The sequence below is a fragment of the Ursus arctos genome, chromosome Y (genome assembly GCF_023065955.2).
Source record: "Ursus arctos isolate Adak ecotype North America chromosome Y, UrsArc2.0, whole genome shotgun sequence".
Lineage (NCBI taxonomy): Eukaryota > Metazoa > Chordata > Mammalia > Carnivora > Ursidae > Ursus > Ursus arctos.
The window spans coordinates 23,479,438-23,551,526 of NC_079874.1; the positions used below are offsets into that span (position 1 = coordinate 23,479,438).

The 72,089-nt window shown below is 36.5% G+C and overlaps 2 protein-coding genes across 2 annotated transcripts; one reads left to right on the forward strand and one right to left on the reverse strand.

Annotated features, from left to right (window-relative positions):
* The first annotated feature begins 19,870 nt into the window (after positions 1-19,870).
* Positions 19,871-43,894, forward strand: LOC113248379 (eukaryotic translation initiation factor 1A, X-chromosomal). Its single transcript, XM_026489781.4, has 7 exons — positions 19,871-20,053; positions 21,810-21,893; positions 24,157-24,260; positions 25,310-25,360; positions 39,565-39,646; positions 40,842-40,933; positions 42,894-43,894. The coding sequence occupies exons 1-7, from the start codon at positions 20,038-20,040 to the stop codon at positions 42,897-42,899; spliced, it is 435 nt and encodes a 144-aa protein (XP_026345566.1). The 5' UTR covers positions 19,871-20,037; the 3' UTR covers positions 42,900-43,894.
* A 21,160-nt stretch (positions 43,895-65,054) lies between these two features.
* LOC113248370 (ras-related protein Rab-9A-like) lies at positions 65,055-69,749 on the reverse strand. Its single transcript, XM_026489771.4, has one exon. The coding sequence runs from the start codon at positions 65,938-65,940 to the stop codon at positions 65,335-65,337; it is 606 nt and encodes a 201-aa protein (XP_026345556.1). The 5' UTR covers positions 65,941-69,749; the 3' UTR covers positions 65,055-65,334.
* Between the last annotated feature and the right edge of the window lie 2,340 nt (positions 69,750-72,089).

Below are 72,089 nucleotides of genomic sequence, written 5' to 3' on the forward strand. Positions count from 1 at the left end.
CAGTGAAATGACAAAAGCCCACAACACAGGGATTGTTTGCTTTTCTAAGAGGGCCTCCTGAACAGTGGACAGCTGCCGTTCTCCTCCTCAGGGAGGACAGGGGGGTGTGATGTCATATTCTATCTCCTCCACCACCCCTCGACCCCTGCCTACCAGCACAGGTGGACTCCAGTGGAGCCTGGAGTCCCCTTTGCTAAACCCCGCACCCCCTGGCCTGACAGGGACAACTTTACTAGGGCAATTCAGCTTGTGGAGCAGCACAGCAAGCCTCTCCCTCAGAAGACCAACACAGGCCTCCACATCTGCCAAGTCTACTGACTGAACACGCTCCAAAACATCAGCTTCTGGTGGAAATAAGACCAGGCTCGCTTCTTTTATTTCTTTTTCTCTTATTTAAAAAAGACTTTTTTTACATTTTTTATTTTTCTGTTTATTTTTTATTCTTTATCCTTTACATTTACACATACATGTATATACATATACATACACACACACACATATCTTCTTTCCCTATCTCTCCCCCCAGGTTTCTAATTTTTTACAAACAGCCTTAAAGTTTATTGTCTGTATGTTTGTATCCATTTTATTCAATTTCCCCTTTTCTTGTCCTGAATCAGGCTGTTTTTCTTTTCCTTTTTCTCTTTTTCTTATCTATTCCTTACAGGCTTAACCTCACAAACAAATCAAAGCACACCTACCTAAAGTTCCAAACACTCCCCACCTCAAGCAAGGTGGAACTCTGTAGAGGAAGGACCAGTGGGAAAGAGCAGCCAAAACACAACAGCAGAGTGTACACAGTTTACACCACAAACAGTTTCTGAGCCAACCTTCCCTCCCTTCCCTTTTCTTCCCCTTCCCCTTCTCTTTCCTCTCTTCCTGTCTATTTTCTTTCTTTCCTCCTCTCTTTTTTTGGACCCAACGACTTGCAAGAGAAATTCATTGCAGAGAACCAGAGGTAGTACTCTCTGCCTTGTGATTAATCGATACGGTTATAAGTAATATGTTGGAACTAGAATTCAAAAACAACGGTTATAAAGATACTACCTGGGCTTGAAAAAACATAGAAGACACTAGAGAATCCCTTAATGGAGAAAAAAAAGAATTAGAATCTATCAGGCCAAAATTAAAAATGTTATTACCGAGATGCAGCCAAAAACGGAGGCTCTAACAGCAAGGATAAATGAGGCAGAAGCAAGGATAAATGTGACAGAGGAGACAACATGATGGAGAATAAGGAAGCTGAGACAAAGAGAGAAAAACAACTACTGGATCATGAGGGGAGACTTTGAGAAATCAGCGATACCATGAAGCACAGTGATATTTGAATAGGGGTCCCAGAAAATGAGGCAGGGGGTGGGGCAGAAGGTTGATCTGAACCAATTATAGGTGAGAAATTCCCTAATCTGGGGAAGGAAACAGGCATTCACGTGTAGAAGGCACCCTCAAAATCAATGCTAATAGGTCAGCACCCCAACATATAATAGTGAAGCTTGCAAATTTTAGAGACAAAGAGAAAATCCTGAAAACAGCTCGGGACAAGAGGTCCTTAACCTACAAGGGTAGACACAGAAGGCTGACAGCAGACCTGTCCACGGAGCCCTGGAATGGGGGGAAAGGACTGGCTTTTTAGACTCAACATGCTAGATGGGAAACATACGCAGACAAGGATCCTTGATCCAGCAAGGCTGTAATTCCAGAAGGGAAGGAGAGATAAAGAGTTTCCAGGACTAAAAAAAAAAAACCCTAAAGGAAGGCCCTGCAAGAAACATTACAGGGGACCCTTAGAGCAAAGGGAGAGCCCAAAAAGTACAAAGATGAGAAAGGAACATACAATGTACAGGAACAGCAACTTCACGGATAATACCATGGCACTAAACTCATATCTTTCCATCATTACTTTGAATGTAAAGGGGCTAAATGCTCTAATGAAAAGACACAGGAGATCAGATTGGATTACAAAAACAAGACCCATCAATATGCTGTCTTCAAGAGACTCATTTTAGACCCAAAGACACAACCAGGTTGAAAGTCAAGGGGTGGGGAACTATTTATCATGCTAAGGGACATGCAAGGAAGCTGGGGTAGCAGTCCTCATATCAGACAAACTAGATCTTAAACCAAAGACTATAATAAAAGACAAAGAAGGACACTACAGCATAATAAATGGATGGATCCAACAAGAAGATCTAACAATTGTAACTATTTATGTCCCTACCATGGGAGCAGCCAAATGTATAAACCAATTAATAACAAAATTAAAGAAACACATTCATAATACTACAATAATAGCAGGAGACTTCAACACCCCACTCACACCAATGGAACAAATCATCTAAGCAGAAGATCAACAAGGAAACAAGAGCTTTTAATGACACACCGGACCAGATGGACTTCAAAGATATAGTCAGAACACTCCATCCTACAGCGACAGAATACACATTCTTCTCGAGTGTCTATGGAATATTCTCCAGGATAGATCACATACTGGATCACAAAACACGTCTCCAACAGTACCAAGAGACAGGTTATTCCCTGCATATTTCCAGGCCACAAGGAACACAGTACATGGAGGCTGAAGAGCATCCTACTAAAGAATGAATAGGTCAGCCAGGAAATTAAAGAAAAATTTTTAAAAAATACAGGGAAACAAATGAAAATGAAACATGTGAGTCCAGAACCTTTGGGATGCAACAAGGGTGGTCCTAAGAGGAAAGTATATAGCATTATACACTTCCTCAAGAAGCAAGAAAAGTCTCACATGCACAACCCTAACCTTACATGTAAAGGCGGTGGAGAAAGAACAGCTAATAAAGCCTAAATTGGAAGGAGAAGAGAAATAATAAAGATTAGAGCAGAAATCAATGACATAGAAATCAAAAGGACATTAGAACAGTTCACCAAAACCAGGAGATGTTTCTTTGAAGGAATTAATAAGACTGAAGGGGGGTGGTAAACAGAAGGGGAAATGAACCACGAGAGACTATGGACTCCGGGAAACAAACTGAGGGTTTTAGAGGAGAGGGGGGTGGGGGGATGCGCTAGCCTGGGGATGGGTATTAAGGAGGGCACATATCGCATGGAGCACTGGGTGTTATATGCAAACAATGAATCATGGAATGCTACATCAAAAACTAATGATATACTGTACGGTGACTAACATATCATAAGAAAAAAATTAATAAGACTGATAAACCCATAGCCAGCCTAACTAAGAAGAGAAGAGAAAGGACCCAAATAAACAAATGGGACCCAAATAAAATAATCAGTGAAGGAGGAGAGAGCACAACCAACACCACAGAAATGCAAGCAATTATAAGAGAATTTTATGAGCAATTATATGAAACATAAGCTAGCAAAACTGAAACAGGAAGAAACAGAAAATCTGAACAGACCCACAACCAGCAGAGAAATTGAATCAGTAAACAAAAATCTCCCAAGAAACAAGAATCTAGGGCCTTATGCCCTCCCAGGGCAATTCTACCAAACATTTAAAGAAGAACTAATACCTATTCTTCTGAAACTGTTCCAAAAAATAGAAATGGAAGGAAAACTTCCAAATTCATTCTATGAGGCCAGATTACCTTGATCCCAAAACCAGACACAGACCCCACTGGGTAGAATCACAGACCAATATTCCTGATGAACACGGATGCCAAAATTCTCACCAGGATACTAACCAATAGGACCCAACAGCATATTAAAAGGATTACTCACCACAACCAAGTGGGATTTATTCCTGGGCTGCAGGGGTGGTTCAATACCCACAAATCAATGATACACCACATTAATAAAGAAAGGACAAGAACTACAGAATCTTCTTATTAGATGCAGAAAAAGCATTTGACAAAAATACAGCATCCTTTCTTTTGATACAACCCTCCCTGCCGCCCCCCCCCCCACCCATGCAGGGATAAGGGGAACATACCTCAATGTCATAAAAGCCATATACAAAAAGCCCACAGCAAATATCATCCTAAATGGGGAAAAACTGAAATCTTCTTCCCTGAGGTCAGGAGCATGATAGGGATGTCCACTCTCACCAGTGTTGTTCAACATAGTTCTGGAAGTCCTAGCCTCAGCAATCAGACAACAAAAAGAAATAAAAGGCATCCACATTGGTAAAGAAGTCAAACTCTCAGTCTTCCCAGATGACATGATTCCCTAGGTAGAAAACCCAAAGACTCCCCCAAAATATTGCCAGAACAGGTATGCAGCAAAGTTGCAGGATATAAAATCAATGTACAGAAGTCAGCTGCATTTGTATACACTAACAATGAGGCAGAAGAAAGACAAGTCATGGAATCAATCCCATTTACAATTGCACAAAAAACCATAAGATACCAAGGAATAAACCTAACCAAAGAGGTAAAGCATCTGTACTCTGAAAACTACAGAACACTTATGAAAGAAACTGAGGAAGACAAAGAAATGGAAAAAGTTTCCGTGCTCATGGAATGGATGAACGAATATTGTTACAATGTCCATGCTACCCAAGCAATCTACACATTCAATGCAATCCCTATCAAAATACCATCAACATTTTTCACAGTGCTGGAACAAACGATCTTAAAATTTGTATGGAACCAGAAAAGACCCTGCCTAGCCAAAGGAATATTGAAAAACACAACCAAATCATAATGCCTGACTTCAAGCTGTATGACAAAGCTGTGATCATCAGTATGGTACTGGCACAAAAACGGACACATCGATCAATGAACAGAATAGAGAGCCCAGAAATGGACCCTCAACTCTATAGTCAACCAACCTTCAACAAGGCAGGAAAGAATAGCCAATGGAAAAAGGACAGTCTCTTCAGTAAATGGTGCTGGGAAAATTGGACAGCCAGATGCAGAAGAATGAAACTAGACCATTTTCTTAGACCATACACAAAGATAAACTCAAAATGGATGAAAGACCTGAATGTGAGACTGGAATCCATCAAGACCCTAGAGGAGAACACAGGCAGCAACCTCTGTGACCTTGGCTGTAGCAACCTCTTGTTAGACATATCTCCATATGTCTAGGCAAGGGAAACAAAAGCAAAAATGAACTATTGGACTTCATCAGATAAAAAGCTTCTGCACAGCAAAGGAAACGGTCGAAACAACAAAGGTATTTGCAAATGACATATCACATAAAGGGCTGGTATCCAAAATCTATCAACCTCAACACCCAAAAACCAAAAGTCCAATCAATAATTGGGCAGAAGATAGGAAAGACATTTCTTCAAAGAAGACATCTAAATGGCCAACAGACTCGAAAAAGTGCTCAATATCACTTGGCATCAGGGAAGTACAAATCAAAACGGCAAGGAGATACCACCTCACACCAGTCAGAATGGCTAAAATTAACAAGCCCGGAAATGACAGATGTTGGGGAGGATGTGGTGAAAGGGGAACCCTCCTATGCTGTTGGTGGGAATGCAAACTGGTGCAGCCAGTCTGGAAAACACTATGGAGTTTCCTCAGAAAGTTGAAAATAAATCTACCCTATGAGTGAGCAATCACTGTACTAGTTTCTGTATGTTCATGTTGTATCCTGCTAATTTATTGAATTCATTCATCACTTCTAAGGGTTTTTTTAGTGTAGTTTAATTGTTTTTTGAATATAGCGTTATGTAAACTGTAAATAGTGACATTTTTACATATTCTTTAGCAATTGGATGACTTTTATTCCTTTTCTTTATCCAGTTGCTGCAGGTAGGCTTTCATTACTATGTTAAATAAATGTAGTGAGAATGGGCATACTTGTTTTGTTTTTGATCTTAGAGGAAAAGCTCTGAGTTTTCCCCCATTGAATGTAATGGTATCTGTGAGTTTTCATATATGGCTTTCAACACAGCAAGTAAATAATAATAATAATAATAATAATAATAATAGTAACAATAATAATAAATGAGAATAAGTTAAGGAAACTCCAGAGACATCATCGAGTATAACAATTCATGTTTAGGGATCCCAGAAGTTAGAAAGAGAAGGGTGTAGAAAATTTATTGGATAAATAATACCTAAAAATTTCCGTAATGTGGGAATATCCAGGTCCAGGAAGAAGAGAAAGGACGTAAAAAGATTAATTTGGGGAGCTCTATACCAAGACATGTAATAATCAAATGCAAAAATATTGTTAATGAGAGAATTTTTAAAGGAGTCAGAGAAAAGAAAACAGATACATTTTAGGGAAATCGCATAAGGCTACCACCTGATTATTCAGTGAAAACTTTCCAAGCCAGAAGAGAGTGTCATAATATATTCAAGTTTTGAAAGGAAAATATTGCAGCCAAGAATACTCTATCCAGCAAGACTATTATTCAAAATAGAAGGAGGGATTAAGAGTTTCCTGGGCAAACAAAAGTTATGGAATTCATCATTCTAAACTAGCCTTAAAAGAACATTAAAAATGGAATTCTTTAACTGGAAAAAAAGGTCATACTCATGAATAAGAAAATTATGAAAGTAAATAATTCCACAAGTAAAAGTGAACATACAGAAAAGGTAGTAAGTTAATCACATATAAAGCCAGTGTGGAAGTTAAAAAAGAAAAGTAATAAAATCAGTTACATTGGGGGATGCACAAAATAAAACATTTAAAATATAGTACCTTATATGGGAAATTATATAAGTACATAAATATTATATATATTTAAATACATATGTCATACATTCTCATATGCGTATATTTTTATATATGTGTGTGTGTGTATAAATAAACATGGAAGAGGGAGTAAAAATTCAGGGCTCCTGACGTTAAATCCCTCTGGTTTTCACAGCTAGATATTATGAGAACTTTCCTTCCTAGTCCAAGCCCCAAGTGATTTGATCAGTTTTCTGTCCTTACGGTGTTCCTCCTGTTTGTAGTTAGTCTTGCTGGAAATTTGGTTCCCAGCTGCATCTCTGCTGCTCCTCCCCATGTCAGTAACATTTCCTCTCTATGATTATTTGTGGGAGGTATATACTGCCAGTCTTCAAGTCATTTTCAGAATTAGTTGTATATAGGTAGCTTGTGTATCAGTGTGCTTATGGCATGAAATGAACTCAAGATTATGTACCATATTTACAGAACCCCTGTTTTGTCATTTTTGAACAAATGTCTACAGAGGTGACCATATATGAGTCCCATTATAATATCTTGGACTTTTGGAGTGGCAGAAAGCTTGTCCCTTTAGTGGACTTGTTTTCAGACCAAAATGAACTCCACTCGAGGAGGTGTACTTAAGAAATTACATGGAAGGTACTGGAAGATGTCAAAATTTGGGAATTATGGCAGGATGCAAATATCTAAGTGCATGCTTCCTAAACTGGAAACTGATAATTTTGATCTTTTCTCTTTCTGCCATGCACAATTTGAGAAAATGATAAAGTCTCCTGTGAAGTACCTCAGGTAATCAGGTATTCCCTTCTAGGATTTTCAATATTGAGCGAGGGATAGAAATACAAAATCAATGGCTGGATTGCACTTATTCTTACTGCAATCTCCTCAATAACTTACTCTTACTACAAGATAGTAGCTCCATTTCCTGCTTCCCAGACTGCAAGACTGCTTGTCTGATTTTTCTGACTTAATCAATTTTGTGAACTACCTATAAATATCTTTTTAAAAATCATGTTAATTAACATTAACCAAAACAGATTTTGTTTTCTGCTCCCAAGGCAATTATGAGAGGGGATATAGAGAGTGAGAATCAGATGTGCTTTTTCTGTAGAGAAACTTTCAATAAACTCATTTGTTTTTAACATCTCCCTTACTTCTGCTGTCTATTACATCCTCACTTGGGTTTATTTATTTTTTTAAATGTGTTTCTTTATTATTTACTTAGAGTAATTTTAATGAGATCATAAAAATGATGATATTATTCCTATTTCATTATTTCATAAACAACTTAACAGGTGATTTTTGGTTTCTTCCTCTGCCATCATTTGTTGATCTTGACAGCTATGTAATTTTATTCTGGGATAGGAGTTATTTTTTCTTCTTGACTTATTAAAATATTCAATATTTTTTCCATATTCACAAACACTCTCTTCTCTTTCCTTCTCTGTAGGTTCTTTCTTTCAAAAAATTTAGAAGGGTATTTTGTATTTTGTTTTATTTTCCCCAACTGCCAACATTTCCTCCTTCTTCTAATACACAGATGATAATCTTGCTTCCAATTTTATTATAAAAAGAAAGTACTAACCAGAGAATTTCCCATGTATTTTCACCATATCTATCTACTCCTAGCATCTATCATCATATATTCTGACTTCTTCATTTTTACAAAGATAAAATCTTCTTGCTCTATTCTAGGTCAACATTTCAGCTCAAGTACAAGATCAATTTCATTTTATCTACTGAAGTAGTTCACTCTAGCAATTGTGTCTCATCTCTTTTGCATCACGATGTTATTTTCTCACTGTATACACGATTTAAATGTTTGAAAACTTAAAAACACTTAAAAGTGGAAAAATTTGTCAGAATCAACTTTAAATGGACTCTAGAAGAGTTAAGACAACCAAAAGTTTTAACCAGGAGAAACATGCAACCAACTAGATATATTATCAAGACAAAAATGGTAGAAAATTCTTGTGGCAGTTAATCTGACCACTTGCATTCCCTTCTCCCTTCTTCCATTCCATGGTCTCCAATAGTCTTCAATATGACAGTATGTATCCCTAGTATAGGTACTAGGTTCTGGAAAAAGCAGAGCAAACCTCATTCCCAAGAAATGCTCTGGTGGCTCCCTGAAGAGCTCCTAAATGAGGCTTTCCCCTATTCCACCTAACTTTAATTATGTCAGGACCGGAAGTTACTACAGAGGTTGTTCCCCCAAAATACTGAATTGAAAATGAAGAAGCTGCTACTGCTTGGGCTAAAAAAATAGAGAAAAAGTTAAGTCAATCAATAAACATACTGAAATGTGGGAGGAAAAACAGTGAGTGATGAGTAAGAGCTTTGAAAATGTCTATATATTTCAAAGAACCTACAAAGCCATGCACATAGCGGAGGCAGGAAGCATGCTTTAAAAAAAAAAAAAAAGATGTTTGAAGACACAGATTTGACCTCTGACTGACCTTTGAGCTCAGCACAAATAAATGAAGCCTGAGGCAGAGTTTAAAAGGCTTCTATGTTGAAAGAACATCCCACCTGCAGATATAAGTCTGTGAAGACTGGAAGATTGTTTGTCTCTCTCTCTCTCTTTTTTTAAATCCCGGTGTTTAAGGAAACCACTGTCAGACTACTAAACTATAAAAGCAAAGAATTTCCTTGACTACACATGGCAAGGAAAATAGTTGGTAAAAGCAGCACCAAAAAGTCATTAAATGAAACAGTCTATTCGATAGCAAGCAACAATAATTTCTGAGAGGAAAAGACTTATTTCCAGTGTTACTATAATACTCAAGATATCCATTTATTAACAAAAAATTAGGTATGCAAAGAAACAACTTCACTGAAAAAGAAGAAATTACCAGACTGTCCCTGAGGAAACGAAATACTGGAGTAATTAGACAAATACTTTCCTATTTATTGGGTTTTACTAAGGAATTAAAAATAACTTATTTATATAAACTTATTTAAATAAATATATAAATGACACAAACAAATATATTTTATATATTTAGATGTACAACTTGGTCTTGTTGTGCAATCATCACCACAATCAAGAAAATTCACATATCTATCATTGCACATGGTTACTATTTTCTTTTAGTGTGTTTCATGAGAACACCTAAATATCTTCCTGCTTAGCAAATTTCAAGTATATGATATCATACTGTTAACTACAGTCACCATGCTACACATTAGATCTCCAGAAGTTATTCATCTTGCACAATTGGAACTTCGTACCTTTGACCATCATCATCCCAATTTTCTCTGCCCCAAGCCCCTGACAATCACAATTCCACACTCTATTTCTGAGTTTTACTATTTTAGATTCTACATATAAATGAGATCTAGTATTTAGTTTTGTTTTCTTTCTTGCTTTCTTATGTAGTCTAGCTATGGCTTTATCAATTTTATCTTTTCAATAAATTATCTGTTTTATTGTTTTTCTGATTCTATATTTCATTTATTTCATCCTTCTGCTATATGGGCTTAGTTTTCCCCCCTTTTTTAGTTATGAGAAGTATAAACTTATTTATTTTTTTAATGTAGGTCTCCCTTTTTTAGATGTAGAATTTTATCACTACAAAATTCCTTCCTACTACTGCTTTTCCTGCATACTTTAAGTTTTGGCATAATATATTATTTTTATTTAGACACAGGCTTTAAATCAACTGTCTTAAATATGCTCAAAGATAAAAAGAAACCATAATCAATGAATTAATAGAAATCAGAGGAAAAATACTTCACCACCATAGAGAATACCCAGGAAGAAATTCAATTATGTACATTTTTATAAAAAGAGCCAAATAGAAATGCTGGAGTTGAAAAGTAAAAATGAAAAATGAAATAAAATCAAATGAAAAAAATTACTATAGAAGTTAATTACAGGGAGGAGTTAAGATGGCGGAGGAGTAGGAGACACCTTTTTCAGCCGGTCCCCCGAGTCTAGCTGGATAGGTATCAGACCAGCGTCAACAACCACGGAACCAGCCTGAGACGCAGGAAGATGCAACTGGATCTCTACAAATGAACATCTCCAGCGCTGAGTATTGAGGTACGAAGCGGGGAGCCGTGAAACCGTGCACAGATATTGGAAGATAAATGGAAGGGGGAGGGAACCGCTGTGCTCGGGTGCCAGGAAGCAGTAGCCACTTGCACTGGGGAGAGAGCCAGACTCAAGACTGGCACCCGCAAAAGAGCAGATGGAGACCATGAGCCTGGGAACACGCGTGTGACCAGACTGAAAACCAGAGCTCCGGAGCACACACTGGAACCAGACTAAAGCAAGGAGCTGGGGAGTGCTCACATGTCAAAACTGAAAACCAGGGGCGCCTGGGTGGCTCAGTCGTTAAGTGTCTGCCTTCGGCTCAGGGTGTGATCCCAGAGTTCTGGGATCGAGCCCCACGTCAGGCTCTTCTGCTGGGAGTCTACTTCTTCCTCTCCCACTCCCCCTGCTTGTGTTCCCTCTCTCACTGGCTGTGTCTATCCCTGTCAAATAAATAAATAAAACCTTAAAAAAAAACCCTGAAAACCAGAGTTCCAGAGCGCACATCTGAACTAGACTGAAACCGAGAACTAGGGAGTGCACACATGATCAGACTGAAAACTGGAGCCCCGGAGTGCTCACTGGACCGGACTGGTACTTGGAGCTTGGGATCACGTGCGTGAGCAGACTGAAAACTGGAGCTTCAGAGCAGGAGCAAACCACACTGAAACAGGTTTCTCAGGAGCATGCGCAGGAACCAGGGGTGGCTGGCAGTATTAAAAGCACAAAGTACAGAGATATGCAGGCCCTGGAAGTGAGGGTTGGGAGAGCAGCTGTAAGGCACACAACCTGGGACACTGCAGGGTTTTTAGCAGCACCAACAGAAACAGAGTTAAAGTGGCCAAGAGAGCACAGTGGAGAGCGGATTGTGATAACTCTGTTCTGAGACAGAGGCTGGGATTCTGCTACTGCTGCTCTGACGCTCAGAAGAGGCACAGAAAACTGCCAGGGAAAGCTGCCAGAGAACAAAAGCCCGGAAATACCAGCTCACATTGTGCCCATCCCCATTCCCCTCACAGGGGACAGGGCAACTCTACCCAAACAGGGTTGCCTGAGTATCAAAACGTCAGGTCCCTCCCCCAGAAGGCAGGCTGAAAAATCAAGAAGCCCATATCCCTAAGATCCCTATAAAACAAGTGCGCCTGGAGGAGATAATGCTAAGTGAAATAAGTCAAGCAGAGAAAGACAACTATCATATGATTTCTCTCATCTATGGAACATAAGAACTAGGATGATCAGTAGGGGAAGAAAGGGATAAAGAAAGGGGGGTAATCAGAAGGGGGAATGAAACATGAGAGACTATGGACTCTGAGAAAAAAACTGAGGGCCTCAGAGGGGAGGGGGTGGGGGAATGGGATAGACCAGTGATGGGTAGTAAGGACGGCACGTATTGCATGGTGCACTAGGTGTTATACTCAACTAATGAATCATCGAGCCTTACAACGGAAACCGGGGATGTACTGTATGGTGACTAACATAATATAATAAAAAATCATAAAACAAAACAAAACAAAACAAGTGCTCAAGGCCTGGGTCCTGGTCAATAATTTGGGCTCTGGACAACCCCGCAACCTCTCCTCATCAGAATGATGAGGAGAAGTCCCCCCTAGCAAAGAAAAGACAATGAGTCTGTGGCCTCTGCCACAGAACTGATGGATATGGATATAACCAAATTATCCGAAATGGAGTTCAGAGTAACAATGGTCAAGATGATGTGTAGACTTTAAAAAAATATTAACGAAAATATTAACAAGAATATAGAATCTCTAAGGGCAGAAATGAGAGCAAACCTGGCAGAAATTAAAAATGCTATGAATCAAACACAGTCTAAACTACACACTCTGACAACCAGGGTAAATGAGACAGAAGAACGAATTAGTGAATTGGAGGATGGGCTAGTAGAAGAGAAAGTTAAAACAGAAACTTGGCTCAAAATAATCCAATCTCAAGAAAGTAGATTACGGGAGATTACTGACTCAATGAAACATTCCAATGTCAGAATCATCGGCATCCCTGAGGGGGTGGAGAAAGAGAGAGGTCTAGAAGAGATATTTGAACAAATTGTAGCTGAGAACTTCCCTAATCTGGCAAAGGAAACAAGCATTCATGTCCAAGAGGCAGAGAGGACCCCTCCCAAAGTCACTGGGAGCAGACCTACACCACGTCACGTCATAGTGCATTTTGCAAATATTGGATCCAAGGATACAGTATTGAAAGCAGCCAGGGTGAAGAAAATCCTTATGTACAGAGGGAAAAATATCAGAATAACATCAGACCTGTCTACAGAGACCTGGCAGGCAGGAAGGGTTGGCAGGGTATTTTCAAAGCTCAAAAGAACATGCAGCCAAGGATCCTTTATCCAGCAAGGCTGTCATTCAGAATTGATGGAGAGATGAAGACCTTCCAGAATCGGCAGAAACTGACTGAATTCTTAACCATGAAACCAGCCCTAAAGGAGATATTAAGGGGGGTTCTATAAAAGTAAAAAGGCCCCAAGAGTGATACAGAACAGAAATTTACAATCGATAGAAACAAAGACTTTACAGGCAATATGACTTCATTAAAATCATATCTCTCAATAATCACTCTCAATGTGAATGGCCTAAATGCTCCCAAAAACGCCACAGGGTTGCAGGGATAAAAAGACATGACCCATTCATGTGCTGTCTACATGAGACTCATTTTGAACCTAAGATACATCCAGACTGAAAGTGAAGTAATGGAAAACCATTCTTCATGCCAATGGACCTCAAAAGAAAGCTGGGGAGGCAATTCTCATATCAGACAGATTACATTTTAAACTAAAGACTGTAGTTAGAGATACAGAAGGACACTATATTATTCTTAAAGGATGTATCCAACAAGTGGATATGATAATTATAAATATCTATGCCCCGAACAGGGGAACAGCTAGATACACAAGCCAACTCTTAACCAGAATAAAGAGACATATAGATAATAATACGTTAATAGCAAGGGACCTCAACACTCTACTATCAGCAATTAATAGATCACCTAAGCAGGAAATCAACAAAGAAACAAGAGCTTTGAATGACCATACTGGAACAGATGGACCTCATAGATATATATATATATATATATAACACTACACCCCAGAACAACAGAATACTCATTCTTCTCGAATGCACATGGAACTTTCTCCAGAATAGACCATATGCTGGGTCACAAAACAGGTCTCAACTGATACCAAAAACTGAGATTATTCCTTGCATATTCTCAGACCACAATGCTTTGAAACTGGAAGTCAATCACAAGGAAAAATTGGGAAGAAACTCAAACACTTGGAGACTAAGATCCATCCTGCTCAAGAATGATTCAGTAAACCAGGAAATTAAATATGTTTATAGAATTTATGGAGACCAACGAGAATGAAAACACATTGGTCCAAAACTTATGGGACACTGCAAAGGCAGTCCTAGGGGAAAATACATAGCCATCCAAGCCTCACTCAAAAGAACAGAAAAATCTAAAATGCAGTTTTTATATTCTCACCTAAAGAAGCTGGAGTTTGGAACAGAAGAACAGGCCTAAGCCATGCATGAGAAGGCAGCTGATCAAGATTAGAGCAGAGATCAATGAATTAGTAACCAGGAGCACAGCAGAGCAAATCAACAGAACTGGAAGCTGGTTCTTTGAAAGAATAAATAAGATCGATAAGCCACTGGCAAGATTTATTCAAAAGAATAGAGAAAGGACCCAAATTAATAAAATTATGAATGAAAGGGAAGAGATTACAACGAACACCAAAGAAATAGGAAGGATTATTAGAATCTTTATCAACAGTTTTACGCCAATAAATTGAACAACCTGGAAGAAATGGATGCCTTCCTGGACCTATAAACTACCAAGTCTGAAATAGGAAGAAATTGATTATTTAAAGATACTGATTAATTATGAGGAGATTGAAGCAATGATCAAAAACCTTCTGAAAATCAAGAGTCTAGGGCCTGAGGGATTCCCTGGGAAAGTCTACCAAGCATTCAAATTAGAAATAATAACTATTCTCCTGAAGATGTTTCAAAAAATAGAAACAGAAGGAAAACTACCAAACTCATTCTATGAGGCCAGTATTACCTTGATCCCCAAACCAGGCAAGGACCCCATCAAAAAGGAGAATTATCAACTGATATCCATGAATATGGATACCAAAATTCTTAACAAGATCCTAGCTAATAGGATCCAACAGTACATTAAAAGGATTACCCATCATGACCAAGTGGGATTCATCCCTGGGATGCAAGGGTGGCTCAACAACCGCAAATCTGTCAGTGTGATAGATTATATAAACAAGAAAAGAGTCAAGAACCATATGATCCTCTCAATAGATGCAGAAAAAGCATTGGACAAAATACAGCATCCTTTCCTGATTAAAACCCTTCAGAGTGTAGGGATAGAGGGTAAATTTCTCAGTCTCATAAAAACCATCTATGAAAAGCCTACAGAGAATATCATTCTCAATGGGGAAAAGCTGGAAGCCTTTCCCCTAAGATCAGGAACACGACAAGGATGCCCACTCTCACCATTATTATTCAACATAGTAGTAGAAGTCCTTGCAACAGCAATCAGACAACAAAAAGGGATAAAAGGTATCCAAATCAGCAAAGAAGAAGTCAAACTGTCTCTCTTTGCAGATGACATGATACTCTATATGGAAAACCCAAAAGACTCCACCCCCAAATTACTAGAACTTATAGAGCAATTCAGTAATGTGGCGGGATACAAAATCAATGTTCAGAAATCAGTTGCATTTCTATACACTAACAATGAGACTGAAGAAAGAGAAATTAGGGAATCCACTCCATTTACAATAGCACCAAAAATCATATGTTATCTCAGAATTAACTTAACCAGAGACGTAAAGGATCTATATTCTAGAAACTACAAATCACTCTTGAAAGACATTGAAGAAGATACAAAAAGATGGAAAAATATTCCATGCTCATGGATCAGAAGAATTAACATAGTAAAACATCTATGCTACCCAAAGCAATCTACACTTTCAATGCCATCCCAATCAAAATACCAATGACATTTTTCAAAGAACTGGAACAAACAGCCCTTAAATTTATGTGGAACCAGAAAAGGGCCCGAATTGTTGAAAGGAAAAACAAAGCTGGGGGCATCACAATGCTGGATTTCGAGCTGTACTACAAAGCTGTGATCACAAAGACAGCATGGTACCGGCACAAAAACAGACACATAGACCAGGGGAACAGATTAGAGAACCCAGAAATGAATCTTGGCTCTTTGGGCAACTACTCTTTGACAAAGCAGGAAAAAACATACAGTGGAAAAGAGTCTCTTCAATGAATGGTGCCGGGAAAATTGGACAGCTATATGCAAAAGAATGAAACTTGACCACTCTCTCACACCACACACAAAGATAAACTCTAAATGGATGAAAGACCCTGATGTGAGACAGGAATCCATTAAAATCCTAGAAGAGAACATATGCAGCAACCTCTTTGACATCGGCCACAGCAACTTTTTTCACGACACGTCTCCAAAGGCAAGAGAAACAAAAGAAAAAATGAACTTGTGGGACTTCATCAAGATAAAATGCTTCTGCACAGCCAAGGAAACAGTCCAAAAAACTAAGAGGCAGCTCATAGAATGGGAGAAGATATTTGAAAATGACACTACAGATAAAAGACTGGTATCTGAGATCTACAGGGAACTTCTCAAACTCAATACACGAGAAACAAATAAATCAAAAAATGACTTTTCCAATGAAGACATACAAATGGCTAACAGACACATGAAAAAAGGTTCAAAATCATTAGCCATCAGGGAAATTCAAATCAAACGCACACTGAGATACCACCTTACGCCAGTTAGAATGGCAAAAATTGACAAGGCAAGAAAAAACAAAGGTTGGAGAGGATGTGGAAAAAGGGGATCCCTCTTACAATGTTGGTGGGAATGCAAGTTGATATAGACACTCTGGAAAACAGTGTGGAGGTCCCTTAAAAAGTTCAAAAATTGAGCTACCCTATGATCCAGCAATTGCAGTACTAGGTATTTACCCCAAAGATACAGACATAGTGAAGAGAAGGGTCATATGCACCCAAATGTTCATAGCAGCATTGTCCACAATAGCTAAATAGTGTTAGGAGCCGAGATGCCCTTCAATAGATGACTGGATTAAGAAGATGTGGTCCATATATACAATGGAATATTACTCAGACATCAGAAAGAACGATTACCCAACATTTGCAGCAACATGGATGGGACTGGAGGAGATTATGCTAAGTGAAATACGTCAAGCAGAGAAAGACAATTATTATATGGTTTCACTCATTTATGGAACATAAGAAATAGGAAAATCGGTAGGAGAAGGAAGGGAAGAATGAAGGGGGGTAAACAGAAGGGGGAATGAACCATGAGAGACTGTGGTCTCTGGGAAACAAACTGAGGGCTTCAGAGGGGAGAAGGGTGTGGGATTGGGATAGGCCAGTGATGAGTATTAAGGAGGGCACGTATTTAATGGTGCACTGGGTGTTATACGCAAATAATGAATCATGGAACATTGCATCAAAAACTGGGGGTGTACTATATGGTGACTAATATAACAAAATAAAAATTATAAAGAAACAAAACAAAACAAAAGAAAAAACAAAAATAGATTTGAACAGAAAGAAGATCGAATCAGCAAACTAGATGATAGGACAATGGATATTACCGAATATGAGAAAGAGAAGGAAAGAAAAGTTTGAAGAAAAGTGAAGCAAACTTAAAGGACCATCAACTTGATTGACAAGGCATTGAGGGAATTCCAGAAGGAAGACAAAGGTCAGGCAAAGAGAGTATATGAAGATATAATGATTGAAAACCTCAAATTTAAGAAAAGACATATATAAACCACCAAGGAGCTCAATTAACTGCAAATGAAATTAACTCAGAGACTCACATTAAAATTTTAAAATCAAATGTTTGAAGCAAAAAGGAAAGAGAAAATCATGAAACCACGTAGAAGGGACTCATCCCATACAAGTGATCCTCAATAAAATTATCAACAGATTTTTCATCAGAAACTTTGAAAGCCAGAAGCCAGGGCACTGATAAATTCAATGTACTAATAAATAAATAAATACATAAACAAACAACCTACCTAGGTACCTACCTAACTAAAAATCTGTTAAACAATCACTCTATATTAGCAAAATAAAAGTGAAAAAGGTACTAGGACTCCCATCTAAACACAGTTGAAGGACTTTGTTAGCACTAACCTGCCCTGTTGGAAGTGTTTGAGGGAATCCTAGTGGGTGAAAAGACAAGATAGGGGATGATCACTCATAACCTGAATGAAGAAATAAAGTTCTTTAAAGACTCACCTTATTTATTTATTTTAATCAGAGCGCTGAGTGATTATATGTAACTATCTTACACATATAGATAGGATTAGGATAAAAGGTAACAATGATCACTGATGCTTGAAGATCCTAGAGAGAATTGACAATGCGAAAGCTCACAGCAGGATGGATTAGGCTAGGTTCATCCTCTGTATAAAGTTATCAATGCCCTTGCATCTTGCTTCAGGGTCGTTTGTTTGTTTATTTTAGTAGCTAAAGTAGTTATTTACTTGCATGGTCCCTGTTGCAATTGATGATGAATCATAGAACATGGGAGCTCCCTTTCTGGCTTCCCAAATCCATATTACTGGGGTTTCCGTTTATTTTCACACTGGAGAGGATATCTGGGTTGGGATAAGATTTTATTTTGAATTGCAATTTCCCAACACTAGATTGAGAGAAATAAAGAAAGAAGACTAAAATTATAGTCAGCAACAAAAACTGGGGTGTTACTACTGCCCTTCATAAGTTAAATGGAATTATTTTATTTTTATTTTAAAATAAAATAAAAAGGATTATGAAAGAATACATAATTGTATACGTACAAATTAGAAAACATAGATAAATTAATTTCTGAAAAATACAAACTACCAAAAATGTGTCAAAAGAAATAGAAAACCTAACCAAATGTATAATGTAAAACTGATCAGTAATGAAAAGCTTCCACAAAAGTTAAGGCCGGGACCAAATAGCTCTAGTTGGTGACTAGTGAATCTAGCTTTGTCAGATTGGTGAATTCTACCCATCACTGAAAAAAGAACTTATAAAACAGTGGAAGAGGAAACATGACATTATTCAATGAAGTCATATTTTTCTTATTCCAAAGCCAGATAAAGACATTACAAGAAGTATAGGGTAATGTCTGTTATTAACACAGATGCAGATATTCTCAACAAAACAGTAGCAACATATTAAATGATTATGTATCATAATGAAGTGGAATTTCTCATAGGATAATTTGTGGGCTAGACATCTTCGGCAATTGGTTAAATGGTATTTATTGTAAAATTAAGAGGCTGAGTTTAAGTTTTCCTCTGTTTATTCTCACTTCTTTTCTGTTTTATCTACATTTAGTGCTTCTTAGATATTCTGGTGAGTGTTGGTAAAGGTGAGGAATAGCTAAAGTGTCTGTCCTGTTAAGGTTTACAGTGAGGTAAGGAAGACAAATTTTGAAGAAGTTGTGTAATGCATAGCATAGTGTTTATGGTAACAGTACTGTGTTACATAGTTCAAGTTACTAATGGTGTAGATGTTAAGCGTTATAGCCAGCTATGATACTTATGTGAAGTAATATAAAGTTTTAGGTAAAGTTATGGTGGTAATTATATTTCAATACATGAATATCTAGTTAACACATTACAGAATGTTAAATTTAAAGTTACACAATTTTACAGTAGACTTATATCTCAATTTTAAAAAGAAAAAAAGAAAAAGTAGTAACAAGTATATTGCACAAAGGGTGTCTTGGCTCTCGTAAGTACTACGAAATACCTTAGCATGGGAACATGACTTATTAAAATCTAGGTAAGAGGCAAGAATAATGTGTCCATAACTTGTGAAACCGGGAGACACAAGAAGGCAGCCGACTTCTGGTTTAAACTGGCAGTGCGGTTTCCTTTAAAGATTCTTTCATTAGAACACATGGTTCGGCATACTCCATCCTTGATTCCGTTTCTTTTCAGCTCAAGTGTACTTGCCTTCGCAGGACTTTCACCTCTTGATTTGCTATTTCAGAGTCCTTCTCTCTTCTTCCAAGAACCATCAGTCAGTAGCTACACATGCTCAGTAGAAGCAATAGGACAGGGGTGTAAATCTATTCCGGTGCTGGAGGCACGGAAAAGTGACGCAAGCGGCCCCAACGCCGTTTGCTTTGCGTGCAATCGCACTTCCTGGGCGACTTTGTGGAGCTCGGCGCAAATTATTGTCAGTCACGCTCAGGCTGCGATTACTTCCTCCGTTACATCCCTTGGAGAAATAGCTGTTCCGCCGCCTCCCCAGGAAAGAAGTCGCAAGCGCCGGGACATATCAGTTACCACCATGCCAAAGAATAAAGGTAACGTGCGGCCCACTGCTCTCGGCGCAGACCTGAGACCAGGCCCAGTGACCATTCTTCCTTTCCAGTAGACCTCGCTCAGGATAGGAGCTGAGACGTTACTTCCCTCCCAGTTTGGTCACATTGCAATGGAGCCGACGCCATTTTTGTAGGGCCTCCTGCGGGAGAATGTAGGCTTTGCTCCCGATTGGCGTCAGACTGACCGCGACGCTTTATGGACCTGTGGGGAAGACCTCGCCGAGGTGGCCAGGGTTTCCCAAGTGTAGCATTTTTGTCCATCCTGGCACTGTTCAAGAACAGTTGTGTTTCCTGCTTTTACGACTACCAGATGTGGTGTTTCTTTAAGGACACTTCAGTATTGTTGAACGTACTATCTTTTCTTGTAAACTGTAGGTGAAACCCTAATTCCCATATAGCTTCATATGTGGTGGTTGACTTTTCCTCTGGCCCTTCACATTTTAAAAATCTTTTCCAGAAGGCATTTTACATATTTACCAAAGTTTTCAGGCTTCGTTTCCTATAACGTGTACTGAAAGTAAAGGTTTCTATCTGCCCTATTCTCCTACATACACTTCACAAATGATCAGATTTAATAAGTGTACTTTGAACTCCAAGTGGGAGTACTAACCTACATAAACCACGTTTGAGGTATTCAACATCTTTCTTTATCTGGGAAATTACTTTTGATGCCGTATAACAATGCATAACGTAGTGAAACCAAATGGATTAAAAATTTTTCAGGCCCACCTACCTTTTACTATAACACAACAGTGGCAAACTGCCCTAACAGGGCAAGAGTACATTGAAGAAGATTGATATTTGCACAGTGCTCAGACAGACATTTTTAAATTCTATTTCGAAAGTGAACTTTTGTTTAACATTATTCCCGTCGGTGCCTTATTACTACTGCTTACAGCCTTTCTCCAACCTTTGAAAACGACTGCTCTTGTGGTTTACATTCAGAAATGGAAATAAAACCCCATAAAGTACACCTTCATTATTTAATAAAAAGCCTGAAAGAAAGAAAGTTAATACTATATTCAAATATTCAACTTTAGTTAAAGCAAAAATTGAAAAATGGAAGTTAACTGTGGTTTTAAATTTTTAACATGGTACGGTTATTGCAAGGAACTACATAATACTCCTGTTTCACTAATGCAAATAGCGGTTAGTACAGTTCATAATAGTCTAAGGAAATACATTTATACTGTGGAATTTGTAGAATAATCTTCAATATAACATAATTTAATAATTGAAACACAGGTTATCAAAATAAGGAATTAACCACACATGAAAATGTTCTCTAAGTCTCTATTGATATGAAAGGGATTATTTATTGACTGTAATTAAAATAGGTTATAGAAGAGAATGTTTGGAATCCTATTTTTATTTGGAAAGCAAAGACAATAAAATACTAATAGCTCAACTAATGAAATTTTTCTTCTGTGTACTTTTATGTCAGAAAAATTCAAAAACAAATGTCCAGGAAGGGTGCAGTTTTATTATATGTTAACCTAGTAAACAACTAGAAAGGAACCATTGAAAAATTATACGTGTAACCAGTTAGGTAACCAAATTATATAAATTTTTAAAAATCTTAGAATTCTGTTAGTGTTGTAGTACTATTTAAATGATAATATTTTTCTCTAAGTGATTTTAAAAATTTTGTAAGCCTTATTTTAGCTTGTTTCATAATTTACTATATAAAGTACAGACTATTACACTTAATTTTTTTATTTACTTTTAAATCAACCAGGTAAAGGAGGTAAAAACCGGCGCAGGGGTAAGAATGAAAATGAATCTGAAAAAAGAGAATTGGTGTTCAAAGAGGATGGACAAGGTAAAATTTTTTAACTTACTAACATCTTTTTCTAATTAATGTGAATTTCAGCGTTTAACCTGAAAAAGAATCTTATGCATAATCCTGAGCATTTTGCTGTTCCTCATTTATAATCCCCTAACCCAATTCCCCAGAATTTGTCTACTAAATAACGAGTTTTATACTAGCTCTGGAAAGAGGATTAATTGCTGGCATTTTTGTAAATACAGTTCTCATTGTTTTGTAAAGAACAGGTTATAACTGAAAGAATTATATGATTTAGAGCAAATTAAGCCCAGAATGGCATCATTAAAAATATCATACTCTGATATTTTTGAGGAGTATATCCTGACCTTGGGCCCTCCATTCTCCAGTGATGCTAACACATAATCATAAAATGTAATAAAAATGAATTATTGATTAACCCTATTGGATTAAGGAAGGCCAAAGATACAGAAAATGAGTTTTTAAAAAAAGACTGGAAGTTATTTTTTCCATGTTAAAAACAAATTTAAACTCTTCAGAAAAATCGTATATGGGTATAACAGACTCTCATCTCTTTACCTACGTTCTTTAGTTTTTAACATTTTCTTTTTATACTTTCAATAGGTGTTTACATTTTTTTCCCTAAAGTTTTAAACTTTCTTACAGACACCTTATTCCATAGTTAGAGACTTCAGCCCTGTAACACCTCAACATTATCTCGTAAGACAAGGGCTTTTTCTTTCATAATTACAGAATTATTACAAGAAATTTAACTTTAACACGCTGTTATAATTATAAAACAAACTTGCACCTTTAAAATAAGTCATGAAGATGAAGAGTACAACAGGGATTATAATCAACAGAAACAAAACAAAACAAAATTGTGTTACATAGTATTGTGTAGTGGTATCTGCTATATTAGCCACTGACTGTATATGGCTATTTAAATGAAGTGAAATTCAAATTTTGAATTACCGTATTATTCAGTTCATTTATATGTTACCATCAACAGAGAAAAGTTCTATTGGATGGTTCTGATTTACTGTTATAATATATATTCACATTTCTTCAGTTGTCAGTAATTTCCAGCACCTTATAACAAAACCTTGTAGTCATGGTATGCATGCAAGCCACTAGAAAGTTGGCATTTTTATTGTATATATAAAATGTGTTGTCTGTGAAAAGACAGTTATTTAACCTTTGTATTTCTCACTTCCATTAGAAGTTTGTTTTCAGGCCAATTTTCTAATTTTTTTCATGTTTTCTTCTTTGTTGTTTTATTTTTCCCACGTTGAAGAAGTGGAAGCTCATCATGTAATCCCCAACAGTGTATTCTAATTTATCTGTCAGTGTAATTATAAATTAGTGCAGGCTCTCCTTGGGGTTAGTTCTTAATATAAACTTTAGTAGTGAGTGGGTTTTGTAGTAATTATGTTTCCTTCTCCTCACTTGCACTTCTGCCTTTGGTGTTTAAGTCTAGAAGACACTGCTTCATGTGACTAATGCTCTTATCTTACCAGTATTTTCTAGTGGCAATAGAATAAGGTGGCTTCCTAAAGAATATTGCTTTTGGAAATATTTTAAACATTTGGCATTTTATCTTGGAACATTATTCTTATTAAATAACTTTAGGATAATCACCAAGTTATTCTAAAGTAAATAAAAGCTTATTATTAATTAACTTACGGGTTTTTTACTACTAAAGTTTCTGGAGGAAAGAAGAGTCAAGATTTGACTTCTAGCCAAATGTGAGAAATTGATAAGCCAGGATTACAGTTTACATTTTAGAGTGAGCAAATTTGATATCTAAAGTAGAGCACTCAGTCATGAAGATAAAAGTGAACTGATTTACTTAAAATTAAAATGTTTGTATTAACAGAGATAGCATGTCATGGAAATGGCATTTGTAATCGTAGACAAATTCTTCTGTTGGCTTTTACTTACTCTAAAAATAAGGTGGTAAAGTATGTAAGTGTAGCTGGAAGAGGCTGTAGAAATTGTTCAACAGGGAGTTCTGTGGTTTGCTTGAGTATAATTAGAATATATCACCTATTTTAGAGTAATATATGTTAACTATATTAGAGAGATATATATGTATATATATCACCTTGGAAGAACCCTTTCTCGGTAGAATATTTAAGCTTTTTTGTTGATGAAGGCTTATCCCTTTTTAAAAAAAATTATGGTTTGATGTATGTTTACCAGTAAAAATGAGGCTGTTAATTGTATGCTAATTTCAATTACGACCTTTTAACAAATATTGAACAGTATTCTATATTCTTCCCCCTCAACCCCTCAGAGTATGCTCAGGTAATTAAAATGTTGGGAAATGGAAGATTAGAAGCTATGTGTTTTGATGGTGTAAAGAGATTATGTCATATCAGAGGAAAATTGAGAAAAAAGGTAGGTATGGAGATTTGTTTCAGTTTAATACAAAATTTGCTTTTTTAAAAAAATGGCTCTGCTTTAGCTGTATATAGGCCAAGCAACTTATTTTTGTAAGTTCCCGAAGATTTCAAAGAGTAGTTTTTTAGAGGACGTTGTAATTAAGAAAAATAAAATCTTTGATGATAACTTATATAATAGAAGTTTGTGTTTTACAAAGATTTACCAGTTTCATCAATATTGTAGTTCTGCCACAAATGTTTACTCTGATTATAATATTGAGGAAACAGTCAGACAAATCCAATCTACAAAACACTTTTAAAAATTTGTCAGAAAAGAAAGAAAAAAGCTAAGAATTAACATCAAAGAAGACTAAAGAGACTGCTAATTATAGTGCATGTTCCTTGACTAGATTTTGGTTTGGGAAAAATGTTTTAGGAAAAAATTAAATTGGATTATGTTAAGTAATAGTATTTAATTCGTTGTCATAGTAGCTCAGACAGATTTATTACTCATGTTGGTTAAAAGTTCCTTCATCTCTGATTTTATAATTAAAATTTTTTTGTTCTGTTAACATGTTGTTTTCTAAATAAATGATGGGTTTAGAGCCTATATATTTGTAGACTCGTAACAGAGTGGCTGTTAATGTTGGTGGCTGATTTTCATATATTTTGAATAATTGATTATCATTTGAGTGGATTGTGATTAAAAACCTCTGATGTCCATGTCACAAATGATGCTTCTTTTGTGATTTTTAAACTACTTAAAATTATTAATATTTTAACATCCTAAATTAGAAAATTTGAAACTAACTCAAGTGTATAGTACAGTTTTTTTCCTGGTATGCTAAAACTACATAAACTAGACGAATTTTGCTTCTATATACATGTTTATGTATAAATACACACATGAAGTGTGGTATATATATGCTGCTGTTTTTCCTTAATTCTTTATAGGAACTTTTTTCCACACTGGGTGAATTTTTTTTTGTTGGGAGAATGGTTTAACATTCTTTTTTCTTACTTGTTTTTGATTAAATGTGGTATGCAGTAAATTTTCTTTTATAGGTTTGGATAAATACCTCAGACATTATATTGGTTGGTCTTCGAGACTATCAGGTAACAAATACACTTAAAGTTATATTGTGTCCTTGTGTTTAATAAGTCATTAATGCTTAGAAGAGACAATATGGATATGTTTGATTAGTTCTAGGCATTTATGAATCCTCACCATTCTATTTTCAAAATATATTAAGGGCCAGTGATGTTCAAGACTGTAGTACTTTCCTAATTCAGAATAATTCCCACAGAGATTAATGATACATGTATGTTATGAGAAGACTGGCTGATTCAATATTGTTCTTTATGTATAATTTTTCTTTAACTATAGTATGCAGTACATACTCTCTTACAAAGTTTGGATAGATACCAAAGATTAGTCTGTTCATATTCGTTTAAAGGCCAGTTAAATTTTAGGCATTATGCTGGGTATTCCAGGGATTATGGTTCCCAAAAATGCCTGTCTGTGAAATATTTTTTTTTTAAGTTTTCTTTATTTATTTATAGTGCGAGATAGCAAGAGAGAGCACAAGCAGGGAGAGAGAGAAGCAGCCTCCCTACTGAGCAGGGTTCAATCCCAGGACCTTGGGATCATGATCTGAGCCGAAGCAGACACTTAACTGACTGAGCCAGCCAGGGTCCCCTCAGTCTGTACAATATTGATGTGGACTAATATCTTCACTGTTCCGTGGTGCAATGAGAAGATATGTGGTTATATGGTTTTTCTCATGAAGCTAAATTGTGTTTTCTTTTTTAAAAATATTTTTTAAGTTACTTTTTCTGAAATGAAGTGATAGTCTATATGATGGTGATTTTTATTAGGGTTCTTGTCGTAACAAAAATTTAATAATGTCATGGTAGGATCTCATCATCAATTAGAAATTTTTTTATAATAATTTTTTTTATTATATTATGTTAGTCACCATACAGTACATCCCTGGTTTATGATGTAAAGTTCGATGATTCATTAGTTGTGTATAACACCCAATAAACCATGCAATATGTGCCCTCCTTACTACCCATCACCAGCCTATCCCATTCCCCCCGCCGGAGCCCTCAGTTTGTTTCTCAGAGTCCATAGCTCTCATACTTCATTCCCCCTTCTGATTCCCCCCTCTTTTTTTAAAGATTTTATTTATTTATTTTACAAAGAGAGAGACAGCCAGTGAGACCGAGAACACAAGCAGGGGGAGTGGGAGAGGAAGAAGCAGGCTCCCAGCAGAGGAGCCTAATGTGGTGCTCGATCCCAGAATGATGGGATCACGCCCTGAGTCAAAGGCAGACGTTTAACAACTGAGCCACCCAGGCGCCCCTACCCCCCTTTCTTTATCCCTTTCTTCTCCTGCCGATCTTGCTAGTTCTTATGTTCCATAGATGAGAGAAACCATATGATAATTGTCCTTCTCTGCTTGACTTATTTCACTTAGCATTATCTCATCCAGTGCCGTCCATGTTGCAGCAAATGTTGAGAAATCGTTCTTTTTGATAGCTGAGTAACATTCCATGGTATATATGGACCACAGCTTCTTAATCCAGTCACCTGTTGAAGGGCATCTCGATTCTTCCACGATTTAGCTATTGTGGACATTGCTGCTATGAACATTGGGGTGCATATGGCCCTTCTCTTCACTACGTCTGTATCTTTGGGGTAAATACCCAGTGTGCAATTGCTGGATCATAGGGTAGCTCAATTTTTAACTTTTTAGGGGACCTCCACACTGTTTTCCAGAGTGGCTGTACCAGCTTGCATTCCCACCAACAATGTAGGAGGGATCCCCTTTCTCCACATCCTCTCCAGCAATTCTTGTTTCTTGCCTTGTCAATTTTTGCCATTCTAACTGGCGTAAGGTGGTATCTCAGTGTGGTTTTGATTTGAATTTCCCTGATGGTTAATGATTTTGAACCTTTTTTCATGTGTCTGTTAGCCATTTGTATGTCTTCACTGGAAAAGTGTCTGTTCATATCTTCTGCGCATTTTATGATTTGTTTCTTGTATATTGAGTTTGAGAAGTTATTTGTCGATCTCGGATACCAGTCTTTTATCTGTAGTGTCATTTTCAAATATCTTCTCCCATTCCGTGGGCTGCCTCTTAGTTTTTTTGACTGTATCCTTGGCTGTGCAGAAGCTTTTTATCTTGGTGAAGTCCCACAAGTTCATATTTTCTTCTGTTTCTCTTGCCTTTGGAGATGTGTCATGAAAAAAGTTGCTGTGGCCGATGTCAAAGAGGTTGCAGCCTATGCTCTCCTCTAGGATTTGGATGGATTCCTGTCTCACATTGAGGTCTTTCATCCATTTGGAGTTCATCTTTGATTATGGTGTGAGAGAGTGGTCAAGTTTCATTCTTTTGCATGTAGCTGTCCAATTTTCCCAGCACCATTTATTGAAGAGACTATCTTTTTTCCCCTGGATGTTTTTTCCTGCTTTGTCAAATATTAGTTGCCCAAAGAGCCGAGGGTCCATTTCTGGGTTCTCTCTTCTGTTCCTGTGGTCTACGTGTCTGGTTTTGTGCCAGTACCATGCTGTCTTTGTGATCACAGCTTTGTAGTATAGCTTGAAATCCAGCATTGTGATGCCCCCAGCTTTGTTTTTCCTTTTCAACAATTCCTTGGCAATTCGGGCCCTTTTCTGGTTCCATCAAATTTAAGAGCTGTTTGTTCCAGTTCTTTGAAAAATGTCATCGGTATTTTGATTGGGATGGCATTGAAAGTGTAGATTGCTTTGGGTAGCATGGACGTTTTGCTATGTTAATTCTTCCGATCCATGAGCATGGAATGTTTTTCCATCTTTTTGTGTCTTCTTTAATGTCTTTCAAGAGTGATTTGTAGTTTCTAGAATATAGATCCTTTATGTCTCAAGTTAAGTTAACTCCGAGATGTTGTATGATTTTTGGTGCTATTGTAAATGGAGTGGATTCCCTAATTTCTCTTTCTTCGGTCTCATTATTCGTGTATAAAAATGCAACTGATTTCTTAACATTGATTTTGTATCCCGCCACATTACTCAATAGTTCTATAACTTCTAGTAGTTTGGGGGTGGATACTTTTGGGTTTTCCATATCATGTCGTTCGCTAAGAGAGACAGTTTGACGACTTCTTTGCCGATTTGGATACTTTTTATCGCTTTTTGTTGTCTAATTGCTGTTGCAAGGACTTCTAGTACTATGTTGAATAATAATGGTGAGAGTGGGCATCCTTGTCGTGTTCCTATTCTTAAGGGAAAGGCTTCCAGCTTTTCCCCATTGAGAACGATATTCTCTGTAGGCTTTTCATAGATGGTTTTTATGAGATTGAGGAATGTACCCTCTATCCCTGCACTCTGAAGGGTTTTAATCAGGAAAGGATGCTGTATTTTGTCAAATGCTTTTTGTGCATCTATTGAATCATATGATTTGTGAATTTTTGTTTCTGGATAAAATCTAAGACACTGATTGATTTGCGAATGTTGAACCACCCTTGCATCCGACGGATGAATCCCTCTTGGTCATGGTGGATAATCCTTTTAATGTACTGTTGGATCTTCATATCTCTCAATAATCACTCTCAATGTAAATGGCCTAAATTCTCCCATAAATATAATAATCCTTCCAATTCCATTGGTGTTGGTCGTGTCCTCTCCTTTTTCATTCATAATTTTAATAATTTGGTTCCTTTCTCTTTTCTTTTGGATAAGTCTTGCCAGTGGTCTGTCAATTTTATTGATTTTCTCCAAGAACCAGCTTTTTTTTTTTTTTTTTTTAAAGATTTATTTATTTATTTACTTGACAGAGATAGAGACAGCCAGCGAGAGAGGGAACACAAGCAGGGGGAATGGGAGAGGAAGAAGCAGGCTCACAGCGGAGGAGCCTTACGTGGGGCTCAATCCCATAACGCCAGGATCACGCCCTGAGCCGAAGGCAGACGCTTAACCGCTGTGCCACCCAGGCGCCCCTCCAAGAACCAGCTTTTAGTCCTGTTGATCTGCTCTACTGTACCTCTGGTTTCTAATTCATTGTTTTCTGCTCTAATCTTGATCAGCTGCTTTCTCGTGCGTGGATTAGGCCTGTCCTTCTGTTACTGATCTAGCTTCTTGAGGTGAGAATATAAAAACTGCATTTTAGATTTTTCTATTCTTTTGAGTGAGGCTTGGATGGCTATGTATTTTCCCCTTAGGACTGCCTTTGCAGTGTCCCATAGGTTTTGGACCATTGTGTTTTCATTCTCTTTTGTCTCCATAAATTGTTTAAATTGATTTTTGATTTCCTGGTTTATCGAATTATTTGAGCAGGATGGTTCTTAGTCTCCAAGTGTTTGAGTTTCTTCCAAATTTTTCCTTGTGGTTGAGTTCCAATTTCAAATCATCGTGGTCTGAGAATATGCATGGGATAATTTCAGTCTTTTGGTATCGGTTGAGACCTGTTTTGTGACCCAGAAGATGGTCTATTCTGGAGAATGTTCCATGGACATTAGAATAGAATGAGTATTCTTTGGTTCTGGGGTGTAGTGTTCTGTATATATCTATGAGGTCCAATTCGTCTAGTATGGCATTCAAAGCTCTTGTTTCTTTGTTGATTTTCTGCTTAGGTGATCTATCTGTTGCTGATAGTGGAGTGTTGAGGTCCCCTACTATTAACGTATTTTTATCTATATGTCTCTTTATTCTGGTTAAGAGTTGGCTTGTATATCTTGCTGCTTCCCTGTTGGGAGCTTAGATATTTATAATTGTCATATCCACTTGTTGGATACATCCTTTAAGAATAATATAGTGTCTTTCTGTATCTGTAACTACATTCTTTAGTTTAAAATCTAATCTGTCTGATATGAGAATTGGTACCCCAGCTTTCTTTTGAGGTCCATTGGCGTGAAAGATGGTATTCCATCCCTTCACTTTCAGTCTGAATCTATCTTTAGGTTCAAAATGAGTCTCATGTAGACAGTAAATGGATGGATCATGTCTTTTTATCCAATCTGCAACCCTGTGGCACTTTATGGGAGCATTTAGGCCATTTATATTGAGAGTGATTATTGAGAGATATGATTTTAATGATGTCATGTTGCCAGTAAAGTCTTTGTTTCTATAGCTTGTAACTTTCTGTTCTGTATCCCTCTTGGGGCCTTTTTCCTTTTATAGGACCCCCCTTAATATCTCCTGTAGGGCTGATTTCGTGGTTACGAAATTGGTCAATGACTGGCGATTCTGGAAGGTCTTTATCTCTCCATCAATTCTGAATGACAGCCTTGCTGGATAAAGGATCCTTGGCTGCATGTTTTTCTCTGAAAGAGCTTTGAAAATGCCCCCCCCCCAACCCTTTCTCTCATTCCAGGTCTGTGTGGACAGGTCTGACGTCATCGTGATACCTTTGCCTTTGTACGTGAGAAACTTCTTTGCCCTGGCCGCTTTCAATACTGTTTTCTTGGATCCAATATTTGCGAAATGCACTATGACGTGATGTGGTGTAGGTTTGTCGTGGTTGAGCTTAGGAGGGGTCCTCTCTGCCTCTTGAACACGAACCCTTGTTTCCTTTGCTAAATCAGGGAAGTTTTCAGCTACAATGTGTTCAAATATCTCTTCTAGACCTCTGTTTTTTTCCACCCCCTTGGGGATGCCGATGATTCTGACATTGGATCGTTTCATTGACTCAGTAATCTCCCGTAACCTACATTCGTGGGCGTGGATTTTTTTAAGTCCAGCTTCTATTTTCGCTTTCTCTTCTACTAACTCATCCTCCAATTCGCTGATACGTTCTTCTGCCTCATTCACCCTGGCCGTCAGAGCCTCTAGTTTTGACTGCATTTGGCACATAGAATTTTTAGTTTCTGCCAGATTCACTCTCATTTCCACCCTTAGAGATTCTATATTCTCATTAACATTTTCGTTAATACTTTTTTCAAGTCTACACATCATCTTGACCATTGTTACTCTGAATTCCATTTCTGATAATTTGTTATATCCATATCCATTAGTTCTGTGGCAGAGTCCACAGACTCACTATCTTTTCTTTGTTAGGGGGGATTTCTCCTTCTTGTCATTCTGATGAGGAGAGGTTGCGGGGTTGTCCAAAGCCGAAATTATTGACCAGGACCCAGGTCTTGCGCCCTTGTTTTATAGGGATCTTAGGGATGTAGGCTTCTTGATTTTTCAGCCTGCCTTCTGGGGGAGGGCCCTGCCACACCGATACTCAGGCAACTCTGTTTGGGTAGAGTCTCCCTGTCCCCTGCGAGGGAGGATGAGAATGGGCACACTGTGAGCCGGTATTTCCAGGCTTTTGTTCTCTGGCATTTTCCTCTGGTGGTTTGCTGTGTCTCTTCTGAGAGTCAGAGCAGCAGTGGCCAAATCCCAGCCTCTGTCTCAGAACAGAGGGATCACAGTCTGCTCTCCATTGAGCTCTTCTGGCCATTTTAACTCTGTTTCTGTTGGTGCTGCTACAGCCTACAGCGTCCAGGGATGTGCACTCCACAGCTGGCGTCCCAGCCCTCACTTCCAGGGCCGGCACCTCTCTGTCCTTTGTGTTTCTAACACCGCCAGCCTCCAGCCACGCCCGCGCGCTCCGGAGCTCTGTTTCAGTGTGGTTTGCACACACTCCGGAGCTCCGGTTTTCAGACTGGTCGCGCGCATTCCCTGGCTCACAGTCTCAGTCTGCTCTCTCGCGCATGCAGGTCCACAAGTCCACCCGCTCCCCCGTGCAGGTGGCTACTGCTTCCCGGTGCCTGAACGCGGCAGCTCCTTCCCCCTTCCGTTTAGCTTCCGATATCTGTGCGTGGTTTCACGGCCCCCCGTTTCGTACCTCAATACTCAGTGCTGGAGATGTTTATTTGTAGAGATCCAGATGTATTTTCCTGCGTTTCAGGCTGATTCCATGGTTGTTCAGAATGGTCTGGTACCTATCCAGCTAGACTCAGGGGACCAGCTGAAAAAGGGGACCCCTACTCCTCCGCCATCTTAACTCCTCCCCCCTCAATTAGTGTTTTTTGTTTTTAAATTTAAAGTTCTTGAAATCCATGTCTGAGAAATCCTGTTTTGGGGAGCAGCTGAATAAGTTAAACCTTTAATCTCCAAAAGGTTTACAATATGACTGTGGAAGGAATAGACATGAACTCAGTAGTTAAATTGCAAATTTGTGTATATATGTTATAAATTTGATATGAGCACTTAGAAAATTCATAATATTTACCCTATATAATATCATCCTTCAGATCTTACACAAACTGACTAATCCATGAGCTTTCTACCTATTGGAACTCATAACCACATATTCAATCAAATTGTGAGCAAAAGTTTGCTGTATTTTTTTATGCTGTTATTTTGTCGAACTTTGTGTAGATACCTTTTAGGTCCAGTTGTTTTTAACGTTTCAGTCTTGTATTTCGTTGTTGCTCTTTTGAATAAGTCTGTTCATTATGGAAAGAGACATACTGAAGGCAGTTCTTCTAGTTTCATGTCTAGAATTTCTGTTAAAAAATGATCAATTGCTATTGACTTTTTTTGGTTTAGTGAGACATTCTTCTGATATCTTTAATATTTTTAGACATAGTTTCTTTAAATATACTTACAAAAGCTGAGGTAAAATCTTCAAGTTCAATTTCTGGATTTTCTCAAAACTGTTTTTGTTGAATGCTTCTTTTCTTGTGCATGGGCCATACTTTACTGTTTTTTTGTTTTGGTTCGTTTTGTTTTTTTGTGGATGTCATAATTGTTTTGTTGAAAACTAGCAATTGCAAACGCAATATGGCAAGACTGGAAATCAGATTCCCTCTCCCAGCAGTTTGTTCTTGCTGTTGTTCATTTAGTGACTTTCCTGAACATGTTTTTTCCTAATGTGTGGCTGTTGAATTGTTAGCTTAGTGGACAGCTTGTGTTTGGGATGAGATTTACTTGAAACCAATAATCTTCCCAGGCTTTGTGTATAGACTGTATTTAACATTCAGGCTATTGACAACTCTGCCTTAATTTTTATATTGATACTTGTACAGAATTTCAAGGTCAGTCAAATCTGGGAGATTGGGACCTCTCTAGGTCTTTCTTAAGCACGTACACAGCCCTGGGCATGTGCTTGATGTGGTTTCTCAGGAATATGTTGGACTTGCCAGCTCTTTCAGACGTGCCTTCCAAAGCTTTTCCCCTTAAGTTTATTGGTCTCTTGGTTTTGTTTGCCTTTACTGTAACCACTTAAAGCCATTGCACTATTATAAAATTGCCACTGATTCCTTCTCAGTAAAAGTCCCCAGAGTAAAATAATAATAGTGACTAAGCTCTTGATAATAAAATTAAGAAAAGGTCTATAAGTGGGAATTTCTGGGAACTACTAGTTCTCTAACAAATGTTGTTTTTAAGGCTCTTCAGACAGGTTCTGCCTTTCCAGGGGCTGCTCACATACTGGTTTTCATCGTTATGAGAACTTGGGTGAAGGGATGGGACTGGAGCAAGGTAAACTAAAGTTCATTTGCACTTGCTTGCAGTTAACTCTCAGATTATTGCAAGCATTGGATAATTTCTGTATTCTGATAAAATGGATTTTGACACTTTTTGCTAGTATTCCCTGGTATTATGAAGAGCAGATTTAGGAAGTTCTTAATCCACCATTCCTGCCAGTGTCATTGTTCTTTGTATCTGTCTCCCCCAAGCTTTATTGGAATATAATTGACATATAATATTGTACAGTGTGACAACTTGATACTTTTATATATTGCAAAATGATTCCCACTTTGGCATTAACATCGCTGTTCTGCGATATAATTATTTTTTTTTTGTGGTTAGAAAATTTAAGTTCTGTTTTCTAAAAATATTTAAATATGTTACTATATTTAGTTCAGTTAGTTAACATGCTATACATTTGATGTCCAGAACTGAGTCATTTTGTAACTGGAAGTTTGTAGCCTTTGACCAGTATCTCCTGATTTCACCTGGCAACTACCACTTTATGCTATGTGTCGGTGCTTTTTGCTTTTTTGCATTCTACATTTAAGTAAGGTCATACGGTATTTCTCTATCTGATGTAGTTCACTTAGCCTAATGTCCTGAGGGTTCATCTGTGTTGTAAGAAATAACAAAGATTTCCTTCTTTTTCATGGCTAAATAATTTTCTTCTGTTCGTGTGTATGTGATGTCTTTATCCATTCATCTGTTGATGGACACTTAGATTGCTTTGTGTCTTGGCTATGGTATACATGGGTGCATATAACTCTTTGAGATCTTTTTATTTATTGTTTCTTTTGGATATATATGCCTGGAAGTGGGATTGCTGGATCATATGGAAGTTCTATTTTAAATTTTTTGAGGAATTTCATACTGTGTTCAGTGGTAGCTCTACCAATTTACATTTCCATCAGCAGTGCACAACGGTTTTCTTTTCTCTTTTTTGGCCTGCATTTGTTACCTTATCTTTTTGGTGAAAGCGATTTTAAGAAGTACAAGGTGACATTTCACTGTGGTTTTGATTTGCATCTTCATGATGTTGACTACCTTTTTATTTACTTGTTACCATTTGGATATCTTTGAAAAACTGTCTTCAAGTCCTTTGCCTACTTTCTAGTAGAAGTTAATCATTTTTTCTGCTCTTGAGATGTCTTTATTTTGTCTGCTTATCAGATAAATGGTTTGCAATATATTTTCTCTCATTCTGTAGATTACCTCTTCATGTTTGTTGACTATTTCCTTTGCAGTGCAGAAGCTTTTTAGTTTGATGTAGTCCCACTAGTTTATTTTTACTTTTGTTGTTTGTGTCTTTGCTGTCACTAAAAAAAAAAAAATTGCCGACGCCAGTGTCAAGGAGCTTTTCCCTATGTTTTCATCCATTAGTTTTACAGTTCCAGGCATGTTTTAGTCTTTTCTTTGATCCATTTTGAGTTATTTTTTGTTAGCGGTGTAAGAATCTCCTAATGCCATTTATCAAGGAACCTATCCTTTCCCATTTGAGTGTCCTTGGTTCTCTTGCCAAATACTGGTTGACTTGATATGTGAAGACTTATTTCTGGGCTGTCAATTCTGTTCTGTTGATCTCTGCGTCTGTTTTAATGCTTACCATACTCTTTATTAGTATAGCTTTGTAGTGCAGTTTGAAATCAGGATGTATGATGCCTCTAGCTTTGCTATTGAGATTGCTCTGGCTGTTTGTAGTCTTTGTGATTCTATATAAATTTTAGAGTTTTTCTCTTTGTGTAAATAATTCATTAGAATTTTGATAGTAATTACATTGAATCTGTAGATTGCTTTCGATAGTATAAACAATATTAATATCCTAGTTCAGGAACATGTGATATATTTCCATTTATTTGTGTCTTCAGTTTTTCTTAATTAATACCTTATAGTTTCCAGTGTATGCTCTTGTACATCATTGCTTTAAATTTGCTCTTTTTAAAAATTTTTTTTGAATATTTTTAATTTTATTTAAATTCCAGTTAATTTAGTACAGTATAATATTAGTTTCGCGTATACAATGTAGTGATTCAGCATTTCCATATATCACACCGTACTCATCACAAGTGCACTTCTAATCACTATCACCTACTTAACCCATCCCTCCACCTGTATCCTCTTGGTAACCATCAGTTTGTTCTCTAATTATGGGTCCCTTTCTTTGTCTCTCTCTCTTTTGTTTCCCTTTGCTCATTCATTTAGTTTTTTAAATTCCACTTATTAGTGAAATCATATGGTATTTGTCTTTTGTGATAGACTTATTTCACTTAGCATAATACCCTCTAGTTCCATCCACATTGTTGCAAATGGCAAGATTTCATTCTTTTTGATGGCTAAATAATATTCCATTGTGTGTATATACCACATCTTCTTTATCCATTCATCAGTTGGTACACACTTGGGCTCTTTCCATAGTTTGGCTATTTTAGATAATGCTGCTTTAAACTTTGGGGTACATGTATCCCCTTGAATTCGTATTTTTGGGTAAAATACTGGTGCAATTGCTGGGCTGTAGGGTAGCTCTATTTTTCACTTTTTGAGGAACCTCCATACTGTTTTCCAAGGTGGCTGCACCAGTTTGCATTCCCACCAGCAGTGCAGGAGGTTTTCCCTTTCTCTGCATCCTCACCAACATCTGTTGTTTCCTGTTTTGTTAATTTATTTCAGTGGAGTTTTGATTACACCTCCCTGATGTTGAATGATGTTGAGCATCTTTGCATGTGTGTGTTAGTCATCTGCATATCTTCTGTGGAGAAATAACTATTTGTATCTTGTGCCCATTTTTTTTATTATTATTTTTATTTATTTGACAGGGAGCACAAGCAGGGGGAATGGGAGAGGGAGAAGCAGACTCCGTGCTGAGCTGGGAACCCCACACCAGGCTCAGTCCCATGACCCTGAGATCATGGACCTGAGCCGATGTCAAATGCTTAATCAACTGAGCCACCAAGGCACTCCATCTTCTGCCCATTTTTTAAATGGATTGTTTTTGCATGTTTTATAATTTGTAAGTTCTTTATGTATTTTGGGTACTAACCCTTTATCAGAAATATCCTTTATAGATATTTTCTCCCACTACAAACGTTGCCTTTTGGTTTTGTTGATTGTTTCCTTTGATCTTCAGAAGCTTTCTATTTTCATGTAGTCCTGATAGTTTATTTTTGCTTTTTGTTTCCCTTGAATCAAGAGACATAGCTAGTAAGAAGTTGCTGTGGCTCATATCAAAAAAGTTACTGCCTATGCTTTTTTTTAAGGATTTTTATGGTTTCACGTCTCATAGTTAAGTCTTTGTATCTTTGTGTATGGTGTAAGAGAAGGGTCAAGTTTCATTCTTCTGCATGTGGCTGTCCAGTTTTCCTAACACCATTTGTTGAAGAGACTGTCTTTTTTTCTATTGGATCGTCTTTCCTCCTTTGTCGATGATTAGCTGACCATAGAGTTGAGGGTCTTTTTCTGGGTTCTCTCTTCTGGTCCATTGATCTGTCTGTTTTTGTGCTAGTACCATACTGTCTTGATGACTACAGCTTTGTAATAGAGCTTGAAGTCTGGTGCTATTTGTGATGCCCCCAGCTTTGGTTTTGCTCTTCTGTTTCAAGGTGGCTTTGGTATTTGGAGTTTTTTGTGGTTCCACATAGATTTTAGGATCATTTGTTCTAGTTCGGTGAAAAATGCTGTTGGTATTTTGATGTGGATTGCATTATATGTGTAGATGTTTTTTGGTAGGATAAAGATATTTGGCCCATATTTGTTCTTACATTCCATGATCATGGAATGCCTTTCCATTTCTTTGTGTCCTCTTCATTTCCTTTGATCAGTGTTTTATAGTTCTCAGAGTACATATTTTTTACCTTTTTTATTAGGTTTATTCCTAGGTATCTTGAGTATTGGTGCAATTATAAATAGGATCGATTTCTTGATTTCTCTTTCTGCTGCCTTACTATTGGTGTATAGAAATGCAACAGACTTCTCTGTATTGATTTTGTATTCTCTGACTTCACTGAATTTGAGACTCAGTTCTGGCAGGTTTTTGGTAGTGGCTTTTGGGTTTTGTACATAGAGTACCATGTCATCTGCAGATAGTGAAAGTTTGACTTCTTCCTTGCTCATTTGGTTGCCTTTTATTTCTTTTTGTTGTCTGATTGCTGAGGCTAGGACTTCCACTGTTGTGTTAAATAGGAATGGTGAGAGTGGACATCCTTGTCTTCTTCCTGGTTGTAGGGGAAAAGCTCTCAGTTTTTTCCCCATTGAAAAAGATATTGGCTGTGGGTCTTTCATAGGTGGCTTTTATGATGCTGATGTATGTTCTCTCCAAATCTGTTTTTTTGAGGGTTTTTATCAAAAATGGATGCTGTACTTTGCCATATGCTTTTTCTGCATCTATTGAAATGATAGTATGGCTCTTATCCTTTCTTTTATTAATGTGGTGTATCACATTGATTAATTTGCAGATATTGAACCCTTGGCTAACTGTATTCTTAGGAGTGACTTGACTGGCTCGATTGGTAGAGTGTCTGACTCTTGATGTCAGCATTGTGAGCTCAAGCCTGATGTTGGGTGTTGAGAGTAGTTTACAAATAAAATCTTTAAAAAAAAATAATCTTAAGTATTTTGGTTTTGATGCTATTGTAAATGGGATTGTTTTCCTGTATACTTTTTCAGATAGTTTATTGCTAGTTTGTAGAGACACAGATTTTCATATTTTGATTTTGTATCCTGATACTTACTGAATTCATTTTTTGTATCAACTTTTATAGACTGAATCTGATCATGCATTGATTCTTTTTTTAATATTGTCTAATAAAAACTTGTGATCGCGTGTTAAAAATATATCATTTTTATGCCCATTATCTTATTTTAACTTCATATGAACTCCAAAAGTGGTGAAAGAATAGTTACTAAATTTCTTTTATGGACAATGAAACCAGAATTCTTAAAGGATTAATATCCTAATAAGAAAGTAATAGCCAAGGTCTGGGGTAGCTGGCTATTCTGATCTTAATCTTTTGTGAGTAATTTTGTAATGTTGCTATTCAGTTGTCCATATTACAATATCACCACCACCATGTGCAAAGCGTGTTAGAAATGCAGATTATTAGCCCAGTCTGCTATCTGCTGACTCCAGATTGTAATTTTAAGAAAATTCCTATGTGTTTTGTATGCCCTTTGCAGTTTGTGAAGTGTTGGTTTATAGCATACTGCAGTTGCAGCACTGTGATCATTTTAATCGCCTTTCTTAGGCGCTTTTTTTAGGTTAATTACAAGCCTCCAAACTCTAAATGCTTCAGATTGTTTAGAATGGTGAAGTATGATTTAAAAAATGCACTACAGTTATCGGGGATATTTGCATCAGAAGCAACCAAAAGAATTTTTTAAATACAGAATTCTGGATATCACCTCAGGTTTGTCAATCTTCAGGAGTCATAGGTATCTTTTGAAAGCTCTACAAGTGATTCTTATAGGTAAACTATCCTAAGAACCGCTGAATATAGAAAGGTATGTTAATTTTCTTATGTCATCATACCATTTTTGGCTTTGAGTTGACAGTGTTTAACCTAAAAGGAATCCATTACACCTTCCTTTTTCTGTTTTGTTTTTTACTTTTTTCTTAGTTTTTTCTTTTATTTCTCTTATTAAAGTGAATAATATAAGTAATTTTTCTAGGCTAAATCATTATTTAGTCGTGCATGTAAACTTCCTACTTGTTTAAACCCAAGAATTTTTTTCTTAAAGAAAGTAGAGAGTAGGTGAAGAAAAACAGGAGAATTTGTAACAGAACAGTAAGTGAGCTTTTTCTTAATGTGTTAATTTGAAAGTAATTTGTGGGACAACTGATATTTTGACCTATCAGTTTGACAGTTACTTGTTTATTTCTAAGGATAACAAAGCTGATGTAATTTTAAAGTACAATGCTGATGAAGCTAGAAGTCTGAAGGCATATGGCGAGCTTCCAGAGCATGGTAATGTTGAAGTTTTCATATTTCCTTGTCTTAGGATATTATTTGTAGGTGTTTAGATGAAGCCATTTTGATGGAATTTTGTCTCATTTACATATTGTGTATGTACTTATAAAATTAGTTTTTAGTATGCTGGTCATACCAAATGTCAATATTTTATGATATCTTATACTATTGATACTTTAATAATAAATAGAATTCTGTTCCTAAAAAATGTTCTTTTGGCGGGAAGTTTAACACCTTATAGTCCCTTCTATGTAGTATGTGTTAAAGAATGTATTGTATAGTGTTTTTAATGATTTTCAAGAAATTGTTGGTTTTCAGCTAAGCAAGGAGAACTATTATGATACTGGATTTGATTTTTATAGAAAACAATGGTCAATTTTTCTTAGCTTAATGGTCTCCTGTAGAGTTGTGTATATTTTAATAGACATTTCTTTCTAATGGCAAAAGTATTGCATTTTCATTGTAGTAAACTTGAAGATATTAACATAAGTCCTTCATAACATAAAGGAGGAATGTACTATTTCCTAAGGTCACACTATTCACTTGGCAGCTACTTTTTTAAATATGTTTTTTACTGCATTACATTTTCTTATGAAAATACAAGATTTTTACACAAGCCATGAAATTTCTAATGAAATTATTGACATTTAAGGAAGCGTTAAAATATATGAGAGACCAGTACTTCCATATTTCATTTTTATTGGTTGAGGATAAACATGATTTGACCAACTCTTTTTGACTGATTTGGTAAGTGTAATAGTTCGTAAGCTACTCTTCTGTTAGAACACTATGTATGCTGATAAGTTGTTAGCATATTTTTAAACCATTTGAAGCATACTTGGGAAATGTATACCTAAGTTAGTGTAATTAGAGCCTGCCTGCTTTATTTACACTACACTTTTTACACTACATTTTTAAACAAAATAGAAATATAATAAATATATATATATATACTCTTCATTTTAATGACTTAGCAGTGAACTTGGTATTTCATTATGAACTTGCTTTGTGTGATGCATTTTTATATAGAAGTTAGTAACATTTTTCTTGTAATGAAACATTGGTTGAACTGAAATGTCACTTCTGAGAGTGTTTTGTATAGTTCAGTATTTTATACCAGACTTGTTTTTGTAGTCTAATTTATCTAATATTATCTTGACTATACATATGAGTATATTTATTTTGTCTTTAGCCAAAATCAATGAAACAGATACATTTGGTCCTGGAGATGATGATGAAATCCAGTTTGATGATATTGGAGATGATGATGAAGACATTGATGATGTAAGTAGTGGACAAAACCTTGTATATTTTGTTTTGTTTATAAATTATCTATAGAGAAACAAGGTCTTTCCCAGATTTGTTTAATCTAGGAATGTTAAACATTAAGCTAAGTATGTTAAGACCAGTGCATGAATTTGAGTATTCATTAATGTTTAGAGTCCAGCTAGTCAGATGGTTTATGCTTTGAGAAACCTTATAATCCTTTGAAACATTTCTTTTTGAAAAGAGCAATATTATTCACTCTAACAATGGGTACTCCATAATGAAAACTTGCTTAAGTGAGTGTCTATAGAGACAGCTATTAAGAAATGTAGCAGTTTTGAGAATGTGCCTTCTTCTTAATGAAATATTAGTAGGTTAAAAGAAGAATCTTGTTTGAACCAGCTTGCTCAAGGATTGAAATTGCAATATACTTTTTCGTAATAAAGCAGTATACTGTGTACAAAAGTAATAAATGTCTCACTGTTAGGTTGTTACTGTATTTAAATAAAATCCATCTTGATTTTCTTGGAATGTATATGTGAAATGGGATGGTGGTATGTCCTACATTTCTATCAGGCTTAGGCTTTCTTGTTTGTTTGTTTTTCAATATCTCTGTAAAAAAAAGGTAATTCAGAAACCACAAATGAGGATTTGATTTGATACTTAGACGTTAAGAATATGTAGAGTATTTGTTTCTGACAAATACTGTGCAGCACAATAGCAAAGTTGTTCAAAAAAGTGAAACCAGTCTGTGGGAAATTTAAGTTGAGCACAAGTGAAATCATGCCACATTGGTAGTCACTGATCTAGAGTAGAGATTTCCAAATCTTTTAATCACCAACAAACACCTTTATTAAGGGCATTTTCAGACATTCGGAGAAGTTGAGAGTTTCTAAAGTGAAGTGAACACTTAAATATGTACCACCAAGATTAGACAATTTACATTTTTCTATACTTGATCTATAACATCAGTCCTTTTATTCATTTATAGATCCATGTTATTCTTTAATGTGTTTTCAAATCATTTAGATTACTCAATGAGTTAAAGAAATATTGAATACATGCCTCCAAAGTAGATTTTTACCAGATTTTTTTACCATTCATTTATATGCATTTTTAGATTTTATTTTTTATTTTTTTTAAAAGATTTTATTTATTTATTTAGAGAGAGACAGCCAGCGGGAGAGGGAACACAAGCAGGGGAGTGGGAGAGGAGGCAGCAGGCTCATAGAGGAGAAGCGCGATGTGGGGCTTGATCCCGGGACACTGGGATTACACCCTGAGCCAAAGCAGACACTTAACGACTGCACCACCCAGTCGCCCCATTTATATGCATTTTTAAACTGCTTTATAAAAGTTGTGTATATTTTAAAGCATACCCAGAAGTAGGAAATGAAAAAGGATGGCAAGAAAACATTGTTCTGATATTTTCTTCATGTACCTCCTTTGGGGACCCTGAGCCCCAGAGGATTCTTACAACTAAGTTAATTTTTGACAGTAGAACGATTATTTTCTGTGCCAAAATTTAACATAACAGTTGGTTGTCCATTAAGGACATTTGCATATTTTGACACCTGAGATGGGATTGAAGGCTAGGTAGGAGCTGAACTACAGTGTGTATGTGAATATGAAGAGGAGACTTTGGTTTAGTACCGCAGTTTCCCATTTTTAAGGTAATTTATACTGCCAAATGTCTGTTCCTACTTGCACAGTATAACACCTGTAATCACTACCATGAAAAGAAAGGTGATTTTAAACTTTATTAAGAACAGCTGTATAACATAAAACATTCTTAAAGGGTTCATAAACGCTTAATGGAAACAAACAGGAATTGAGAAAAATAGTATAGAGAATATTTCATTCAAAAGAATGTAAGTATTTCCCAGATAGTGTAAAGAGGTCCTTATTATGTAATAGACTATTTATTGTATTATAAGAATTATTTTTTCCATGGATTTCATGTTCTTTTCACTTACAGATCTAAATTGAACTCAGAGTTTGTGAGGATTATTCTACAATTTTGATTTTGACCAACACCTTTTAAGAAGACTAAAACTTCATTTAGTATCAATTTAGTTTGTTAAGACACACTCATTTATTTTCATTGTTTTAAAGTATTACATTTCTCTATAACTGATGAAACAATTACTTTAAGTGAAATTTTAACACTTATTCTTTTGATGTAATTGACTTTAGGAATAAAAGATTACAGTACCTGCTGTTAAACAATAGAAACAAGTCATTCCCATTGTGACTACTTTATTCTAGTTAATAGGTGTTTTGAATAAATTGCCTTATCATTATTGGTTTTGGTAAAGCCTTGTTCCAGCTAGTTTGTTTACAGTTTTTCTGTATATTCTAGTTACCTAGGTGTTTTCTAAGATTTTTGATATAATTTAAGAAAGAGAAGTCTACACTTCAAGTCAAGAAATGGAGCTATTTTCATATTTATGTAGCCATATGTATTTTTATACTAAGTTTGATAACTTAAACATTTCTTTTCATCATTTTATGTTGCCACCATCATAAAGAAATAAAAAAGCATTTCCAAAATGCAGTTTTTAGAACATGGGTTTGAAGAGCAATTTTCAATTTGTATGATTAGTAGTTGCAAAAATTCAGTGGTAGATAACCCAGTTATTTTTACGTTGGAAGTATTAACGTATTAGTTGATAGTATTTTTACTTACTGTGTATAGGAAATTTCTCAAGACAGCTTTTGATGGCAAAATAAGTACAGTATTTTTAATTATATGGAATAGGTTGTGTTAAATATGTCATTTATTGTCAATGCTCATATGCATTGTAATCTATATTTTTGGGCTTTATGAACAATTAAAGTACAATGTATAAATGAAACTAATATTATAGTAAGTTCTATTAAACTAAGCCTTTCTTAAAGCCTTAGCCTAGCTGGGTTTTATCAAAAGGGAAGAGAGGAATCACCACTGAGAAATATAATAAAATGTGTTGTTGAGTATATTTTGTCCTTGCTTTGTGTTATTGATGTATCTTATTGCATGTTGAACTTTTGTGTATAATTTACTAGGAATTTAGATTATAACCTTTCTGTTTGACACTTTGTTTATTTCAAAGTTATCAATTAATAAAGTAAAACTAAGAGTGAAGCTAGTTAATTACTACTACAGTTAAACCTTAACACAACTTCAATGGAAAAGATTCATCAGGTTGTAAAGCAGAGCTCTTTTCCTGTGAGGATTTTTCAGCAGTGAGGATTCACGTAAAGAAAATATATTTTCACGTGGTTACAAAATGATAAATATGAGAAATATAAAAGAGGTTTCACATGGTTTCATCTCACTTTGCCATAAGTTTACTTCCTAAGTTTGACATCTCGAGCCAGTTCCAATGCCAGAATACATACATAATTACACTTAAAAATAAGAAATGAAAGTGCACAGATGTAATTCATGGTTGTTCTTATGTGAAGTTTGTGAACATTTATCTAGGTGGAATGTGTCTGAGACTGAGGACTATTTTATAATACGTCTAAGAAACTGGCTTTGAAGAATTGATTCAGGATTTATCCTCCTGGATAATCAAAACTTGGTGAAATATGTAGCTTCTTGTAAATAAAAGTATATTGAATTTACATATTCTTCAACATTTCGCCAAGAATATCAGAACCTCGATATATGGCACAGTTCATGTTAGGTATAGGGCCACTCAAAACATACTTTTTCCTGTATACTTCTAACAAACATAGTTTATCTAAAGAATTTCTTTAAGAACAATTACACTGACATTTCGTGTTTGCTAGTTGTTATGGTCTGATTGTGCCTTCCCTAAAATTCATCTGTTGAAACCCTAACCTGTAATGATGAATGTTGGTATTAGAAGAGTGGCCTTTAGGAAGTTTTAGGGTCAGTGCTATAAAAGAGACTCAAGTGCGTGCCTTCAGCAGAACCCAAACCATACCGGCATGCTTGTCATGGACTTCCGGTATACAGCTGTGAGAAATAAACTTCTCTTGTTTATAAGCCACACAGTCTGTAGTATTTTGTTATAGCCTGAATAGACTAAGACATGGATACATTTTTTTTTCCTTGCTATTTAGGAACAGTTCAGCATAGTGTTTCATCTTGGAAGATACAAAATCAGAATTAAATTATTAGTTGGATTAAAGTTGTAGCTCAGGTATAGCATTGCTTGGAAGAGTTATTTCAATAAATTTCATGTAGAAATTTTGTAGGTGTATGATTATATTTCAAATGAGGAATGAAAGTAGTCAAAAATAAATGAAAATCTATTACATTCTTTGATTTCCACAACACTATGGTATAAGCTCTGGAAAGAAAATAAAAATATTGAAAGCCAAGAAAAACAACATTTATAGTGATATGGTACTGATTAACTTGATTAACTTTTGCTGAGAGAGGATGCACAGTGATTTTGGTAGGGCTGCATCATGTACTGTTCATTCCACTTGTAGTGAGAGTATAAGTATGTTGTATGTTTAGGGTGGCTAGTAATCATTTGTGTAGGAAGACTGGTAACGGTTGACTGTTGACCTTTTTTTTAAACATTCAAACTATAAAGAAGTTATTGTAAGTTTTCTGTAAACTGTGGATTATGATGGACAGTTTTCTACTTTATTAACGAATGACCATTGGTTTTCTTAGGATCAAGCTAAAAATACAATTGCTTACAAAATGTAATTACTGGTTTAATTCCACCTGTTTTGAGTAAGTACTCTTTATGTTGACAGTATTCACAAATAGATAAACATGTCTTGAATGAAACATCTAGATTTATTGTTCATACCTTTATCTGTATTTTATACAGATTTTAATGACTTTTAATCTTGGTTGACCTAACAAAATGACAAAGATTTTTTCTCCTTTTTAATTGTAATAGATATACATTAACAAAATTTACCATCATAGCCATTTTTAAATCTACAGTTCAGTGGTATTAAATAGAGTCACATTGTCGAACAACCGTTAACCACCATCCATGTCCAAATAACTCTTTTCATCTTGTAAAACAAACATTTTACCCATTAAATGATAATTGACCATTCTCATCCATAGTCCTAGTGGCAAACATCATTATACTTACTATCCTTATGATTTTGACTATTCTAAATGCCTTGTACAAGTAGAATATACAGTATTTGTACAGTGTACCTAGTATATTTTGCTTCCAATAATGTCCTCAAGGTTAATCCATGATGCAGTTTATGTCAGTTTCCTCCCATTTATAGGCTGCATAAATGCTCCACTGAATGTGTATATTACATTTTCCTTATCCATTTATCTGTCAGAGGATACTTGCATTGTGTCCATGTTTTAGCTATTGTGAATAATGCTACTATGAACATTGGTATATAGGTGGGGTCTTTGAGCCTGTTCAGTTTCTTTGGATATATAATCAAAACAAATCGCTGGAATATACCACACTTCTTTTTTTTTTTCTTTTCTTTTTTTTGAGGAACCTCCATAACTTTTCCAGAGCAGCCGCACAATTTTACATTCACGTCAACAGTGCACAAGGATTGTAGTTTCTCTACAACCTCTCCAACTTTTGCTATGTTGTTTTGTTTGTTTTAGCCGTCCTGGATGTGAAGTAGTATCTCATTTTGATTTGCATTTATCTAATTATTAGTTATGGTAAGCTCTTTGCATATGTTTATTTACCATTTATATATCTTATAGAAATGTCTATTCGGGTCCTTTACCCATTTTGAACAGGGCTGTTTGTATTTTAGTTGAGTTGTATGAGTTCTTAATGTGTTAGAGATATTAACCTTTTATGTTTAAAAGCCAGTTCTTTTTCCTTTGAATGGCCTTCGCACCCTTGTCAGAAATCATTTGACTTTATATGTGAGGGTTTATTCTGTGCTCTCTAATCCATTGGTCTGTATGTCTTTATACCAGTCCCACTGTTTTTTTATTACACTTGCTGTATTATAAGCTCAAAGTCAGGAAGTAGGAATCCTCCAGTTCTGTATTTTTCAAAATTGTTTTAGCGATCCCATATAAATTTGAGATCCCATATAAATTTTAAGGTGGGTTTTTCTATTTCTGCAACAACAACAAAAATTATTAGGACTTTGATAGAGATGGGATTGAATCTGTAGATAACTTTCAGTATTAAAACTCATACTTAAAAATATTGTCCACAAACATAAGGTGTATTTTAATTTATGTGTTATGTAATTTCCTTCAGGAATATTTTATAGTTTCACTATACAGGTCTCTTGTCTCCTTCATTAAGGTAATTAGTATCTTGCTCTTTTTTGATGCTGTTGTAAGTAAAATTGCTTTTGTAATTTCCTTTTCAGATTGGTCATTGTGTATAGAAATGCAGCTGCTTCCTATGTGTTGATTGTACCTTGCTATCTTGATGAATTCACCTATTCTAATTTTTTGTGTGTGATTGGAATCTTTTGGATTTTCTACATAAAATATTGCATCGTCTACAAGACGGGTAATTTTTTTCTTCCTTTCCAGTTTGGATGCCTTTTATGTCTTTTTGTTTCTTAATTGCTCTGGCTAGAACTTCCAGTGCTGTGTTGAACAGGAGTGGTGAAAGCAGGCACCTTCCGATGTTCCTAATCATAGAAGAAAGATTTTTGATTCTTCACTATTGAGTGTGTTTGCTGTGGTTTTTAAAATGTGGCTGTTACAATGTTGAGTCAGTGTTCCTTTATTCCTCCTTTGTTGTGTGTTTTTATCATGAAAGGGTATTTTGTCAGCTTTTTCTGCATAGAGGTGATTGACTTTTTTCCTTCATTTTGTTAATGTGCAGTTCATTGATTTGGGGGGTGGTGTCTGTTGAACCATCTTTGCATTCCATGTCTAAATTCCTTGTTCTGGGTTTATAATCCTTTTATTATGCTACTGAATTTGGTTTGCTTTTATGTCATTGAGGATTTTGTCATAAAGGATTAATGTTCTGTAGTTGTCTTCTTTTGCCTTTGACTGGCTTTGGTAGCAAGATAATGATGGTTTCATAGAATGGATTAAGAAGCATTTCCTATTCATTTTGGGGGAAAAGTTTGAGAAGGTTTGATGTTAGCTCATCTTTTAACATTTGGCATATTCAAGTACAGACTTTTCTTTGGAAGACTTTTTGTTATTGAATCAATCACCTCCTTAATTACAGGTCTGTTAAGGTTTTCTGTTTTTGTGATTCATTCTTGGTAGGTTCTGTGTTTCTGTGAATCTGCTTCATCTAGGTCATCCAACTTGTTGACATCCAACTACAGGACTCTCATAATACTTTTTGTAGAATCAGTAGTATACCCCATTTTCATTTCTGATTTTAGGAATTTGAGTCTTACCTCTTTTTAGTTCATATACTTAAATGTTATTCAGTTTTTATTGATCTTGTGAAAAACCAACTCTTCATGTCAGTGATTCTCTCTTTATTTCTCTATTTCATTTATTTCTGCTCTAATCTTTATTATTCCTGTCTAGCATTGGATTTCTTTTATCTCTAGTTAATTAATTTATAAAATTACGCTATTATTTGAGATCTTTCTTTTTTTTAATGTAAGCCCTATAACTGTAAATTTCCCCCCTTTCACTGGTTTTCTTGTAGATTGTATGTTGTGTTTTCATTTTTATTTGTTTCTAACTAATTTCTAGTTTTCTTGTATTCCTTCTTTGATCATCGACATTTGTTGGTTTAAAAGTATATTATTTAGGGGCGCCTGGGTGGCACAGCGGTTAAGCGTCTGCCTTCGGCTCAGGGCGTGATCCCAGCGTTCTGGGATCGAGCCCCACGTCAGGCTCCTCCACTGGGAGCCTGCTTCTTCCTCTCCCACTCCCCCTGCTTGTGTTCCCTCTCTCGCTGGCTGTCTCTATCTCTGTCGAATAAATAAATAAAATCTTTAAAAAAAAAAGTATATTATTTAATTTCCACATTTTGATATGCAGGACTTTGTAATATAAAATAATCAGATTTCATATTCTATACTTGTTTGCATCTTAGGTTCTTATAATAGGACATACATAATATAGTATAATGTTTTATTATTCTAATATATTGTTTCTATTAAAATATTATAAATGTTTTTAATTTCTTACCTGTTTTAATTGCAACAAACTAAGGTATTTTATTTATTTATTTTTTGATCCTTTTAGGTTTTTAGTTTTTTTTGTGTTCAGCGATTCATTAGTTACATATAACACCCAGCGCTCATCACGACGTGTGCCCTCCTTAATACCCATCAACCGGTTACCCCATCCCTACCCCCCTTCTGTAACCCTGAATTTGTTTCCCGGAGTCAAGAATCTTGCATGGTTTTTCTCCCTCTCTGATTTCTTCCCATTCAGTTTTCTCTCCCTCCCCAGGTGGTCCTCCACACTATTCCTTATTTTCCACATATGAGTGAAAGCATATGATAATTGTCTTTCTCTACTTGGCTTATTTCACTTAGCATAATTCCCTCCAGTTGCTGCATCCATGTTGCTGCAAATGATGAGTATTCATTGTTACTGATGGCTGTGTAATATTCCATTGTATATATAAACCACATCTTCTTTATCCATTAGTCTGTTGAAGGATATCTCGGCTCCTTTCACAGTTTGGCTGTTACGGACATTGCTGCTTTGAACACTGGGATTCATGTGCCCTTCTTTTCCCTGCACCTGTATTTTTGGGATAAATCCCTAGTAGTGCAATTGCTGGGTCATAGGGTAGCTCTATTTTTAACTTTTTGAGGAACCTCCATACTGTTTCTCAGAGTAGCTGTACCAGCTTGCATTCCCACCAACAGTGTAAGAGGGTTCCCCCTACTCCACATCCTCCCCAACACTTGTTTTCTGTTTTGTTAATTTTTGCCATTCTAACTGGTGTAAGGTGAGATCTCGTTGCAGTTACGATTTCTTTACCTTGATAACTAGTGATAATGTTTTTTCATGTGTCAGCCATTTGTCTTCTTTTGTGAACTGTGTCTTCTGCTTATTTCTTGACAGGATTAATTGGGGTTTTGGGTGTTGAGAAGTTTTTATAGATCTTGGATACCAGCCCTTGATCTATAATGTCATTTGCAAATATCTTCTCCCATGCCGAGGGTTGCCTCTTAATTTTGTTGACTGTTTCCTTTGCTGTGCGGAAGCTTTTTATCTTGATGAAGTCCCAAAAGTTCATTTTCGCTTTTGTTTCCCTTGCGTTTGGAGACATGTCATGAAAGAAGTTGCTGTGGCCAATGTCGAAGAGGTTACTACCTATGTTCTCCTCTAGGACTTCCCATCTCACATTGAGGTCTTTCTTTCATTTTGAGTTTGTCTTTGTGTATGGTGTAAGACAGTGGTCCAGTTTCATTCTTCAACATGTGGCTGTCCAGTTTTCCCAGCACCATTTATTGAAGAGACTGTTTTTTTCCCCATGCATGTTCTTTTTTTTTTTTTTTTTTTTTTAAAGATTTTATTTATCCATTTGACAGAGATAGAGACAGCCAGCGAGAGAGGGAACACAAGCAGGGGGAGTGGGGGAGGAAGAAGCAGGCTTCCAGCGGAGGAGCTGATGTGGGGCTCGATCCCAGAACGCCAGGATCACGCCCTGAGCCGAAGGCAGATACTTAACAACTGAGCCACCCAGGCGCCCTTCCCCATGCATGTTCTTTCCTGCTTTGTCAGAGATTAGTTGACCATAGAGTCAAGGGTCCATTTCTGGGGTCTCTATTCTGTTCCATTGGTCTATGTGTCTGTTTTTGTGTCAGTACTATGCTGTCTTGGTGATCACAGCTTTGTAATATAGCTTGAAGCCAGGCATTGTGATGCCCCCAGCTCTGGTTTTCTTTTTTAACATTCCCTTGGCAATTCAGAGTCTTTTCTGGTTCTGTACAAATTTTAGGATTGTTCCAGCTCTGAAAAATGCCATTGGTGTTTTGATAGGGAAGATGTTGAAAGTGTAGATTGCTCTGGGCATCATAGACATTCTCACAATGTTTATTTTTCCAATCCATGAGCATGGAATGTTTTTCTATCTCTTTGTGTCTTCCTCATCTTCTTTCATAAGTGTTCTATAGTTTCTAGAGTATAGATCCTTTACCCCGTTGGTTAGGTTTATTCCTAAGTATCTTATGGTTTTTGGTGCTATTGTAAATGGAATCGATTCCCTAATTTCTCTTTCTTCAGTCTCATTGTTGGTGTGTAGAAATGCAGCTGACTCTTGGTGCATTGATTTTGTATCCTGCTATGTTGCTGAATTGCTGTATAAGTTCTAGCAACTTGGGTGTGGAGTCTTTTGGATTTTCCACATAAAATATCATGTCATCTGCGAAGAGGGAGAGTTTGACTTCTTCTTTGCCAATTTGGATGCCTTTTATTTCTTTTTGTTGTCTGATTGCTGAGTCTGGGACTTCTAGTACTATGTTAAACAATCATGGTGAGAGTGGGCATCCCTGTCATGTTCCTGACCTTAAGGGAAAGCTGTCAGCTTTTCCCCATTGAGAATGATACCACTGTGAGCTTTTCATAGATGGCTGTTATGATATTGAGGAATATTCTCTCTATGCCATACTCTGAAGAGTTTTAATCAGGAAAGGATGCTGTACTTTGTTAAATGCTTTTTCTGCATCAATTGAGAGGATCCCATGGTTCTTGTCTTTTCTTTTATTAATGTGTTCTATCATGTTGATTGATTTCCAAATTTTGAACCACGCTTGCATCCCAGGAATAAATTCCACCTGTTCATGGTGAGTAATCCTTTTAATGTACTGTGGATCCTGTTGGCTATGATCTTGTTGAGTATTTTGGCCTCCATATTCATCAGGGATATTGGTCTGTGATTCTCCTTTTCTGTGGGGACTTTGTTTGGCTTTGGGATCAGACTAATGCTGGCCTCATAGGACGAGTTTGGAAGTTTTTCTTCTATTTCTATTTTTTTGAAACAGCTTCAGTAGAATAGGTATTATTTGTTCTTTAAATGTTTGGTGGTGGGCGCCTGGGTGGCTCAGTCATTAAGCATCTGCCTTCGGCCCAGGGAGTGATCCCAGGGTCTTGGGATCCCCTGCTCCACTGGGAGGGAGCCTGCTTCTTCCTCTCCCACTCCCCATGCTTGTGTTCCCTCTCTCACTGACTGTCTCTCTCTCTCTGTCAAATAAATAAAAATAAAATCTTTAAAAGAAAAAATAAGTCAGTGTTTGGTGCAGTTCCCCCGGGAAGCCATCTGGGCCTGGACTCCGTTTTTGGGAGGTTTTTGATTACATTGTCAATTTCCTTGCTTGTTATAGGTCTGTTCAGATTTTCTATTTCTTCGTGTTTCAGTTTTGGTAGTTTATAAGTTTCCAGGAATGCATCCATTTCTTCCTAATTGCCTAATTTGTTGGTGTATAGTTGCTCACAATATGTTCTTAAAATTGTTCCTATTTCCTTGGTGTTGTTCATGATCTCTCTCCTTTCATTCATGATTTTAATACTTTGGGTCCTTTCCCTTTTCTTTTGGATAAGTCTGTCCAGAGGCTTGTCAATCTTATTAATTCTTTTAAAGAACCAGTTTCTAGTTTCATTGATCTGTTGTACTATTTTTCTGGTTTCTGTTTCATTGATTTCTGTTTTCATCTTTATTATTTCTCTTCTCCTGCTTGGTTTAGGCCTTATTTGCTGTTCTTCCTCCAGGTCCTTTAGGTGTAAGTTTAGCTTGTGTATTTGAGATTTTTCTAATATTTTGAGAAAGGCTTGTACTGTAATGTACTTCCCTCTTAGGACAGCCTTTGCAGTATCCCATAGGTTTGGTACCAATATGTTTTCATTCTCATTAGTTTCCTTGAATGGTTTAAGTTCTTCTCTATTTCCTGGTTGACCCATTCAGTCTTTAGCAGGATGCTCTTTAACTTCCAAGTGTTTGAGTTCCTTCTAAACTTCCTCTTTTGGTTCAGTTCCAGTTTCACAGTGTTGTGGTCTGAAAATATGCAGGGGAGAATCTCAGTCTTTTGGTACTGGTTGAGATCTGATTTGTGATCTAGATGTGGTCTATTCTGGAGAAAGTTCCATGTGCAGTCCAGAAGAATGAGTATTCTGTTGTTTTAGGATGGAATGTTCTGTATATATCTATGAAGTCCACTGGTCCCATGCGTCATTCAAAGCTCTTGTTCCTTTGTTGATCTTCTGTTTAGATGGTCTGTCCATTGTTGTGAGTGGAGTGTTGAGGTCTCCTACTATTAAAGTATTATTATCCATATATTCCTTTATTTTGGGTATTAATTGGTTTATATAGTTAATTGGTTTATATAATTTATGCTCCCTTGTTGCGGGCGTAGGTAATTGTTAGATCTTCTTGTTAGGTACACCCTTTAAGTATGTTATAGTGACCCTCTACATCTCTTACTACAGTCTTTGGTTTAAATCTAAGTTGTCTGAAATGAGGGTTGCTACCCCAGCTTTCACCTGAGGTCCATTAGTGTGGTAAAATGTTCTCCACCCTCTCACATTCAGTCTGGGGGTGTCTTTAGGTCTAAAATGAGTCTCTTGTAGACAGCATATGGATGGGTCCTGCTTTTTAGCCAATCTGAAACCCTGTGTTTTTTCATGAGAGTGTTCAGTCCATTTACATTCAGAATAAGTATCGAAAGATATGAATTTATTGCCCTTGTATTGCCTGTGAATTCACTGTTTCTGTAGGTTGTCTCTGTTTCTTTCAGGTCTGTGTGACTGTTAGGGTCTTTCTTCACTTACAGAATCCCCCTTAATATTTTTTGCAAGGCTGGCTTGGTGGTCACATATTCTTTCAGTTTCTGTTTGTCCTGGAAGCTCTTTATCTCTCGTTCCATTCAGAATGACAGCCTTATTGGATAAAGTATTCTTGTCTGTGTCTTTTTCTCATTTAGTACCCTGAATATGTCATGCCAGCCCTTTCTGGCTTGCCAGGTCTCTGGATAGGTCTGATGTCAGTGTTATGTTCCTACCTCTGTAGGTTAGGAACTTCTTGAGCTGCTTTCAGGGTTTTACTTTATCTCTGAAATTAGCGAGCTTCACTATTATATATCGGGGTGTAGATCTACTTTTATTGATTCTGGGAGGGGTCCTCCCCACCTCTTGGACATGTATGCTTGTTTTCCACACATTAGGGAAGTTCTCAGACATAATTTGCTCAAATACATTTTTTGACCCTCTCTGTCTTCCTTCACCCTCAGGCACCCAAATAATTCTGATGTTGGTTTGTTTTATGGCATCACTGCTTTTCGAATCCTCTCCTCAAGGTTTTTAAGTTGTTTTCCTCTCTTTCCCTCAGCTTCCTTTCTTTTTATCATCTTGTCTTCTATGTCATTTACTCTCTCTTTTCTGCCTCATTTACCCTAGCTGTTAGAGCATCCAATTTTGATTGCATCTGCATTAGAGCGTTTTTAAATTTTGGCCTGATTAGATCTCATTTCTGCATTAAGGGATTCTCTAGTGTCTGTTATGCCTTTTTCAAGTCCAACTATTAAATTTATAATTGCTATCCTGATTTCCATCTCTGACATTTTACTAATGTCCATTTCCATTAGATCTGTGGCAGAGAGTGTTACATCTGTTTCTTTCTTCTGTTGTGAATTCCTCCATCTATTCATTCTGTCCAGAGAAAAATGGATGAACAAGTGAGCAGTACCATGTACCAGGACCATGATCCAAAGCAAAAATACCAATCATGACCCAAGCAGAATACACACTGGACAAATCTAGAGAGATCACAAACCAAAAAAGAAAAGCAAAAGAAAAAAAGAAAGAAAACGAAAAAGAGAGAGAGGGAGGGGAGGGGAGTGGAGGAAAGGAAAAAGGAAAGGAAAGGAGGAACTAGTTGAAAAGAGAAAAAAGAAAAAAAAACGGAAAAATTTAAACTGAAAGATAAACAAATCAAATCATGAGGAAGAAACCTCCTATTCTATATACTATTTTCCCCTAGCGCTGGAGTTTTCCAGTCTTACTGTCACCTGTTCTTTCAGTTGGTCTTCTGGGGGACAGGCCTGCTGTCTGCTTCTCAGGTGTCTTTTCCTGGGTGGAGTTGCACCAGCCCTGTCAGGGCCTGGGCTCAGTGTAAGCTGGTCCTCTGTGTGGCTTTTGTTCCCCGAAGGTTTTCTGCACCTCTTTAGAGGGTCAAAATAAAAATGGCCACACCCGTGATCTCCAGCCTCAGAGTCAAAAGACTGCAGGTTCCGAATCTCTTTATCCTCAGTTTATCTCAGTTTCTCAGTTTATCCTCTGGGATAAACTGTCTTCACTTTTGTGTGTGACAAGCTCTGCAGACTCCATGGTGTGTGCCCACAGCAATCCTCCCAGGGGCAGGTGGAGGGTCCGGTGTTACTGCACTTTGTAGGGGCCTGGCTTGCACAGTGGTCACCAAATCATATGTGCACCTGCTTTGCCCTTTCCGGGAGAAGGTGGAGGGCCTCCCATTACTGTCCTTTCAGGGCCGCTACCCTGAGAGCTGTTGCGTGGTTGGATGCACCTGCTCCAACCCTCCCTGGGGAGGCAGAGGGGACCAGCATTCCTGTCTCCCCGAGTGGAGAACAGTCACCTGACCTAATTGCAGCTCACGGTTAATGGCTATCTGAGCTAAGAGCCCCCTCCCAGGCTTGCTGGACTGTAACCAGTTTCCCTGCTCCAATACATGGGAACTCCACCAGCTCAGGAACCCAGATTAGTTCTGTGACTTGGGATCCTGAGACCACACTCACTTATCTAGAATTCTGCCCCTTTTCACCACTGGAGCACTTTTCTGTCAGCAGCTTTCTAAGGGTTCTGATTTTGTGCTGCAGGGCTATATCAGTTTCTAGTAGCTGGCTTACAGAGGCTCCCTCCCCCCGCCATTTATCTTTATCTCCCCTAAAATTCGCTTCACACGTCCTACCTTGCAGAAAGGGTCGCTTTTCTACTTGTAGAGTTTCAGATATTCTTTTCTCACATCTCAGGTTGAATTGATGGGCGCTCCAAATGATTTGATAGTTACTCAGCTAAATTCAGGGGACCAGATGAAATGAGGTCCCTTACTCTTCTGCCATCTTGCCTCCTCTCAAGTAATTAATTTAGAAAAAGAAATAACAACTGAAAACTTATCAATTCTTGGAGGAATTCTGACAACCAAATTATTGAAGCTCAAAAGGCTCCAACAAGGTCAACCCCAAGAGACTTAACACACACAAATAAATCAGTGTGCTACGATATATTAACAGTACAAAAGAAAGAGCAATACATAATTATTTCAATTGATATATAAAAGCATTCTGAAAAATCGAACATTTTTCATTAAAACTCTAAATAAAATACTTGAAGGTTTCTTAACCCAATAAAGGTAATATGTGGAAAAACCCTAAGCTAACATAGTCAATGGAGAAACAATGAAAGCTTTTCCTTTATGATTAAGTATAAAGTAAGTGTACTGACTCCTACAACTTTTATTCAACATAGTATTGAAACTCCTACCCATTAGACAAAAAAAAAAAAAAGAAAGAAAGAAAGAAAGAAAGAAAGAAAGAAAGAAAGAAAGAAAAAAGAAAAAGAAAAGAAGAAATAAATTGAAGACCACGCAATCAGTTAAAGGATATTCCATGATCATGAGTAGGAAGATTTTTAAAAATTTCTATACTATGCAAGGTGATCTATAGATTCAGCAAATCTTAAAATTCTAAGGAATTTACCACAGAAATAGCAAAAATAATTTGTAAAATTTGTATGGAACCACAAAAATCTCCCAATAGTTAAATCAATCTTGACAAGAACAAAGCCGGAGGCTTCATACTTCCTCATTTCAAAATAGATTACAAAACTAAAGAAGAGTATGGTATTGACATAAAAACCAATATGTAGGCCATTGGAACAGATTAGAGCCCAGAAGTAAATCCACACTTCTATGATTCACTTATCTTTGACAAGGGTTCCAGGAATTCACAGTAAGGAAAGGATGAAAAATAGTGTTGGGCAAATTCGATAACCACATGCAAAAGAATGAACTCGGATTCTTCTCTTACACCATAAACAAAGATCCACTCAAAATGAATTAAAAAGTGTAACAGTTAAAACTGTAATATTCCTATGAAAACATACGAGAAAAATCGTGAATCTTCTCTCAGGCATATACATACATATGCACACATACTTATATATTGAGAGAGAATATTTTTCAGCCATTATAAAGAAGAAAATTGCACGTCGGCAACCTCATGGATAAACTTGAGGGACATTAGTGACATAAATTAGACGTGGAAAGACAAAATACTATCCTATTTCACGTATATGTGGGATCTAAAAATTCAAACTTATACACACAGCTAGTAAAATGGTGGTTGCCAGGAACTTGGGGGACATGTTTGTCAGTGGGCATGACCTTCTTATAATGCAAGATGAATTTTTGAGATCTAATATGTAACAATATTACCTTAGTTAATAATACTGTGTACAGTACAAGGATAAATCTTGTGTTCTGAGAGAGAGACATAAGAAAGAAAAGGGTAACTGAGGCATTCCATTTATTATTTAGCCTTACTGTAGGTTATTAATATGTATTTCAAAACATCAAGTTTTACACCCTAAACACATACAATTTTTGTCAATTCTACCTCAATAAACTTGAAAAATATTCAAGTATACTTTTCATAAATGATAATGTCATCTGTGAATATATTTTAAATTTCTCCTTTCCCTTTCTATATATTCTTTCCCCTTTTCTTGCCTAATTTCTCTGGATACAAACTATACAGTATTTTTAATATATGTGGTAAAAATGAACATTCATGTTAGAAAAAATTCTTTAGTCCTACATTATTCAGTATAAAGTTGGCTCTGGTTTTCATAGGATCAAAGAACTTATCTTTTATTTTTAATTTTTGGGGTTTTTTTTAGACATGCATATGTATTTTATTTACTATAAAATTTTTTATTCTAGTCACCATACAGTAGCCTTGGTTTTTGTGTAATGTTCCATGATTCATTATTTGCATATAACACACAGTGTTCCATGTAATACGTGCCCTACTTAATACCCATCACTGGCCTATCCCAATCCCCCACCCCCTCCCCTCTGAAGCCCTCAGTTTGCTTCCCAGGGTCCATAGTCTCTGACGGTTCATTCCCCCTACTGTTTACTCCCCCTTCATTCTTCCCTTCTTTCTCCTACCGATCTCCCTACTATTTCTTATGTTCTGTAAATGAGTGAAACCATATGATAATTGTCCTTCTCTGCTTGAAGTATTTCACTTAGCATAATCTCCTCCAGTCCCGTCGATGTTGCTGCAAATGTTGAGAATTCTTTCTTTTTGATAGCTGAGTAATATTCCATCGTATATATGGACCACAACTTCTTAATCCAGTCATCTGTTGAAGGGCATCTCAGTTCCTTTCATGATATAGCTATTGTGGATAATGCTGCTATGAACATTGGGGTGCACATGGCCCTTCTCTTCACTATGTCTGTATCTTTGGGGTAAATACCCAGTAGTGCAATGGCTGGGTCATAGGGTAGCTCAATTTTTACCTTTTTAAGGGACCTCAACACTGTTTTCCAGAGTGGCTGTACCAACTTGCATTCCCACCAACAATGTAGGAGGGATCCCTTTTCTCCACATCCTCTCCAGCAATTGTTGTTTCTTGCCTTGTCAATTTTTTGCCATTCTAACTGGCGTGAGGTGGTATCTTAGTGTGGTTTTGATTTGAAATTCCCTGATGGCTAATGATTTTGAACATTTTTTCATGTGTCCATAGGCCATTTGTATGTCTTCACTGGAAAAGTGTCTGTTCATATCTTCTGCCCATTTTATGATTTGTTTATTTGTTTCTCGTGTATTGAGTTTGAGAAGTTCTTTGTAGATCTTGGATACCAGTCTTTTATCTGTAGTGTCATTTGCAAATATCTTCTCCCATTCCGTGGGCTGCCTCTTAGTTTTTTTGACTGTTTCCTTGGCTGTGCAGAAGCTTTTTATCTTGATGAAGTCCCACAAGTTCATATTTTCTTCTGTTTCTCTTGCCTTTGGAGATGTGTCATGAAAAAAGTTGCTGTGGCCGATGTTAAAGAGGTTACAGCCTGTGTTCTCCTCTAGGATTTTGATGGATTCCTGTGTCACATCGAGGTCTTTCATCCATTTGGAGTTTATCTTTGTGTATGGTGTGAGAGAGTGGTCAAGTTTCATTCTTTTGAATGTAGCTGTCCAGTTTTCCCAGCACCATTTATTGAAGAGACTGTCTTTTTTCCACCGGATGTTTTTTCCTGCTTTGTCAAAGATTAGTTGCCCAAAGAGCCGAGGGTCCATTTCTGGGTTCTCTCTTCTGTTCCTGTGGTCTACGTGTCTGTTTTTGTGCCAGTACCATGCTGTCTTTATGATCACAGCTTTGTAGTATAGCTTGAAATCTGGCAACGTGATGTCCCCAGCTTTTTCTTTTTCAACAATGCCTTGACGATTCGGGGCCTTTTCTGGTTCCATCAAATTTAAGGGGTGTTTGTTCCAGTTCTTTGAAAAATGTAATTGATATTTATATTGGGATGGCATTGAAAGTGTAGATTGCTCTGGGTAGCATAGACATTTTAACTGTTTATTCTTCCGATCCATGAGCATGGAATATTTTTCCATCTTTTTGTGTCTTCTTCAATGTCTTTCAAGAGTGATTTTTAGTTTCTAGAATATAGATCCTTTACGCCTCTGGTTAAGTTAGTTCTGAGATAACTTATGATTTTTGGTTCTATTGTAAATGGAATGGATTCCCTAATTTCTCTTTCTTCAGTCTCATTGTTTGTGTATAGAAATGCAACTGATTTCTGAGCATTGATTTTGTATCCCACCACATTACTGAATTGCTCTATAAGTTCTAGTAATTTGTGGATGGAGTCTTTTGGGTTTTCCATACAGAGTATCATGTCATCTGTAAAGAGAGACAATTAGACTTTTTCTTTGCCGATTTGGATACTTTTTATCCCTTTCTGTTGTCTGATTGCTGTTGCAAGGAATTCTAGTACTATGTTGAATAATATGGTGAGAGTGGACATCCTTGTTGCGTTCCCGATCATAAGGGAAAGGCTCTCAGCTTTTCCCCATTGAGAGTGATATTCACCGTAGGCTTTTATTAGATGGTTTTTATGAAGTTGAGGAATGTGTCCTGTCTCCCTACAATCTGAAGGGATTTAATTAGGAAAGGATGCTGTGTTTTGTCAAATGCTTTTCTGCATCAATTGAGAGGATCATATCGTTCTTGACTCTTTTCTTGTTTACATGATCTATCACACTAATCGATTTGTGAATGTTCAACCACTCTTGTATCCCAGGGATGAATCCCACTTGGTCATGGTGGATAATCCTTTTAATGTACTGTTGGATCCTTTTAGCTAGGATCTCGTTGAGAATTTTGGCGTCCATATTCATCAGGGTTATCAGTCTGTAATTCTCCTTTTTGATGGGGTCTTTGCCTGGTTTGGGGATCAAGGTAATACTGGCCTCATAGAATGAGTTTGGTAGTTTTCCTTCTGTTTCTATGTTTTGAAACATCTTCAGGAGAATAGGTATTAGTTCTTCTTTGAATGTTTGGTAGAATTCCCCAGGGATAACGTCAGGCCCTGGACTCTTGATTTTGGGGAGGTTTTTGATCACTGCTTCAATCTCTTCATAATTAATTAGTCTGTTTAAATAATCAATTTCTTCCTGTTTCAGTCTTGGTAGTTTATAGATTTCCAGGAAGGCATGCATTTCTTCCAGGTTGTTTAATTTATTGGCATAAAGCTGTTGATAAAAGTTTCTAATGATCTTTCCTATTTCATTGGTGTTGTTTTGTGATCTCTCCCCTCTATTTCATTATTTTATTAATTTGGGTCCTTTCCCTATTCTTTTGAATAAGTCTTGCCAGTGGCTTATCGATCTTATTTATTCTTTCAATATATCAGCTTCTAGTTCTGTTGATCTGCTCTACTGTGCTCCTGGTTTCTAATTCATTGATCTCTGCTCTAATCTTGATCAACTGCTTTCTTGTGCATGGGTTAGGCCTGTTCTTCTATTCCAGCTCCAGCTTCTTGAGGTGAGCATATAAAAACTGCATTTTAGATTTTTCTGTTCTTTTGAGTAAGGCTTGGATGGCTATGTATTTTTCCCTTAGGACTGCCTTTGCAGTGTCCCTAAGTTTTGGACCATTCTGTGTTCATTCTAATTGGTCTCTGAAAATTGCTTAATCTGATTTTAATTTCCTGGTTTACCCAATTATTCTTGAGCAGGATGGATCTTAGTTTCCAAGTGTTTGAGTTTCTTCCCAATTTTTCCTTATGATTCAGCTCCAGTTTCAAAGCATTGCGGTCTGAGAATATGCAGGGAATAATTTCAGTCTTATGGTATCGGTTGAGACCTGTTTTGTGACCCAGTATATGGTCCATTCTGGAGAACGTTCCATGTGCATTCGAAAAGAATGAGTATTCTGTTGTTCTGGGGTGTAGTGTTCTGTATATATCCATGAGGTACATCTGGTCCAGTATGGCATTCAAAGCTCTTGTTTCTTTGTTGATTTTCTGCATGGGTGTTCTGTCTATTTCTGATAGTAGAGTGTTGAGGTCCCCTACTGTTAATGTATTTTTATCTGTATGTCTCTTTATTCTAGTTAAGAGTTGGCTTGCATATCTAGCTGCTCCCCTGTTGGGGGCATAGATATTTATAATTGTCATATCCACTTGTTGGATACATCCTTTAAGAATAATATAGTGCCCTTCTGTATCTCTAACTACAGTTTTTAGTTTAAAATCTAATCTGTCTGATGTGAGAATTGGTACCCCAGCTTTCTTTTGAGGTCCATTGGCGTGAAGAATGGTATTCCATCCCTTTACTTTCCGTCTGGATGTATCTTTAGGTTCAAAATGAGTTTCTTGTAGACAGTAAATGGATGAGTCATGTCTTTTTATCCAATGTGCAACGCTGTGCTGTTTAATGGGAGCTTTTAGGCCAATTCACATTGAGAGTGATTATTGAGAGATATGATTTTAATGATTTCATGTTGCCAGTGAAATCGTTGTTTGTATAGATTGTAAATTTCTGTTCTGTATCACTCTTGGGGCCTTTTCACTTTTATAGAACCTCCTCTTAGTATCTCATGTAGGACTGGCTTGGTGGTGGTTACAAATTCCTTCAGTTTCTGCCTATATTGGAAGGTCCTTGTCTCTCCATCAATTCTGAATGACAGCCTTGCTGGATAAAGGATCCTTGGCTGCATGTTCTTTTCAGATAGAGCTTTGAAAATACCCTGCCAACCCTTCCTCTCATTAATAAGATCAATAAGCCATGGCCAGGCTTATCAAAAGAAAAGAGAAAGGACTCAAATTAATAAATCATGAATGAAAGAGGAGAGATCACAACCAATACTGAAGAAATACAAACAATTTTAAGAATATATTATGAGCAACTATGTGCCAACAAATTAGATAATCTGGAAGAAATGGATGCATTCTTAGAAACTTATAAACTTACCAAAACTGAAACAAGAAGAAATAGGCAACCTGAAAGAATCATAAGCAGCAAGGAAACTGAAGCAGTAATCAAAAGTGTTCCAACAAACAAAAGTGTAGGGCCAGATGGATTCCCAGGGGAATTCTACCAAACATTTAAAGAAGAACTAATACCTATTCTTCTGAAGCTGTTTCAAAAAACAGAAATGGAAGGGAAATTTCCTCAATATTTAAAAATAATCAGTAAGATATTAAATTTGTGCAACCACAAAAACTATACGTAATATCCCATACACCTATACTTCCCTTATGCAGATAAAAAATGTATTTAAGTATTAAATGACTTTCAAGAATCTAATACATAGTTGCCACCAAGAGTAAGAACAAGCTACTGTAGTACATGTATTAGTTCCTTGAATTTTTTATATTAAGAGTATGATTATAGGGGCGCCCAGGTGGCTCACTGTTAACCATTTGCCTTTGGCTCAGGATATGATCCCAGGGTCCTGGAATCGAGTCCCAAGTAGGGCTCCCTGCTCCGCTGGGAGCCTGCTTCTTCCTCTCCCACTCCCCCTGCTTGTGTTCCCTCTCTCGCTGTCTCTGTCAAGTAAATAAAGAAAATCTTTTAAAGAGTATGGTTATATTATTACCTAGTCACAAAATTAAAAAAAAATACTTGCAATACCAATTGTTGACCAACTAGTAGAAAGTGGCAGTGTACAAATGTCACGTAATATTTATCATTTGAAATTTTCTAATATCAATTAATATTTTATATCCAAATGTCTATGATAAAGAATTGTGTAAATAAATTGTTAGACATCCGCATAGCTAATAAAATGAAGTTTGTCATATTGAAAATGCATGCACATGTGTACAGAAAAGGACAACTCATAAAACAATGACTACACTCAACATGAATTTTAAAAAGTTCTTAAAGCAAGTTCTCCAATTTAAAAAAAAAAAGGAATATAGAATGTACACCAGTTTGTTAACAATAGGTTTACATTATGTTTTTCTTTTGTGATGGGGATTACAATTTTGGAGGGCAAATTATTATGTTATAAATAGTAAAAACTAAAGCTGTTTCTAGTGTAAGAATATGAGGAAATTTAATTTTTACAAATTTATGGTATTATGGCAAATTTGTTCACTATATTAGGAAATTGGATTCTCAAATACTTAGTTTACTCTAATGGTAATCTTTCAGATGTTCCAAATAATAGGGTCAGGTAGAGAAATACATGAATCTAGTTTCATGTATTCAACTACTCTTGCATGGCAAGAATGGCTCTCATACCCATATAATGTCCTTTGATAACCATTAACAGTCCACAGTTAAAGAGCCCCGTCTACACTAACACATCCCTGTCTACACTAACAGACACTTTAGACTCTGTGTAGGCTCAGTGTATGCCCTTATCTCTGTAGGATCATCTCACAAGCACATTACACAAACTTTAGCCACAAAAAATTTGTGTCATTTGATCTTTGCAGCAAGTTCTCTAAAAAATGACAAATTTTCTTTAATATATGTTACTAAAAAATGTTTGGTGATAGAGAAGACACTAAACACCTAACTAAATAAGGATGCCTTTATTTTCCCTCACAGAAAGAATGGTTCTTCTTTGTACTTCCTCTGAAGAGCAATAAAGTTAGCAAATGGGTTGGCCATGTTGTACACAAATGACAATTACCAGTGAAACTAACTCTATTGATATTTAATACTAAAATATGAGTCATTAAATTATTTTAAATAGAAGTAGTAATTCAATCAAAAAACAAACAACAGGCTACATTTCATTTGATTTTAACTTATACTATAGTTGATCCTTGAACAACAGGGGTTGAACTGTGTGGGTCCACTTACAGAGAGATTCCTTTTCATCTACACAATACAGTACTATATTTTCCCTTCTTTATGATTTTTTAAATCAATTTTTTGTCTAGCTTATTTCATTATAAAAATACAGTATATAATATATGTAACATACGAAATATATTAACTGTTTATGTAATTGATCAGTTTTCTGGTCAGCAGAGTACCAGTAGTAAAGTTTGAGGGAAGTTAAAAGTTACATGTAATTTTTGTACTATGTGGTGGCTCAGTGCCCCTCTACCCTATGTTGTTCAAGGGTCAACTGTATTTAACATTGCTTTAGCAAATGTTTTTCCTGAACCAAGAATGAGATGCGTAAAAATACAAATACAAGTATCCTCTACTTTTCAAAAGTTTGCATTTTCCCAATTGGTTTTACAAAAGACCTACATTAGTAGTTGTTCACTTACTAAAACAAATCCAAACCAGATTTTTGCTTTTATGAAAACAGGTAAAAAGCAAAAACAGCATTCAGCACATTTTGTAGAGAGACCTTATAGAGGTAGCACACATTTCAAGCAGTGACAGTGCCACTGTCAAGATCCTTTCCCAGGAACTATACTCAAGATCTCACCATCCAAATGCCTGAATTCTGAACTATGTTGATGAGCATCTGTTCTTCACCTTGATTTATTTTGGGCATCTGTTAGCAACACATGTCCTAAGGTGTCAGGAAAGCCTAAGAGGTTATTTGTTTTGGTCTGAGTACACTCAAAAAGTTCTCCATATAAATTGATAATTGCTTCTTTGTACTGTACCATTTTCCTTATGAAAGTTTTCAGAAGAACACTCTACTTTTGGATAGCGGGAGAAACTTAAATATATAGTTTTCAATTTTCTAAAGAGAAAAGCAGCCCAGCTATAACTTTAAGAATAATGCAGTGTTTCACTTTAACTATAATTAAAGTATTGATCATCTGATTTATTAGCTCTGTAACGTACACATTTAAATTAAACGTTATTAGACAACCATTACAATTTATAAATGTAAGGTGCCACTACTGAGTAAATTGATTCTTCCACGAGTGGATGTGTCCCTTCTCCCACCCACTAACAAAGCAGCAATGTGGTTAGTTTAATTTTATGAGTAGATGATGCATTGCTGCAAATGCTAATTCTCTTCTCTACCCTGTGTCTTTTTTGTGTATGTGTGTAAGTTGGTTAGATCGCATAGGCAACCTCTCTAACGATCAACAGCAAGATGAGCTAGGCTTGGGCTTTCGGTGCAGACTGACTGTGTCTGTCTGAATCAGGTGATCTGACCTATCCTCAGTAGCAAGCACTCTTCGAACTGCTTCCTCAAAGGCCACTGCGACATTTGTGGCATCTTTTGCACTTGTTTCAAAGTAAGGATAGTCGCTGTTGTCCCTGCACCAGGCTTGGGCTTCTTCTGTAGACACCTGACGTTCAGTTATGTCAATCTTGTTGCCCAAAATCACGAAAGGAAAGCTTTCGGGCTCTTTCACATCTGCGCAATATATGAATTCTTTCTTCCAGTTACTCAAGTTCTGGAAGGTCTGAGAATCATGGACACTAAAAGTGAGCAGGCAACAGTCAGAACCTCTGTAAAACGGCGTCCTCAGGCTTCTGAATCGCTCTTGACCGGCTGTGTCCCAAATCTGCATGGTAACAAAATGTCCATCCACCTCCAAATCTTTATTTAAAAATTCCACACCTATTGTATGGAAGAGCTGGGTATCAAACTTATTGGTCGCATATCTGTTCATTAGAGAGCTCTTCCCAACTCCACCATCTCCAAGGAGAATTACTTTAAAAAGTGATGGTTTTCCTGCCATTGTTATTCATAAGATCTTTGACTATAGAACCCTGCAAAATAAAAAGTTACCATTATGTTCATCTACAGACACTATCCCGTGACTATAAGAATTTAAATCAATATACGTAGCCCAATTTATTGCTGCATAGGGAATACCTGGTAACAAAAGCTGTCATTTACTCATCACTGAATTATGTGCTACAAACAATCCTACCATAACTCCCTAAAACAACTAATGAGGGATTATTCTTCCCTTTCATTAGGTCACAGTTTACTGTGAAGCTGATTTTTAAGTCCAAGTTTGGCCCCAGAGACTTTGCTCTTAACCATTACCGTCTAATGATAATCACCTGCCTACTTATAAATAAGTCCATTTATAATGGACTAAAGAGAAAGAATTACTTTCTGCACCAATTTCAAACAGACCATCTATTATTGTCATTGTTTGCCTAACATACCAAGGATTTTCTTTACTCTTTCCCACTTTCTCTGTTAAAATGATGCCACCAAAAGGACCAAGAAAGCAACACACAAAAGCGGATTGATACAGCGGGACAAAACACCAATCACTGAGTAAACAAACCTTATTCTCTTCATTAGAAATGTTAATTTGAATTTCCTAAAATTAATCTCAGCAGCAGTACAGTCTATGATAGTCTATCCATAAAATCCATTATGGCAACTCCTACTTTTAGCAAAAATTAACTTCTGCCATTATTTGTATGTTTTGAAGCAGAACAGAATAAACCTTAAAAGAAAACTTAATCTATATATAGTTTTGCAGGCTAGTCCTAAGGCAAAATTAAAACTTCCCACACTACAGGAACCAGGCTGTGTGAAACGGGATTATATCTGCTTACACATTAATACAAACAGCTCTAAATGCTGGTGAGAACTTTGATGCTTCTTATGGCTGTTTCTTAAGGTACTTTGAAAGAAACTCACACTTTCTGAATAAAGAGAATTAACAATGAATGAACAAAAAAATTAATCCTAGCATATTAAGCAATTATAAATTTATGACAAATTGTTTCCTCCATAATCCTTTACTCCTCTCCAGTTTTTTGGACTCAAATTATATTACTTAATCTGCAAATATCTCAGCAGTAAGAAGTTTTAAGTATATTAAATTTTATAAAACAAAAGACCTGTCAGAGCTTTAGAAGTTTGTATAATTAAGTAAATGCCCTACCACAGCAATATCAAACTCAATTGGCACTAGCCACATGTAGGTATTGAGTGCTTAACATGTGGCTATAGGGATGAAGGAATGAACCTTAAATTTTATTTAATTTTAACTACGTTTAAATTGCTACATTCTAAGAGCCAAAAGTTGTACTGGACTGCATGGTCCTGGAGGAAACTTGTAATTAACATGAAAGTAGTTAATGATGAATGAGAGCAGATGTTGAGTATTGGAATGGTAAAAGGTAAACGGATATTAATAATAATTATTATACTGACTAGTATGAATTTGCATATTCCCTGTGGTAAACATATGATTACATTAAAATGTGATGTTCGAACCACTATATACTGGGTATGTGAATCCCTGTAATGTAACTGAGCATTTTCTATAATATAAAATAATTATTCATTCCAACTACGTGCTATACCATTGTGGAAAAAACTTGTAGCAACCTCTCATTAGATAGAAGTCAACTTAACAAGAAAATATGACTAAAAATAATGGAACATACCTTAGACCTTTATTTAACTCTCATTATATCAGTTCTTTGAAATAACTGCTACAGTAATTAGTACTCTGATTAATACACTTAAAGCTGTGCAAGAGTAATTGAAGTGTATACGTCTAGAAGGTCATATTAATGTTTTTTTACATTGTCTGTCTTTTATGATGTCTTGGCACCTTAAAAATATTTCTGAACAGCAAAAGACTTTCCAGCCACCCTCACTCCTTGAGATAGCAAACAACTCCGCGAAGAGCAAGTCTTTCATGACCAAATCAACAAATCCCACAATCCAACCACTTCCTTTATCTACCTCTCACAGACTAAGCCAAACTTTCTCCTGCCCTAGATCACTTCAGGGACCCTATAACTAGGGACCACTACTTTAACTCAAAGCCTGCCAGAATTATTCAATTATTCAATTATTCAATCTTAAATTGTTACTGTGAAGTACTTTGCCTCTCCATGGAAACCCAAATTACGGCTGTGATCTAGGATTTGTTTCACTCCTTTTTGTCTCCTGGCCTATAGCGTATGGGTCACCTTCCTCTCATGAAATATAGCAGTAAAGGTTTTCTTCAATGACAATGACATCTGTGTTGTCACTCAATCTCCTCATAAATGCAAATCCTGCTGATACAAATAAGAAAAAGCTTTCTCAATTTTAAATATATTGCTCCATTCAATGGCAGGACATAATAAATGGGAGAAAGGAAGTCAAAAGTTCAACTCCTTAATTTGCTGACATATTTTATTTTGTTTAATTCTTTTGATTCTTGATTATAGAACTTCAAGTTTTCGAAGATAGAAGACCAAAACCAAAAGAATGAAACTATTTTAACATAAACTATTGTTGTCCCTCCTTTAAAACTCTCCTTCATAGATTGAGGACCAAGCCTTCTTTTCAGTGAAGACATCTGGATCTCACTGACATTACCAGCCTAACTCTGGCTGCTTCCATTTGAAACTGCATTTCAGAATAACTAATGCAAATTCAGTTCTATTGCCTAACCATTATTTCCCTTGCTTCAGCTTTAGTGTATGCTAATCTTGTAGTTGTTTTTTTTTTTAAAGATTTTTATTTATTTATTCGACAGAGACAGAGACAGCCAGCGAGAGAGGGAACACAAGCAGGGGGAGTGGGAGAGGAAGAAGCAGGCTCCCAGCGGAGGAGCCTGATGTGGGGCTCGATCCCATAATGCCGAGATCACGCTCTGAGCTGAAGGCAGACGCTTAACTGCTATGCCACCCAGGCGCCCCTAATCTTGTAGTTTGTTATACCTTGCCCACTTCACCTAATTAAATGGTTATTACTTTGGAATTCATCATTATTTTAATTACTTCTCAGACCTCCTCCTCAACGTTCTATACTCCTCAGTGTTGTTATACACAATTTTAAAAATACATAATCACAAAACCTTAATGTTTTGTTACGGAAGTACAAAATATGTATGTTACTCGAGTCTAGTATTTATCCCAGTATTTTTTAAGTTGATAGACTTCCACACAGTTCCCCTATTACTAACATTTTTTCATCAGTGTGGTCCATTTGTTGCAATTAATGAGCCAGTAATTTTGACACACTGTTTTAAAAGCCCATAGCTTACATTAGATTTCATTCTTTCTGTTTTCTTAAGAGTTTTAGTGATGCATAATCTGACAGAAGCATAACCAAAGCATCATACACAGTTTTACTGTCCTAAACAATCCCCATCTAATCATTCTTCTCTTCCTGAATCTGTGGAAATCACTGATCGTTTTACTGTTTTTAAAGTTTTGTAATCTCAAGAACTGCATATAGTTAAAATCATATACCATGTTTTGAAGCCTTTTCAAAATGGTTTCTTTCATTCGACAATATTTGTTTTAACATTCCACCATGTTTTTCATGGGTTATTAATATCTCCTCTATGTTTTATACTTTATAACATTGCCATGTGTCAATGTGCCAACTTATCTATTCACCTACCAAAGGACATCTTTTGTATATTTTGCTATATTTGTATCTATTTCATTTTTGAAAGATTTATGTAGAAAGAGAAAGAGGAGGGACCGAGTGAAAGGGAGAGAGAATCCCAAGACTACTCCATGCTGAGCACAGAGCCCAACAGAGGGCTAAAACCCCCAGAACTCCGACCTCATTACCTGAGCCGAAATCAAGCATTACACTCTCAAACAACTTAGCCACCCAGGCTCCTTCCGATTTCATTTTTTAATGTAATATAAAAAAAGTGTTTGTTGATGCTCTAAAATTTTACACATGTTTAATCACATGATATATACTAAAAAGACAGTTTTATTTCCTCCTTCCCAACCTTTATTTTTATTTCCCTTTTCTTGCTAATTTACATATGGTAGGATGTCTAGCAGTGTACTGTTTAACATACATGGTGAGAACATGTTTGCCCTATACCTGATCTCACCTGTAGGATTTTTGTAGATGGTCTTTATCAATTGAGGAAGTTTCCCTTTATTCCTAGTTTACCTAGCATTTTTATCATGGTTGGATGTTGGATTTTGTCAAATGCTTTTAGAGTAGTGCTGGCCTTAGAGAATGAGTTAAGAAATACTAATTCTTTTTTTTTTTTTTTAAGATTTTTTTTATTTTTATTTATTTGACAGAGAGAGAGACAGCCAGCGAGAGAGGGAACACAAGCAGGGGGAGTGGGAGAGGAAGAAGCAGGCTCATAGCGGAGGAGCCTGATGTGGGGCTTGATCCCAGAACGCTGGGATCACGCTCTGAGCCGAAGGCAGATGCTCAACCGCTGTGCCACCCAGGCGCCCCAAGAAATACTAATTCTAATTCTGTTTTCTGGAAGAGATTGAAGAGAATGGGCATAATTTCTACATTTCGTACAGAATGGGTATAATTTCTATATTAACTGTTTGGTAGAATTCACTACCAGGGGACTCAACTGGGCCTGATGCTTTATGTTTTAAAAGGTTATAAATTATTGATAAATTTATTGAATAAATATAGAACTACTCAGATTTTTCCTGTGAGATTTAATGGACTGTGTCTTTCAAGGAATTGGTCTATTTCACCTACATTATCAAATCTATATGGAATTGTTCAGAGTATTTCTTTAATATCCTTTTACTATCCAGATATCAGTAGTATGGCCCTCTTTTATTACTGACATTAGTAATTGGTGTCTTTTCTCTTTTTTCCATGATCCACTAGGCTAGAGTTTTCAATTTCATTTGAATTCACTGATATTTTTAAAACACTTATTTTTGTTATCATTGATTTTCTCTACTGACATGGTTTCAGTTCTGTTATTTTCCACTTCAGTTTTTATAAATCTTTTCTTCTGACTTAATTTTCTCTTCTTTTTCAAATGGAGGTTTGTTTTGCTGTTTTCACATCTTTGTTTCTAATGTATATATTCAGTGCTATAAATCTTCCCATAAGCACTGTTTTCACTGCATCCACAGAAATTTATAAGCTGTCTTTTCATTTTCACTTAGTTCTAAATGTTTTTCTTCTCATGAGACTTCTTTGACCCATCAGTTATCTAGACTTGTGTTATCTGAGCTCCAACTTTACTGGAATTTTCCAGCTATCCTTCTGTTATTGATTTCCAGTTTAGTTACACTGTGCTGTTGGGATATGGTCTGTATGATTTCTATTCTTTTAAAAATTTTTGTGAAAGTCTATTTTAGGCCCATAATTTGATCTATTTTGGCAAACATTGTATGTGAACTTGATAATATGTATTCTGCTGCTGCTGTTGGATAAGATATTCTTTAAGGTCAGGGGCGCCTGGGTGGCTCAGTCGTTAGGCATCTGCCTTCGGCTCAGGGCATGATCCCAGCGTTCCGGGATCGAGCCCCACATCAGGCTCCTCTGCTGGGAGCCTGCTTCTTCCTCTCCCACTCCCCCTGCTTGTGTTCCCTCTCTCGCTGGCTGTCTCTATCTCTGTCAAATAAATAAATAAAATCTTTTTTTTAAAAAAAAAGATATTCTTTAAGGTCAGGTACATCAAGTTGACAAATAAGACTATTCAGTTCAAACTTGTGCAACTAGATCTGTCAATTACTGCTGGAAAGGACTAAAGTGTCCAACTATAATAATGGATTAATCTATTTCTTACTCAGTTCTATCACCTTTTTATCTCATGCATCTCAAGGCTTTGTAAGGTAACAAATTTATTAAGGGCGATTATGTCTTAGAAAAATAACTCCCTTATCTTGATGTAATAATGCCTTTCTTTATGCCTGGTATTTATTCTTGTGAAGTTTATTTTGTCTAAAACATAGTTACACACACACTATCCCTAGATTAGTTTTAGCATATGATATATTTCTCCTTCTCTTTATCTTTCATTAATCTGTCTCTATATTCAAAGTGGGACTCTTATACACAACGCATAGTTAGATCTTATTTTTGTATTCACTCAGAATCTCAGTCTCTTATTGATATATTCAGAGCTATTACATTTAAAGTGATTTCTGAAATAACTAGATTAGTATC

What these genes read in the sequence shown, in the direction of transcription:
- LOC113248379 (XM_026489781.4), top strand. An exon ending in TTGGTCTTCGAGACTATCAG is followed by an intron (nt 25,361 to 39,564) that starts GTAACAAATACA and finishes TTTATTTCTAAG; the next exon opens with GATAACAAAGCTGATGTAAT. An exon ending in TGGCGAGCTTCCAGAGCATG is followed by an intron (nt 39,647 to 40,841) that starts GTAATGTTGAAG and finishes TTTTGTCTTTAG; the next exon opens with CCAAAATCAATGAAACAGAT.
- LOC113248370 (XM_026489771.4), bottom strand. Translation starts at nt 65,940, where the DNA reads ATGGCAGGAAAACCATCACTTTTTAAAGTAATTCTCCTTGGAGATGGT.